Source organism: Eumetopias jubatus, unplaced genomic scaffold (assembly GCF_037043125.1).
Source record: "Eumetopias jubatus isolate StellerSeaLion01/CBP00866 unplaced genomic scaffold, mEumJub1_p1.0 scaffold_10, whole genome shotgun sequence".
In the NCBI taxonomy this organism is placed as follows: domain Eukaryota; kingdom Metazoa; phylum Chordata; class Mammalia; order Carnivora; family Otariidae; genus Eumetopias; species Eumetopias jubatus.
This window is the reverse complement of record NW_028274816.1, coordinates 37,462,090-37,532,028: the sequence shown is the minus strand read 5'-3', so window position 1 is coordinate 37,532,028 and position 69,939 is coordinate 37,462,090. Positions and strand designations below refer to the sequence as shown.

The window sequence follows — 69,939 nt, the reverse complement described above, 5'->3', positions numbered from 1 at the left end:
TGTGGTGTGCTGTATAGGGGGAGAGACTGCAGTATACCCGTGCAGGGGTAGGGACTGCGGTACGCTCGTGCAGGGGGAGGGACTGCAGTATACTCATACAGGGGGAGGGACTGTGGTACACTCATGCAGGGGGAGAGACTGCAGGACACTCTTGCAGGAGGAGGGACTGCGGTGCACTTGTGCAGGGGGAGGGACTGCATGCAGTACACTCGTGCTAGGGAGCGGAGACTGCGGTATACTCGTGCAGGGGGCGGGACTGCGGTGCGCTCGTGCAGGGGGAGGGACTGCGGCACACTGGTGCAGGGGGAGGGACTGCGGCACACTCGTGCCAGGGAGGGGAGATCACGGCGCACTCGTGCAGGGGGAGGGACTGCGGCACACTGGTGCAGGGGGAGGGACTGCGGCACACTCGTGCCAGGGAGGGGAGACCACGGCGCACTCGTGCAGGGGGAGGGACTGCGGTACACTTGAGCAGGGGTGGAGACCGCGGTACACTCACATACGGGAACAGCACACTGCGGGGGGAAAGGAACAAACCAGGGAGCACAACTCCCTGCTGCAGGAGGCACATCACAACCTGCGAAAGGGAAGCTGGACACAGATGAGTCCATGCTGTGTGATTCCAGAGCGAGGAAATGACGGTCAAGAGTAAATAAAACTAACGCCAGCAGAAGCCACAATAGCGCTTACCTGCAGGGTGGGGGCCTGACTGGGGAAGGGCTCCAGGGAACTTCTGGGGTGATGGAAAGAGTCTAGAATAGCCTGAGCGGAGATAGGAAGATGTGCACCTGTGTACAAGTGTGCATATGCTGTCCCTACACAGACACAGAATCGTTGCCCTGTTGAGCCTGCAAAGTGTGTAGGAGGCACACTGCGATCCAGGGGTGGCAAATTCGGCAGGGGCCAGCTGTAAGGTACAGACACTAGGCTGCTCAGATTGCTACCAAGAATAAGATCTCCAAGATACAGCGTGCTTTGAAATATTGGTGAACCAAAGAAAACAGCCCACACTTGCCTGGCCTGGGCAGAGGGCTGCAAATCTGCGCCCTCCAGGCGGGTCTCACGCTACACACGCAACACAAAAGGACCTGCCCACGGTGGCACAGCCAAGTGATGGACAGCAGGCCCAGAGAAGTAGCCGAAGGTGAGCTTTTGTCCAACACCGCAAAGGGGGCATCAGGCTTCAGTGGAAGGACCTGGTCTGGGAAGTTAAAGGATGTGTTCTGACTCCTGGCTCCGTCTGAAAGCCCTGACCCCTCGGGATAGCCACTTAGCCTCCGGGCCTCAGTTTACTTATCATATGGCTGGTGGTTACGGAGTGTCACCTACTTGGGTACAAAAACTCCAGCTCGCTAACATCTGCGCAGTCCCCCAAGAGGCCCCGCACAAGGCAGGCGCCCAGCAAAGGATGCTTGGTCAAATTAATTATTCAGTCCTTCCCGGCCGCACCAAGGGGATGCTCTGAGGAAGAAATGATAAATATGAAAACACTTAGCAAGTTGAGTGAAGCGGTGAGGCTGGTCAAAAATCTTCGAAGAACACATTATGGGAAAACGAGGGAAATTAGTCACCGATGTGATATTGCATGAAATTCAGGAATTTACTGTCAATTTGTGATCACGGTATTCTGGATTTTTTAAGAGCCCTTCCTTATATTTGGAGATATAGGCCAAAATATTTAACATTGAAATGATGTGAAGTCCAGGATTCATTTCAAAATCGAGACTGGCACCGAGCTGATAATTGGTAAAGTCCGCTGGGGGTGCGGGAGGTGTGCATTCTCTACTCTCCTACACGTCTTAACCCTTCTCTGCATAAAAAAGTTTAAAATAATTCAGACTCTGTCAGCTCTACTGCAATTAAAAAAATAATTCAGACTTTATAAAGAGGTTAGCAGTCACTCCTAAGTTACATTCCCCTAAATGTGGGGAGACTGTTCCTCAGAGTATCTTCCAAGCATTCCCCCTCCTCTGGGCAGAGTCAAGGTGGTAGGCTCAGTGGGCTCCGTCACCCCCACCGCTCCCCAGCCAGTGACCACCAAGCAGGCTCCCGGACAGGTGCCAAGGCTGCAGGATACAGATCCTGCCTCGAGGAGTGGGGACCTGCCGGGTCTTCAGAGGAGGGAAGTTTTGCCCACTTCACAGCCCGCTGAGAATTCGCAGTCTCCAACTGTGAACCAAACAGGAACCTTTTTTTCAGCTGGTGAGCTCATTTATGCTTGGCAAAAGGCAACATCTCATTTCAAAGCCGGGAAGGGGAGACTTTGAAAAGATTTAAAGCCCAGCTCCAAAAGCTCCTTGGACATCAAATAGCTTTTTTGAAACAAGGTTTTGATGAGTTAAGAGCAAATGACTCAGAAACACATGGATTAAATTCCCCTTAAAATCCACATGGGTTTAAAAATGGAGGGGAAGGGGTGTAGCAAATATCTTCTCAGTTTTATGAAACCCCAAGCATTTTTAAAACCGGGTGAGATGGTCAGCAAATCCAAAATGCCTCCGAATTCAATTCCAAGAGCAGGCCCAAGGAAAAGACCCCCTGAATGCAGGAGGCGCGCCAGGCCAGGGTGGGCACTAGCTTCGCCCCCTCCATCCTGCATCCAACAAGCCCCCTTCCCTTCCTAGAGCCAGGAGGCCGTGCGCTGGAAGCTCCCGCTAATGTGGCCAGAGAGTGATTCTGGTCTTTGCAGTCACCTGTTCTTTCTGGTAACTGCTTTCAAGGAAATTCAAGGAAATTGCAAAAGTCAGCATTTCCACTTTGTTCAGGTCCCCAGCCCTAATCAGAGATGCTCTCCGAACTCCCCCCGACAGCCATCTATGGGCAATGAACACAGTTCCCACAAAAGGAAGTAATTTGGTCACTGCTCTGTATGTCTGAGACAGGGCACCTGCCTCAGGCTCTGAACAAAATCAAAGTGCGGGTCCTTTGAGAGTCAGTCTGGACCCTAGAAGGAGCATCTGTGGTCAGGCACGTGCGACGGGGGCCCCTCCCAACTCCGATGGCAGAGACCCAGGGTGCGTTACAACACAGCAGTCCTCAGCCCTCCCGGGAACCCGCTGCCTTGTCATACAGGAAAGCGAGTCCAGAGAGCACACGGCCCTGCTGGGGGTCACCCGCTGAGATCCACGGCAGTGGTGCCGGGGGTGGGGTCCAAGGCCCGATTCCCAAGCACACAGAGGCAGCCTGTCTAGATCAGGTGTTGCCCACCTGGAGGACAACATTCTAGAACCTAACTCTGCGAGTCCTCCGGGTTGGGGGGCGGGGTGTCCTTGGAGCGGCACAAGAAATGCGTCGCGGTCAGCAGACGTCCAGAAGGAGCACCGACTCTCAGCCTCGCCCCGACAGTGCACTCTAAAGGGTAGCACCATGCCCTCCGTACTCACTGAGGGTCTGCTAAAGAGAGAGTTGAGAACAGACTCCAGAGCCCGACCGCCTGGCTTTGTCTCCCTGCTCTCCCACTGGGAGCTGTGCCGTGCTGGGCAAGCTACCGAACCTCTCCGCAGAATGAGGGCAGAAGAGCCCCATCCGGGAGTGCAGCTGGAGGAAATGCCCGAGCCTCGCATCTCTACAGGTCAGGTTCTGGCTTGGCTGGGAGTCGGTGCTCAGGCGATGCCCGCCGCGGGGATTATCATGCACGCCAGTCTCTGCAGATAAATGACCTCATCCCATTCAATCCTCACTACCGCCTTGATGTTATTACCCCATTTGAGGGGTGAGAAATCTGAGTCTTGAAGAGGCTGCGTAACTTGCTAACGAGTAGTAAAGCCAGATTTCCAATCCAGATAGCTCAATCCTGAGCCACCTTCTCTGAGGCACACAGCTCAGCAGCAGGCAGAGGGCGTCCTGCTTTTCCGCCTCGACTCAGCCTCCCGGCCAGGTCCACGTAGTAAACAAGCTGCACAACCATCACCATGACCCTGCCCTGTCTGAATCCAGAGCCATCCATTCAGGTATGAGTGGAGAGAGAAGGACACGAGCCTCCCCCACGCCAGCCCCCAGGTTGAGCCCTCTCCAATCCCAGCCGAGCAGCAACTTGGTTCAAATTAATTCACCGAGCTTCAATCTGCTCATCTGTGAAATGGGCACAACATCACTACTTACATCTCACAGGCCTGGGAAAAATAAGTGACAGAACACCCGTGATGCTCTCACTTGGCAGGGTTCCCAGTGCAGGCTAATTGCTTGATGATTGTGAATGCTCGAACCCATGTTGTCACGGCCGATGTCCCCACCTCCACCTCCAGAAATACCAACCGTCTCCACAACACAGAGTCAGTCAGACACGGTTTCCTTCCCACAGCTCATCTCCTGGGTACTGGGCACACCCTGCTCACCAGAGTCCTGTCCAGGGTTGAGGTGCAGGAACGCAAAGTGCCAGGGCTCCCATCATCTGACATCTTGGGGTTTGCCTTCCTGAGTGAGCCAGCTGTATGGTGGCCGTTTTGCCCGTGAATGTGCAGATGGCTGCATCTGGTCCTGTTTCGGGACCCGACTCAAAACAAATCCCTGCAGTTCTAAGATGTCACGAAAGGCGGGGTCATCTATGGGTCACGTTTTGGGCCCATATGACGGACGAGGACTGAGATTTCCTCAACTCCAGTTTTTTATCTGCAAGACGGAGCCAAGATTACCTGCTTCTGAAGGGTGGTATTCCCACCATTGCAGACTCGACTCCAATCCCCAACTCGGCTTTATACTAAAAGCCAAGGAAACTGTAGATTCAAACCATAAGCAATAGGCAAAGGGATGAGTCCGTCCCCCGAGCTCGCTTGAGATGAAAAGATTTGCTCCGCTACATCAGGATCACAAACCTATTACACTTTTAAAACCCCAAAGGAGGCCCAGGCCCTTTGAAGCCAACGTAAATACAACTGTTTAACAGCTTATTTGAACTATCCAACGGGATCGGAGTTGCTTAAATGGATTCACGTTGCCAGCAATCTCTTTTTGCGACATGGTATTTGTTAGAAATCAGGATTTCACTTAACCAAATGTCCTGCGGTCGCCTCCGCTTTGTTTCTTAACAGGGCTGTCTTTATGTGAGTTTTCTTTGGCTTCCCAATAGAAGAGAACAGATTCCTTTTGAAGTTTTTCATTGATGAATGAGCCGCTATAAATAACCCTTCGTGGCAGCCGCCCGATCTCTGAAGTTTACTCTGGAATAATAGTAGCAGTGGGAACGAAGGGCAATTTACGGCAGCGTGTCATGAAATAGTTTAATGGGCTTCATACTGTTTAACTTAATCTTTACAGATGTAAAAACAGAAATACAATTATTTTAACAACTATTATTACATATTGCTTTGCTAATGAAAACAAAGGCTCGGGAAGCTCTCTGAGGACTGAAGGATGGCTATGGGACTCAGAGGGGAGGAAGTGCTGGGCGCCGGCAGGGTCCCCCCCCAAACTAGGGATGGAGGAAGGGGCACCGGTGGACAGTCTTGTCCCCCCAAAGCCTCTTTTTGCCACATACACGTGCATACACACGCACACGCACACGCACATGCACACGCACACGTATCGTAGTCAGTGGTCATACCAAGTGCAGCTTCTCTGAGCTGATTTCAAGCTCGGCTCTGCGGCATGAATTATGGGGCCCATGGAGAATTTCTGTTGCTGGGAAAGACAACTGCCTGCTCTTAATGGAGCTCCAAGGACTTTTCCTGTTTCTCACAGTCCGCAGCTGCTGCCCCGCCTTCTTGTTCCTCTCCCACCCCCATCCCCACAACTCTAGCTTCCCGGGAGCATCCTTCTCACCAGAGGGGAGAGGACACAACTCACTTGAAAACCTATAAATCCAGAGGTCGCGTCTGCAGTTTGAACGGTCTCCCTGCCCCTCTGGAAGCTGTGGAGATTAAACACGGAACCCTGGGTCTCTTCCACGGTGCTCCGAAGACCGCACTCCCTTTGATTCTTCGGGGAGGTTCTCGCCCGCAGGGGCGCGTCCAGAGTGAGAAGAGTGACTCTGGCTAGCATTTTTCTCATGCGCTGCAGCCTGACCCCCGCCCTGCAGACTGGGAGCTGGGAGCCCCCTGCGACCCTGCACTATATAATTTTGTGCCTCGGGGAGTTCACACCTCCTCCTTGCCCCTTGGTGGGGTTCTCATCAGGAAAACGGGGGATCTGCCTGAATTCTGAACCATTTGGGAAATGATGGGGATTGGGCCAAAAGACGTCAACACATTTACTTTAAAGGCTCGGTCGGAGAATGAGGCTTATAGCCATGGGGAGCAATAGACTTGCCCACCAGTCTGGGCAGCTGTGGACCACCTCTGCCCCCACCCCCAGACCCTCGAGAGTAAACAGAATGAGTGCCTCCCGAAGGTAGCTCACTCCCAAGGGAAAAAGCCAGACTGGGCCCCCAGCGCCCAGTTAATTCTATCCACGTTCACCTGTCAGCTAAGCCCTACCGCCGGCTCCTGGAAAAAGACACCCGAGTGGGGGCCTGGGCCTTTGTAAGACCATCCGTCTGACAAATACTGGCTCTCATGCGCCAAGCGCTTGCTTATCATAAGCTGAGGGATATTCGCTCCAGCAGGGGAGTCAGGCACCAAGGAAAACGCAAGCCTGTGACGTTTTTGGATGCCTACTGTGTGGCAGGCACTAGGCTAGCGCTTACAGAAAAACAGGAACACGACAAAAATGATACCACCTTCGCCGGGATAGAGCTTACGCAGCATGGGGAGAGACCCGCGCAGCTCTTACGACCTGCCTGCCATGGGGACAAGGACCCTAAGGAACGGCAGGCTTCCAGAGGGGCGTGTGGAGGGGCAAGGAAAGAGAACCTGGAGCCGCCCCTGCCCGTGGGCGACGGCCGGATTCGCACCGCCTCGGAGCGCCTGCAGCGTGGCCGGCTCCGCAGAGAGGTGCCCCAAGCGCCCAACACACGCCGGGTTTCCAAGACTTAGTACCACATAAAGAAATGCTAAATACCTCAATACGTTCTGGTGTTCAGTGACTTGCTGAAATGGTCATATTTCAGATGAGTGGGTTTAAATAAAATATATTGCTAAAATTCGCTGCACCTGTTTTCTTTTTCAGTTTTTTGTTTGTTTGTTTGTTTTAATGTGGCTACTAAGCATCGTGAAATTGCTTTCTTGGCTCACCAGTCTGGGAGGTTAAGAGGCCCATTAGCTTGAAAATCCAAGAGAGATGAGAGGATGAGAGAAATGTGGCTTACACCACCAGCTCGTTCTTGGTTGTGGGGGTCTCACAGAGATGCACTGTGCGGGGTTTTGGTGAGCCCTGGGGCTATCAACATGTTGAGTCAGATAACCTTGCTGCTCGGGGCTGCTCTCGGCGTGTCCATTTGCTTCCTCAGTTCCCCCCCCCCGCCCCGCCCCGCACACAAAACCCTCGAGGACAAGATGTGGGCCCAGTCCACTTTTAAGCCCCTAAGGAGTGTCTGAGGCCCGGCTGTGAGTGGGCACGCCGCTGTTGGTTAGCTGAAGAGCAGCGAGCAATTCTGATTACAGAAGCCGCTTGGTACAAGCCACATTCCTGATGGTGAGAAATGTAAACCTCCCGCCGCTCTCTGCACATCCCTAAATGCACGTGCTTCCTCCACCCCAAGCCGGCACACTGCTGTGTGTGGCCGCATTGAGAAGGTGTGAAGGAGGGGGAGCTTCAGGAACGGCTGGCCTCCGGTTCGGACTCAGGTTCTCCATGACTAGGTGCTCCTGGTCAGCTTCCCTTCCCACCAACCTCGATTTCTGTCGTCCATCAAGCGGGAAGACTCTAGGCAAGCTCACAGGGTTGTTGAAATGATCCAGCGGGATGATGTGTGGCAAAGATGGTGTACTCAATACCTTCTCCCTGGAGGGCGTGCAAGGAGTGATGGAGCCTTGAGTAACATCAACAGCTGGTCCGCTTCATTCAGCCCCAAACCTACTTTTTCGTGTCTTCGTGCCAAGTGGTTTTTCTGAATAATCGGGGCACTTGACCTCAGACCATCCCTTACTGATATTGAAACCACTGGTTCCTGAACTCAGCTGCACACTAGGACCATCTGGAAAGGTTTCTGACATACCATCAGAGCTTGTGACCCCACCATCAGTATTTTGTAAAGCTCCCTGGTGATTCTAGGGCTCAGTCCAGGTAGAGACCCACTGAGCACAGCGGACAACAGAGGTCCCATTGTTCACCGGCAGGTACTTCCGTAACAGCTGGGAGAATAGGAAAGCGCACGAAAGTGAAACTTGGGGTCTGGTGTGGTTCGGACACAGAAGTCAGTGTGGCCAGGAGGGAGGAGACGTTAGGGTCACTGAGCAGATCTGTCAACCGGCCATCACTTGGTGGGGGTCTCTGTCCCCAATCCCTAGTGCCAGAAATGAAAATTAGATTGCAGAATGACTTAAGAATTCTTGTACAAAATAAGTGTCTCTCACCTCCCTGGACATTTCTTTGTTCCTTCCTGTGAATCTGTAATTATTTCAGAACGATAGGCTTTAGTAAGTAAGTAAGCAAATCTCATTTCTCCTCATCTCCCTCTGTTGCTGGGCTGTCAGAGGTCTCTGTCCCCAGCACTGCGCGTGGCCCCACACAGAGAATACAGAGCAGCTCTCCGGTGACCGGGAGATGACAATGAGGGTGGTGGCAGTGATGAAGTAAAAGGCAATGTATACACATGTGTGCGTGTGCGTGTACCTCGCCTCTGTCCATCCAGAGGGACCTACCAGAATAGCCTTGAAGTGCCAGCCTTCTAGAATCTCCTGGACGTGGGATTGTTACAGGTGGTCAGGGATTACAGATTGGCTCCTTTCTCAACACTTTCCTGCATAGCCCGCACTTCTCCCGTGAACACGTAAGCCGTAACGTCTGCGTTAGTGCAGGGCACCGCGACCCAGAGTACAGAAGGACAGTGGAGGTCGTGGAGAGGAGCCAAGAATCTACTCCCATCACCTAGAAACCGAGTACACTATGACAGGTGAGAAGAAAGGATGGGCTGGTCCTTTGAGCCCCACAGACGGCCATGCCCCTCACCGGCGTGGCTCTTACTTCTGGCTGCCGAGCAGACACCCCTGAGCAGCCTTTAGAGGTGCCCCGTCCGGTCCCACCACAGGCCGACCCGATGGGGATCCCTGGGGATGGGACACTGGCCCTACAAGGGGCCAGAGCGGCTGGCTGTCCTACAACAGAGAGAGCAGGCATCACCGCCCCCAGGATCCTTCTCCTCTTGCGTGGAAGTCCAGCGAACACCCAGAACAAGACAAGATGAGCCATGAAATGTGCTAGAAATAGATTTATTCCTCTTTAATCCTCACTTTGTCAGGTCACTGGGTGGCCCTTCCTCAGATGCCGGGGTGCCCTTAACCTGACAGTGTCTCCCACCCACGCCCGGTGGAGGGAAGGAAAAGTCACTGCCAGGGGACTCGGGCACCAGCCGGAGCCCCAACGTGAATTATTCATCACCACCCCCGACCACCACCACCACCATCAGGCTCCCAAGATGGAGCCCACAGTGCCGACTCAAAGTCCAAAAATGTGGGAAAGTTTATTTATTTCTTCAAAACATTCCTGATTTGTAATGTGCTTTCTAAAAATGTTCTAGCTGACCAAGCCCTTGCTATATTTAGCCACAGCATTTAAAGAAATGTCCCTTACACTTTATAAGGCGGGCTATGAAACACAAGAGTTTAAGGAACACTGCTCCTTGGTCCGGTCCCGTTCTCCCCAGGAGAGGGCTGGGGCCTCTCCTTGACCTGCAGGAGCAGCCCTGGTGCTGAGGGCAGAAATAAAGGCTTGCATTCATTCCCAGGGCCCTTGGGTTCACAATGACTAGACAGCGGCCCTGGGAACCCCTCTAGGCTCTGGTGTGAAGCGAGGAAACGCCAAAGGGACCTCGCTCTCTTTGGCCTACGGGATTGGCTCTCCTGTGGTTTTCCTAGGATCCCCCGCCATGCATCGCTGCTTATTTTGCTTTTGGTTTCATGTTCAAAGGGTTGGATCATCTCAAGAGACGTAACAGGGCAATAAAGAGATGAAAATGCATCCCAGCCTACCCAGAGAAGTCAAACCCCAGAAGCCTTCTGCCACCTCCAGAATTACATAACATGAGCAGAGCTATTGGGTCATGATGTCGTTGCATAACTAGGAAGGCACAAAAGGGCCCATAAAACCAAAGTGTTTAGATGAGCGGCTCTGTCTGTATACAGACCTCCCATTTACTGAGCACTTTCTGCAGGAGGCATCATGGTGATTGCCATTTTGAGATGGGGACCAGGGCAGGCATTGTTTTATGAACTTATACCCATCATTTTACTTGACTCCTCAGGATGGATCTGTGAGGCCTTTGCTGATGCTATGCCCGTTTGTACAGATGAGCAAGTTAAGGCACAGAAGTGTTAGGTCACCTTGCTGATGTCACACAACACAAAAGGGCAGAGCTGGGTAATTGGCTTCTGCCTGGTGGGCACCAAGGACACACTCTTCACCAGGTTAACGTACCCCTCCCTACCCCCACCTCAACTCAACCTACTGAATGAGTAACAACTCATTAAGACAGTAATGGGAGGAATTCTTCCCCACTGGTAGGTGTGTCTAGAAACACCTGGAAAAATACAAAGTAGTACACGGTGACCAGCTACTTGGGAAAGTAGTGATGCCAGGATGCCAGAAAGGCGTGGCATTTCTAATATTTTACATTGCACATTGTGAGGACCAGAGTCATGCTTCAACTTAGTGTTGTCCAAGGTGACGCGGTCCTGTGGACACCGGAACATCCTTCCACCCTTCCCAGAGGGCTTGACCTAGATGCTGTCCTGGGGCCCAAACACTTCATATGTGTCCCACTTCCTCTGCCCTTGGGTCAGAAGTGCCCTCCCAGCATGAGGCCCACACACCCTACAAGGGAGAGATGGCCCCAGCCGTATTCAGGACACTTTTAGTGAAAGGTGGTTTTGTTTTAGATTCTCAGTGAACTGAAAGATACCCGTGTAGCGTCATTCACAGCCCCCAGCAACTCAGGCTCGAAGCTGTGAAGGCAGAGACTGCATGGCCAGGGACAGGGCCCCCGAGAGCGAAGTCCAGACCCAGGCCGTGCCTCCCTAAGCGGTTCTCAGATGGCTCTAGAGTCACCTCTCTTGGAAGCTTGGCAAGTGGGAGAGTCAGATCTCCTGGAAGGCCAGCGGTAGCTGCCAGTACTGTCCAGGACATCCTATAGTCCTGGCTCTTGGCCCAACAGTGTGGTCAGGACAGGTGCCACCGACTGACCCTGAAGGAAGGCCCCCCCACCCCGACCGTGCTGGGCACAGTCTGTCTGCCCCGTCCCCACCCCCGTGCATTCTCAGCCCCTCTTGGCCTTGCAGGTTGCCCCTTATGTATTGCATTACCTGGGCTCCCTTGCAGGCTGGACTTCTAGCGGGGTCAGCCAATCAGAGGTATCCACATGAGGCTGGAAGGCAGGAGAGGAGAGAGGTTGGGGTATTTCTCCTCGGCTCCTGCCTGCAGAAGCTGCAACCACACTCACTCTTGCTCCCCATGGAGCTGCCCTTCCCCTGGCCCTCCCCCACATAAGCAATCCCTCTACCCTGGTCTTTTCCATCGGCCCATGTAAGTGGGCTTCTCTTTCTGGAACCCTGATTCTCATGCCCAATGGGAAAAGGTTAAGACCAAATCTCTGCCCCACCACCTCCCTTCCACTCTCCCCGCTCACCGCCAAGGTAAATAAAGACAACGGTGTTGACGATGTAGACACCCCTCAGGACCTAGGACGTGTGCTCGGGTTACCCCCTTTCCTTACAGCCACCTTCCAGGGTCAGAACTGAATCTTGTACTCACTCTCATCTGCCCACCATGCTATAGACCCTGGGCTTCAATACACATCGGGCCTATGTGCCCTTCACATGGTCTGCCCAGTAAAATTGGCATTTGGATGTCATTGGACGAGGCAAAGCCCTCAGCTCTGCCCAGGCTCCACCACCTCCTAGTGCTCACCACTAGGATGCTGCACACAGGTATGGTGTCTGCCCGGCCCTAGAGAACCCATGAGGACAAGTGTAGTAGAGAACTTGCCATTTAGCTATTCAGACATATCTTTAAAAACGGCTTGAAATGTGGATCCAGAGAATTTTATCTTTCCAACAAACTCATGCTCTTTATTTTTAAACAATGAACTTTGCTTATTATCATGTGCATTTTTTTACTCTATGGAACAAACTCTGCTTCCTGCAAACAAGATGTTTCCAGCTACCATGAAGATGGGAAGTGCACAAAGCTTCATCGAGAGCTGCCGGCTACTGGAAACATCACCCACGTCTCTGATGTTAACAGTTGCTTTCAGCTGCAACAGTAACATCATGTGTGGCTAGTTCTTTAACCCACACGTGGATACACGCTGAACCACTCTTCATGAGATGGTAGAGACCACATGTGGACTCCTTCACAGAGAGATGGGATTAGAGATCCGCAATGGCGAATCACAACCTGTTCAGGTTCCGGAAAACCTTCGGAGGCATTTGAGACCCAGCAGGGTCATTAGCTGCTACAAGAGCCAATGAACAACCAAAACCAAAGCAAAAGGCCTTTACAAAGTTCTCTTATCCTTGCACAGGTCGAAGAAGTAAAGGTCTCAACGTCGGTGTGTCTTCCAAGATTCTTTAATGAAATCTTTGTTAGTTTCATCAAATAGTGCAAAACCCAAATTTTCAACCCTGGCTTGAACTATATCAGAAAAGAAAATCTTTCTGAAAGTATCAATACTTGGATTAATTTGAAAGGATTCAGCACTTGATCTGAGCCCATCTGTCCCACTTATATGCAAAAAAAGATGAACTTCTGCACACTCGTGTGTACAGAACATACACACACACACATACACAAATGCATGTGTGCATATCCATACCCATGCGTACATATGTACCCACTTCTGTCCTTAGTGTTGTACACGGTACTCCCGCTCCATCCCCATTATGATCAGTGTATTCATCAGTGTGTGTACGTGTGTGTGTACACTAAGCTTGAACCACAGACCCTTGTCAGAAAAACAGAATCTATTCCCTTTGTTTAGAAGGGAACACAGAGGTGTACCTTCAGATTGCCTAAGAGTAGAAAGATAAGGTTCTTCTGGTTTGCCCTAAATACAGAGGAGAGTTTGCTTTAAATAAGAGTAGAAATTTTTTTTTTTTTTTTGTCTTAGTGACCCTACAACTTGGAGCCCGTGATTAAATCCGGAGCACTGGCACAGCCGTGTGGATTGCTAAGACAGACAGGTCCTCTTTTTCTTCAGTAGGAAGGAATCTTCACGGGACCGTACCAATTCGATAGCTTCCATCACGTACCGTCCGTTCCCCTCAGCCCTCCCAAACCAGATGAATGCGGGGGTTAGTTAACAGAATGCCTCCTTGTGTCTGTATAAACACTCTTACAAAGCAGATACATACTCCTGACTTTTTTTTTCTGAGACACAAAAACATTGTTTATATTATACTTCTTGGAATTGTAACTCTAAAATGCATCTTTTTAAAATGGCAGTATTAGATTATTAGTTTCTCCAGAAGACAGCCATCGTAAATTAACAAAACACATGAGATAGCAAATCAAACACAAAAGGAAAAATTAAAAACATAACCTACACCATGGAGTTTCCATGATGTTCCGGCAGCACCCACTGGCCCCAGGCTTCTCTGCTCCTGAGATGCTGACAGGGCTCCCACATATAATCCCTGACTCCTCTCTCCTATTACACTGTTTGCTTATTCCCCCCAGTAATCCACTGAACCAGTCACGGAGAGGTTAATGAAAAAACAACTTTATTCACAGAGGCTGAGACTTTGGGATAACAAAATATCCACGACAGCCCTTCCACCACATTGTAGGTTAATCACAGTGAGCCTGGATCTCAACAATGGGATCTCATCAAAGTTCTTAAAATCAAGGACACTGTGCAGCTCACCAAAACATTCCCACCCACCTGGGCAGAATGTGCTCAAGGAAACTTACGGGTCAGTAGCACATGGCTTTAAGAATAAATTCTCAGGAAGTCAGTTCTGTGCTTACTAATTATTAAATCATTATACTTGTCTGGAATGTCCTTTCGGATATATTAACCGATAGGCTCTCTTGCTGTAAAGTTTGTGTTCATCTTTAGCTAAGTCCTGGAAATTAAAAGTTATTTGGAAGATCTATTGCAGCCTACCTCCAGAACTCTCATGACTTACTGAGTCTTTCCCACATCAGATAAAAGTAAAATAGCCTAGAGGTTCAGGAAATTCAGTTTCCCACCCAAGGCAACCCAAAGAGAAATACTGTAAGGGGTTAGATGCACTTCCCAAAAGTTCCAAGCTGAACTGGGCTGTAAAAATCTCCATCGTCTTAACCAGATCTTTGTTGCAGAGCCCTCCCCCCGCCCCCCTCCCGATCTTCCTGCTCCCCACCCCCCAGATTTCCAGTCACCTCCATAAGGTGTTTATTTAGCTGCTGGCTCTAGGCCCGCCCACCCGGGGAAGGGGCTTGGAGGGAAGAGCTGGGTGCGGGCTGGGATGCCATCAGCTGGGAATGTCTGAAAGAATCCTCTGGCTGAGCTTCCTGTTCTTTGGGGTCCAGAGAGACACCCTCCAGCAGATATCACAAGATTCCCTTTCTCTGCCCAGCATGACCCATCTCTCTCCCAGTATCTGCCTTTTGTGTTTGTTTCATCCAACTTTTTGGATTAAAGGTGGTCCTTTACTACACAATTCTGGAAAATGTAGCAAAAATCAAACCTAGATCTTGAAAAAACATGCAAATGGAAAATCTTCTGAGTCTAAGACACCTTCCCTCCCCCTCACACACTTCCGGTGTCCTCTGCTATCTTTTGATCCCTTAAAAACAAAAGCAACAAGACAGGACGGCTGCTAATGTTGGTAACACGTCTTGGAGATCATGGGTACTGACTATCGGGCTATCATAATGCAACAAAATGCTATTATATAGAGTGTACTTTCTTAATAGAGGTTGTTACTGTAGACATTTTCACAGGGCAATCGTTGTAGTAAAAAGAGTCAAGCATCTAGCCAAAGAACATAGCATATTCCTTTTACTGTCTAGAAAGAAAAAAGAGAGAAATTCTCTATTTAAAATAAAAGTGTGGTTTCTTAGCTTCCACCTGGACATTTGTTGTAAATCCTCACCAGGCCCTAGATCTCCCAAAGAACCTGAAACACAGGGGTCACTGCCAGTGTCCCCACAACTGGACTTCAAGGACAAACCCAGCTGTGAACACCCACCACCCCGTGGACTCAGAGCCAAGGCCTGAGCCACAGTGACAACCCACGACTGAGCTGACCACAGTCAGAATGTGGCTCTGTTTGAAAGCACCCCACCATGTCCTTCGCAGTCCTGCTCCCTGGTTGTCTGGGCCCTTGCTGCTCTGGACATGAAGGACCTGTGCTGGGCATGTAAGACCACACCCTTAGACTGACCTAAGGTCAAGGAATTCTCCTGCTCTGGCGGTAGGAGGTCTGAGATGCCCAAGTCCTAGCCAGGCAAGGTCTTTTAAATCTCCGGAGGTGCTCCGGGTTCTGGGAAAGTCCGCCTCACCTCGGAGGAGGCAGGAGACCCTGCCCACCTGCGTGCAAAAGTTGGTAACACTTCCCAGGATCCACACGTTGCAGAAGAAAAGATCATTCAAAAACAAAAACAAAAACAAAACAAAAACGTGCCTCCTTCCCCCAGCGATTAGGCCCCTGGTCGCTCACAAGGTCAGCCCAGGGTAGGGGAAGGACCCCGTCACTGTTTGCTTTACTGGAAGTGAAGCACCGTGTCGGGAAGCTGCAGAGGGAAATAGGAGAGGAAAGGGATCCCGAGCTGGTAAAAGCGGCCCTGGACGTGCGGGTCGAGCATCAGGGAAGCGTTGAAAGGCGGACGGAGGCTTGAGGGGGTGGCCAGAAGCGAGGCACCCATACAGCTGCCGGGCCCTGGCTTGGCGCCCCCCAGGAGCTCGACCCCTCCGGCGGGCTTCTGACCCTGCCGTCCTGCCAGGATGCTGTCTATGCTGAAGCCCTTGGATTTGTCGGAGCTCTTCGGAGAGCCGTGGGAAGCAGGACGCGGAGGGGACCCCGGGCCATCCACTGTGCGCGCTGGCTGGCCTACGGCCAAGGCCGCTGCGCCCTGGACAGCGTCGCCTGCGTCCTCCTCCGGGGACGCGGGCCCAGGCCAGTGGAGGGGCGCCGGCGGAGAGGAGCCGTCCAGCAGGGGCGAGGGGCGCGCGGGCGCTCCCTCCTGGCGGGGGGTCGCGGGGCCGCCGCGGCGCCCTGCGGGAGGCTGCGCCTCGGAGCCGCGCTCCTGCGTCTCAGCGCGGGCCCGCTTGGCCTCCGGGGCCCCTGGGCCTGGCTTGGGCTTCCTCTTCCGGCGCCGGTAGTTGCCATTCTCGAACATATCCAGGCAGCGAGGGTCCAGCGTCCAGTAGCTGCCCTTGCCTGGCCGCCCCTTCTCGCGGGGCACCTTGACGAAGCAGTCGTTGAGCGAGAGGTTGTGGCGGATGCTGTTCTGCCAGCCCTGCCGGTTGTCGTGGTAGAAAGGGAAGCGGTCCATGATGAACTGGTAGATGCCGTTCAGCGTGACTCTCTGCTCGGGCGCGTCCTGGATGGCCATGGCTATGAGCGCGATGTAGCTGTAGGGCGGCTTCTGGGGGGGCTCCGCCCGGCCCGAGGCGGCCAGAGCGGCCGCGGGGGCGAAGGCCAGCGGTAGCCCGGGTCTCTCGGGGCCGTACAGATAGAGCATGGGTGAGGCGGCCAGAGCAGGCAGCCGGGGACCGAAGAAGTGGCTCATGGCGAGCCGGAGCCCAGCGCTGCGCTCCCCGCGACGCAGGCGACCCAGCGGCTTAGGGACTGCGCCCCGCGCCGCGAGGGCCCTCCGGGGGAGCCCGCGGTGCGTCTGCCTCCCGCTCTAACGCTCTCCCTGGCCGCTCCGTGCTCTGTCCCTTCATGGCTTTAAAAATGTTAAATAATTGTTGTAAGTTTGCTATTATATGTTGACTTAGCGCTGGAAAATAAATTGTCTATGATAAACAGTCGTTGTGTGCTCAGCCCACCCACATTAATTAAAATTTCATTGCTGAAAAACTCCAAGCTTTTCCCTCCACGTGTCTTTTTGATACCAGCCAATCGGTTTCAGGGCTATTCCTTCATTTGTTTATAGAATTAGTCTGTTGATAAGTCCGCCCACCCAAGTTGAATCAAGCTGTGTTTATTTGGAAAAATTTCCGGGCACCCAATATATAAACGCACTGATCTGATGTTTGAAATATCACGTCCACCCCTTGACGCTGTAAGCACACACAGTCAGTGAGGCAGGATGTGGACCACGGTGGCTGGGAGCGGGGTCTGCCGGGCCAGGAAGGAGAGGTGGGGATGGGGTGGGGGCGCAGGGGGGAGTTTCACCGCTGGCCTGGGGGAGCCCAGTTATCCTGAGCCTCCCACAAAAGGTCTTTTCTTCTCTCAGGCTTCATAGATGTGGAGATGGAACCGTCTCATAGAATGCCTCCTGAGGTCTTTGAAAGCATTTAGATATTTGGCTGGGGGGAGCGGCGTGTCTATTTAAGAGGTCTGGGAGTCTTGGGAGAAGAGGTGGCAGCCCTCCTTGGAGAAACTATCGGGATGCCCTGCAGGAACTGGAGGCGCTCACCCGCGGGGCCTGGTATCCCGGAGTGGGCCAGCCTCTACCTCCAGGGGCTCCCTGGGGACCCAGAAGAGGCCTCCAGGAGCCCAGCTTCTCCGGAAGCCAAGGCACAGGGTCCTGGGGAGCTAGAGAGGGCGGGGGTACCTGGGCCACGGCTTGGTTGAGGGTAGTTCCAAAATAAACCCATTTGGAGAGGTCAGGGGGGAGAAGCTGAGGTCTTTCTGATGGGACTGAGGTTGCAAGCAAGGAACACCATAAAAGGGGAATTTGGCAGCTGTCGCCGGAGAGCTGGTATTTGTGAATGCGGGTCTCTTGCTTTATATTCTACGCTTTCCTGTTTATAACAAGGAGGGGGGTTATAACAACTTTACAAGTGCACGCAGCTGGCCCGTGATTACATTAAGCATTTGGGAAGCCTGCTTGCTCTCCACCCACCCCCCCACCCACTCACCCTGGGGTGTAAGCACCCCCACCCTGTCTCATTTTACATTCAGCTACGTCATGCTTTGAATCAAAAACCCTGAATGATGCCGATTGAGGAGGAGCGGGCTTCTGTCCCACCGAGGCAGTGGGTGTGAGGGCGGGGGGGCTAATGCACCACTAGTTCCTGTTTATGATCTCTGCTGAATATTTTTTAAAAGAAAAAAAAAACACACTTGGGTTAATTGAATTAGCGTTTCATTGAGTAAACCGTGTGGGGATGCCAAAGAAGAGAGGGAGGGGTGAGGGCGGCAGGTGGGCATAGGAATGGCCCAGGGCCCTGCTCCGCAGGGAAGGGAACGAGAGGCACTATGGTGCATGGGGCGGGGCATGTCAGCAGCGAGAGGACATCTGCTTGCTAAAGGCCAGGTCACCCCTGGACAAGGGAAAGCCAGGACAATCCCACTCCAAAATGGGGAATCCATAGAGTAACCCCTATGTTCAGGGGTTCCAGATAGCAGGGAAGTGGGTAAGTTTGACACAGGCCATAGGAAGTCAAAATCAGGGTGGAAAAACCAGTTTGGGTGCAGGTGTAGCTTGAGGGAGCGCCAGGCCAGGCGCTGGGGCACCTCTGGGCCTCCCTCCCAGGTGCTGCTTTTCTAACTTAGGCCAACCGACCAGCCCAGCCTGGCTCTGGCCTAGGTGTTGAGGATGGCCCTCTAGCCAGGAGGGGGCGGGGCGCTGTCCTCTCTCTGGATCTCTAGATCTCACCAGAGCACCCCTTTCAACCCTGGGGTGGGGGGGGACACCTCAGTGCCCGAGCGGATGCAACCCGCAGTTCCCTAGTCCCCGGGGTCACCCAACCTCTCCAGACCGGCGCGCCCCCGGCAAGTTCAAACTTGGATCGAGTTCGATGTCCAACCTCAGCTCCCGCTCTAACAGACCCAGAGGAGGAGACAAATGGGTGTCACTACGCACCAACCCCTCCGCACTCGGAGCCCTCCCTGGAGCTTGCCCGGCACCCGAAGTCCAGCAGGCGCATCCCTGCCTCTCCCGAAAGGCGCGCCTCCGCTGCACTACTTCTAAACTCCAAGGCAAATCCGAGCTTGAATTCATACAATAATAAACACCGCCCAATTTGGGCATGGGCCGGACGCAGGCGGAGACCGGGAGGCTGGTGGGCGGGGCACTGATAGTAAAGACAGAAAGAAAGGGGAAAAAAAAAAAAAAAAACCCAGCTTCTAGTCGCGGTCTGGAGAGGCAAGTCCAGCCCCTCGCGTTTGCAGATTTGCAGCATCTCCGGGAGGCTCCTTCCAGCAGTAGAACTGCGTGGCGCCCCAACCCGGCTCCTGCGTGGGGTCGAATCCTGGGCTCCCAGTTCTAGGAGTTTGTAACTTGAGCCCAGGAGGAGCTCGCTGTAGGGAGGAGCCCCGCGCAGGGGCATATTTCCGGGGAGTGGATGGCACAAGCCTCTGGCGGCCGAGTGCGGATGCGCCCTCGTGCGGAAGCTCGGTGTGTTGAGGCCCTATCTGAGGCCTGCTGGGGGTGAGGGGGCGCCCAAGAGCCTGGGAGACCGCCAGGAGAACTGGGTATCCGAGAGAGCCAGATGGGGACACTGAAAGTTCTCCCTAGGCTCGTAGTCTTCCGATCGCCCCAAACATGCATTCTTCTCTGCAGTCAGTGCCCGCACATCTCCCAGCCCACGGCAAAGCCCTGAGATTTCCAGCCTGCCCGGATGCTCCTGCAAGGACCGCGAGGGGTTCCTACTCTGGGGTCAGCGTGGGATGAGGGCAGAGAGTACAGTTCCCAGCCCCCAGGGAGAAAGCCAGCTCCTTGGGCGGGCTGGGCAGAGGCCAGGCACCCGGCAGGACCAAGAGGGAGGCCTCAGAGAAAAAGGCTGAGGGCAGGGGAGAGACAGGAGGTCTTCCTATACCCCACCCGCCCGGAGGCATCTGCCCTTCCTCTGCTCCTCAAGTCAACTGAAAAGCAAATACTCAAGTTAAGGATGATTTGTGTCACCTCCCAAATATTGGCATCACTTTTCTCCGAGCGAAGACAGTTGACAAGGTATATATACACGAAGGAACGATCTCCCATGCTTGCAGTGGGTGTGAGGAGACGGTGGGAAGATACAGGACCCACTCAGCCAGTTCACCTTACTGACACCGTAAACACATTGGAGATGGTGATGACCAGGACAATAGCAATAACTAAGATGTCTTGAATGCTCCTATGTGCTGGTACCCTCCTAAGATGTCCCTTGGATTAAGTCACTTCTCCTCTCAGCTCTAAGAAACAGGAGTCTTCATCATTCCCATTCTGTGGACCAGGACACCGAGGCCAGGAAGTTAACACGAGGAAGTGTTGCAAAAACAAGAGAACCATCCCCTTATAATAGGACTACTGTGTGTGGATGCCAGGGGCCCCGTGGAAGCTCTCTCTCAAGAACCCTCACAACATCTATGAAAGACAGTGGTGATGGATTCGCCCATTTTACGAATGAGATTTGGAATGGGCAGGGAACACCCCAGACAGTGGAGGCCATAAGTAGCCGAACAGGGTGTTGGAACACACAAGGTTTCCTGCAAAGGTGGATTCTCTGAGGTCTGACATCCTCAGGTGTCCGCAGAGGCTCCGGGAGGTGTGTCTGGAGCACGGTCTTCTGCTGCTTCTCTTGGGGGAAGTGAGCCATGAATGTAACACTCAGCCAGTCGGCTGAAGCCCGGAGAGCAGGGCAGGATTCTCCAAATTACAGATTTCTTGAGAGCTCATCTTGTTCCAGAAGTAATTTAAAAGGTCTAAAACAGGGGTGGTTAGGGCATATCAGCAAGCAGCCTGACACACACAGTCACCTGAGACCAAAGAATCAGGGTTCTCCTGGTGTTGGGGTGAATCCCGACAGCTCACAGGGAGTCCTCCCTGTGGCCAGGGCACTAGCAAAGGACTTCCCTGACATGTGTTGGGTTCATACATACATTTGATGATCCCATCACTTCTCAGTTGAGAAATGGGCCCAGGGAGCTTGAGGGAGCGTGGCCGAGGTCATGCAAACCCTCCGTTGGCCTGTGAGGAGGCCCTGAGTTGGTGCATGTGGAGTCGGCTTAGAAGCTCGGTTGAAGGGGCGGCCTGTAAAAACAACAGGCAGGCAGAGAGAGAGCCCCCATGGGGCCATTGGGAAAGGTAAGACCCAGGGCCCAGGGCCACTAAGCCAGGGGTCAAAGGGGCCTCTCTGGCCTCTGTGACCTCCAGCCTGGGTGGGCAGACAGACTGAGCACAAAGCTGTCCCCCAGGCTGGGGCAGCCTTCCCCAAGCTCCCCAACCCCATCTCCTTAAAGGGAGCTGTGTGGCCAGGGAGCTAGTCCATCTGCCAGCCCACCCCCGTTGCTTCACGCCAGCTTTTCACACACAAACACATGCACACGCACACATGCACACGCATGCACACGCGCACCCACGCACGCACACACGCATGCACACAGTCGCGCGCACACCCACCAGTCTACCACTAGCACAACCACCTCAGCGCCAGAGCTACACATTTGAGAATCACACTCTACACGGGCTATGTCCTTCTGTGTTCGCCGTGAAGTAGGGATGTCACCAAAGCCCGGAACAGGCTGGCACAAATCAAGACAGGGACGTCCATTCGGACGCAGTGGCTGTCCTCACTGCAAACTCGCCGAAACATCCCACCCCCTTCCCTACATGCCTCTGTCAAAAAGCAAACATTTCAAATGCCTTGGCGAGCCGAGGCCATGCAAAAACGAGGCAGCAGGGAATGCTCAGAGTTTGGGAAAGCATTTCGAGTATGTGGTGCCGAAAGGCCCTCTCTGGTGGCCCTGGCCCTGTGGGTCCCGCTCACCTAGAGTCGGACCCCCCAGCCATCCCTGGCCTAGCTGCACCCAAGGTGAGACCTAAGGTCTCTCTCCATGTCCACCACACCCTGAGAGTCAGGAGTGTCCCCACGGGGACGACACAGGTACCCATGCCACCCTGAGGCACCAGGCACAGGTTCCAAGACCCCAGCACATTTTGAGAAACTTGGTTCTGCCCGTTAATTAACGGGTCTCTTCTCGGGTCGGCTGTCTCCGCCCACCTCAGGTTTATGGTTATCAACGAATTCCAATCACACCGACACTGGCCAACACCCTGTTCAGCGTTTTGGATTTGGGGTAGGGGTGAGGAGTGACAAGGCAAGTGCTCGGGTACCAGGGCTAGTTTCCACGGGGGATCTGGGAACTCTGCTCTCTCTGCTTTGGATGCAGCTCACAAGCCTCTCCCAGGCCCAAAGGCAACCCCACGCAGTCTTGGGGTAAAGGAGAGGAGACGGACCCCGAAAGATTAATGAGCCAAGCACCAAAGTTCCCAGGACCCCACGTTTGCTCCTCCCTCCCACTTCTGACCTTCATTTCTTGCCAGCCAGGTAGGGGAGCGGGGATAAGTGAGGGCCCACCATGACAGCGTGGCTCTGCCAAAAAGGAAAGTGCTGGGCTGCCCCAAATGCCCTTACACACACCTGGTCATTTTACAGATGAGAAGACTGAGACCAGGGAGGGAAGTTGTTTGTTCTCACAGTATCACCTGGTCTTCCAGTTCCTAGCCCGGTGCGCCAGCAGTTAGAGGACACAGGTCACCACCGATTTTGGTGTGGGTGGGGACAGGCTATTGAGCCAGGGGATGAAGACCACCTGGCCGCAGACTCAAGTCCGGTCTGGGGAGAGAGGCCTGGGCTGGGCCACATACAACGGTCCCTCTCCAGGAAAGCTGTGAGCTTGGGGCATGTCTTGGAGTCTTACAAGAAGCAGGCTCCGTGGGGCTGGGAACGTGCGGGATTCTCAGAAACCACGGAGTCTTTCCCAGCGGCCCATGTCTGTCCAAACAGGACCCTGGTTAGAAACAGTCGCAGCCAAGGCCATTAGAGGGCAGGCAGGGTTAACTCTACTGGCAGTGGTCTCTCCCGCGGTGTTGGGGTTGCTTGCATTTTATTTGCAGTATCTTTGAGACCTGCCGAGCGAGCTCCGTGTTACTGGATCAGGAAGGAACGCGATTATTGGACGTGCCTTCGTGCAAATTGCGCCTGGCAGACTGGACCGCAGAGCAGCTCGGCCAGGAGTCCTGGCCGCCTGCGACCAACACTCTGGCCCTTCCATCCCCGACCTCCTTTCCCCTTTTCCTAATCGGCCCTGGGCCTCCCGAGAGCCGAGCGGCCCAAGCGACGGGAGACGAGCGAATACGTGGAGCAAGGACAGTCTACGCCCTGAGCGCAGTCTTTGCGCGCGCGGGGCGACAGACACGCAGGGGCGGCGGCCACCCGCAACGCGGCCCGGATCGCCTCCGCCCCGCGATGCTCAGCTTCGCGCTGCTGGACGCCCCAACCCCGCGGGGGAGCAACCGACGCCCTGAGGCCGCTCAGTCCTTAGGCCTGAAGTCCGAATGACTGTGGGGGTGCTGAGCCCAGGGAGCTCTGAGCGCAGCGCCTAGCACACAGGGCCGGCCTTCTGGCGGAGCCTACCGGCACCTACCCTGGCCCCCGGGGCCTCAGACTCAGGAAGCTTTCCGGGCAGGGGCGTCCCAGCGCGCCCAGGCCTTACACACCCCTCCCCTCTGCCGCCTCCAGAGGCCTGGATAAAGCCCAAACGCCATCCCTCGAGCTGCCCACGTTCCTAGGGAAATGGAAGGACCCCTGGCCATGGCCTCTATGGGTGGGAGGGGGGCCCTCCTTGAGCTACTCACTTGGGTGACTGGCCCGCATACAGGGATTTCTTTCAGAGGCCACCCCAAAGATAGAAGATCCCAGTGTGGCTTCAGCGGCAGCCTGGATCTCTAACCCAATTCTTTCCCCCTTTATTTCCCGTGTGTCTCTCAGACCTCATCTGAATTCCGAATCTTGAGATGAGGGCAAGCTTTCAGGGCGGACTCTTAGGAAAACTCTGGGGAAGGAGAAAGCCAGCCAGACTACTCTCCTCTAATCCCGCGGCAAACATCATCTTAAGAACAGGAGCAAAATAGAACCAGAGTACCGAGCTGGGCAAGGAGGGTTGACCTCTTCTGCCGCGGGATAGGGGACTGTCTGTCTCCCTCTCTTTCCTAGCTGGCTGGTCGAGCTCACTCTACTACCAAAGCAAGGGGGCCTGGGGGCCTGCTGGAGGTCAAGCAGCAAGCACAGGGGCTCCCCGATCCTGAGCACTAGGAAAAGGAATAAAATGCTGCATTTATGTCTTACCCGCCAGCCACCTCTGGGGCTACAGATCGAAAAGAATCTGTGTTGCACATATGGGGAAATGTGTTATACTCACACGTCCCCCAGTTCCATATCAGCCTGACTTACAGACAAACTGCCATGGTTAAAACAACAACCCAAACCCAGGTTATGTTCAGTGCCACTGCATCAAGGAAAATCACTTTTTGGAAAACTCATCGTCACCTGAAATGTTAAGTTCACAAGGAGCTTCACTCTTAGCAAAGTACAGCTCACCTACTTGGGTGGGAAACTCGTTCCCAACTTGGAGCTCTGGCCTCAAAGTTCACACGCAGAGACCAGCAGGGGAGTTGTGCGTTTGGGCCAGTGAAACAGATAATAAAACCATCCCCCTGCCCCAGGCATACCTCACAATGGTTTCATCGCTATTAAAAATTTTTTAAAGACAAGATCTCAAAATTGGAAAGGCAAATAATCTCCGTGTTACTTAAAGTCCTGAGAGTTGATAAATTTAGAACTCTAAAAGCACTACCAATTATTCTTGAAGGCCAATGAGCCTTTACAATTTTTCACTGCACTAGGGTAAGGATTAAGAAATCAAATCAAGAAGTAAAGAGGTTCTGAAATCCAACTCTGATCTAGCCACTGCCAGGAATGGTCATTAAATGCTCCAGAATCAATCTTCTTTGGACCTTCTCCTGCCCACTTCAGATTCTTTTCTGGAACACCATTACGATGGGGAAGGAAGTCCGCATTTTAGGAAATGCAGGGAAAGCAGGACTCCCTGGTTCTTAGGAGTTAGCTAATGGAACACACTTATCTTTCTCCTCCTTTGCCTCCTCTTTTGGGGATGTCTGGACAATGAGGTGTGATGGTACTCTTTGTTTTGACAATCGGCATGTTTTGTTGCATTTAGCAAAAAGCAGTCACAGCAAATGACGGGACTGCACCCAGTCCTTCAGGCAGCCACATCCAACCAGGGCTGTTTCTCCTCTGCCTAGGCCAGGGTGGGCTCTAAATTAATCGAAAGTCTTTTTCATCACTAACAAGACAATAGGGGAGTGCCCCCATTCCTCTGTGATCCTCTGTATACCTCTATGAGTTTACCCACCTGTGTAACAAAAATAATCAAAACAGGTGGATTTGCAAACGCACCTTGTTTTTTAAAAAGGCGAGAACACAAACACACTGTCCGGACTTTGGGCAGAGAAACAACATGGGTTTATTTTAAGGTAAGTACAACAATTAAGACCACATAAGACAAACACAGGTGAAGTTAAATTTTTAAAGTTTTTTTTTTCTTTTAGGAATGCTCGGGGAGGAATCTACTATACAAAACCATCACACTTTGTAAATAAAAAGTATCAGATACTTGACTTCTTTATCCGCCAACAACAAAAAAAATAAATTATTTCCTTGTTTTGTAAAAGACCTACCACCGGGGGAAAAAATTATATCTCGTAAGTGTACAGGGGGTAAAAACCCCACATAGGTTTCTTGAATTTTCATTTTGGCAGTTAGAAATGGTTGGGCAAGATGAAAAAAATTATCCAGTGAACTCAACTTTAAATATTATATTAATGGCTCTGAACAACAACAAAATAGCCTGATTACAAATCCACACATTTGTACAGCACGGTTAGAGAAATTTAAAATTACACACAGCACAAACGGAATCTATAGAGGCCCCCATAGACCTATGGGGGTCTCTACAGAGAGTCATTACTGGGTCTCTATGGGATTTGGTCCGTAACTTAATTTTTGAAACCCCAGCTGGAGCAGTGAGCACAACCATCCTGGTAGGGGAGGGGGGTTTAAAATCAATATTCATTTCGCTGGGCTGCGTCCCTTTACCGGGGCTTCTTAGGATCTCGGAAACCGGGCAGCGAATTAAAGTTACCTGCAGCTTCACAGAGGGCTGAGGCTGGCGCGCGCTCTCTCTGCTCCTGGGTCTGAGAAAAAGCTGGTGGGCATGTTTTGGTTCTTTTTGCGTCTCTGCAGCCTGAACTGTCTGAGAGGTCCGGGTGTGGGAGGCGAAGCCGGAGCGGGCCAGGCAGGTCAGTATTTCGTGCAGTCATAGGAATAGGGGGCGGCGTGGCGGTAGAGAGACGGCGTGGATCTGTAGGGCAGCTGACAGCTCGCGTTGGTGCTCACCTGCGGTTCCCCGAGGGTCGAGTTCTCCATCCCCAGCCGGTGGGAATTGAACATCTCCCGGACGTTGGGGAAAGTCTGCTGCTGGGCCGCGAACGTGTGGCCCGGGAGGTGGTTCAGGTCCCCGCTGTGGTTGAGATACCAGGAGGCCGCCTGAGCCGCGGCGGCCCCGGGCTGTGGCGCCGGCTGGGGCTGAGGAGCCGGCGGGGGCGGCGGCGCCTGCGGGTGGTGGTGGCCGTGATGCTGGTGGTGGTGGTGGCCCGCGGCGGCGAGCGCGCCCTCCTGGCCGGCGGCGAGGTTGAGGGCGCTCAGGGGCGACGTGGGGCCGCTCGGGTGGTCCGAGAGGGCCTCGTCCAGCGCGGGCGGGACGCACATGTGCGCGGGCCGCTCGGCACCGGTGTACAGGCTCATGGCGCGCATGCTGCACTGGTAGCCCCCGGCGCCCCCGGCCTCCAGGCCCTGCGTGCACGGCTGGCCGTAGGCGGCGGGCGGCGCGGTGGCGTAGGACAGCGCCAGTGGCGGCACCACCAGGCCCGCGCGCCCCGACGCGGGGCTCAGCTCGCCTCCCGGCGGCGACGTTCGCAGCGTCATGATGTTCTCCACGCTGAAGCCGGGCAGCCCGTTGGGCGCGCCAGCGTGGTGCTCGGGTAGCGAGCCGTCGGGGGAACCGGCGGGCGTGGAGGCCGGGCTGCGCGGGCTGCCCTGCAGCGCGCTTTCGGGGCTCAGCGTCTCCACCTTGGTGATGACCGGCAGCGCCGGCGACGCCGCCTCGCTCTTGATCACCACCTTCTTCTCGACCTCCTTGGGGGCGTCCGCTAGAGGGGGCCCGGCCGGGGCGCCCTTGCCCGCCGCCGGGGGCGGCTCCTTGAGGTGGGCCCGCTCCTCCTTCTCCTTGGGCACGTCCTTTTTCTTGAAGCGCCGGCGGCGCCGCAGGAAGCTGCCGTTCTCGAACATGTTGTAGGAGTCCGGGTCCAGCGTCCAGTAGCTGCCCTTGCCAGGTTTCTTGTCGTCGCGGGGCACCTTGACAAAGCATTCGTTGAGCGAGAGGTTGTGGCGGATGCTGTTCTGCCAGCCCTGCTTGTTCTCCCGGTAGAAGGGGAAACGGTCCATGATGAACTGGTAGATGCCGTTCAGGGTGATCTTCTTCTCGGGCGCGTTCTGGATCGCCATGGTTATGAGCGCGATGTAGCTGTAGGGCGGCTTTACGAGGTCCTTGGGCGCCGCGGGCTGGTGGTGGTGGTAGGGCGCGTAGGAGCGGCCCATGCTCGCGCCGTACTGCTCCGGGTGGCCGGAGTAGACGCCCATGGGGCTGGCCATGCCGCCGTAGCTGCCCGCCGCCCGGTAGTAATTTTGCTCGCTCAAGTAGGGCACCACTCCCAAGGCGTTGGGGTCGGACACCGAGTAGCGCGCCTGCATGCTGCGTCCGAGACGGCTCGCCGCCGCCTGCGCGCACGCACCGTGAGGAAGGCCCTGCGAGAGCGCGAGAGAGCGAGGGAGCGAGAGAGCGAGAGGAAGGGAGCCGGCGGGGGGAGCCCCAGGCGCCGGGAAGCCTTGGGGGCGAGGTGGGGGAGGCTCCGGCACTCGGCGCGCGCCTGAGCGCGGAGAAGGGACGCTCGTTGTCAGCGGACCGGGCGGATCGGCATCCTGGAGGGCGCGCCCCGGCGAGCGCAGCGCCGGCCCCTGCTCGATCGCTTGCTCTCGGGACCGGCTGGTGGCAGCCGGAGCTGGCGGCCGGGGACGCAGTGGAGACGCCACGCGCGCAGTGGACCGAGGCCGGCCGCTCTGTCCGCGCGGGGAGGGGGAAGGCGGTTCTCCTAGCCCCCCAGCAAAGAGGCAGCCCTGAGGGTCAGCGAGCCGGGGTCCAGAGTGGCTGCCCTGCCGAGCCCGGAAAAAGAGGCAAAGTCCCTTTTAGGGATTGGGAAAAGTTTCCAAAAGTCTTCTTGCTGAAAGCAAGTTTTTACTTTCCTCCGGCCACGCCCCCTCCGGGAACTTCGGACCAATAACCCGGCAGCTGTGGGGAGTTGGCACCAATCAGGGCGAGGAGCGTCGGAATCCGTCGGCTCTAAGACCCCGCTGCTCAGAACCAGACTTTTCTGCAGTTTGTCTTAACTTGAAAAGATTTTTTAAAAAGATTGATATCTTATTAAGATTTATTCTATTATCACATTTTGGTTCATGGACCCACATGCCCAGAGCAAACAAAACAAAACAAAACAAAACAAAAACCCAACAAAACCAAAACCCCATGCTCCTTTGCAGATAAAAGTTAGTTTGAAATATAAAATCGAATTGATTAATGTAGTCGATATCTCCCCAAAGACCCTGTGAGTAGCAAAGACCCTGGGACTATTTTTCTTATTAATGAGTGATGAGGCGAATAATTAGATTTCCTAATTATCGGGGCCAAGGTGTAATGGATTCAAAGCAAGTGTGCTGGATTGGTATGGAAGGGGCCTCCCCTGGATGTTGTCATCATTTAAGCAAAAAAAAAAAAAAAATCATTAATTTTCAACAGAGGGTTTCCAGGTTCAGGGCCGTCAAGAATAACCTAAAAGCTTTTAGAGGCAAATTATAAAAACTGAATGAATGTCCCTCACCTCCACAGGGGGAGGCAGGCCGTGGCGTCTATAGGGGAAAGGCGGAGTGAGGAAAGCAGCAGTATCTTTAGAATTTAATCCTCAAGTGCGCTGTAGATTCGGTAAATCGTCCGCGTCACCGTGAGCAGTTTTGTAGGGTTTGGAGAAAGAGAGTGGAATAGTTCCGCTAATTTCTCCCATTCCCCTCCCGCGTAGATGCTTGCAGCCCACCTTCTCCAGCTTTGCAGTGCCTTTCCCTTTTCCCAGAGATAAATCCCCTTTGACAAACTGACTCCCGCGCTCCCCAAAGACGGGAACAATGCAGCCAGCCACCCGGCCCAGGCAGAGCCGGGGCTCCTCTGCCCGCGAGGAGAAACCCAAGCCTGCTTTCCGCGGGGGCTGCGCCCCAAGACGCGCGTCCGTGGCGCCGGCACAGGGCGGGCTCCGGGCGAGGAAGCTGCCCCCAGCCCCGTCCGCTGGATCGCCAACCTCGGGGCGCAGTCCCCACCTCCCGCTCCCGGCAAAGCCCCCTAGGGACTCTCCAAGTTGACTTTCAGTCCGTCGTCCTTTTTGTTTGGTTGGTGTTTGATAAAGTGATTTGGGCACCAGGGCTCCGTGGGAGGACGGGGTAAGTGATCGCAAACGGTTAAGACACCTCCAGAAGGTTATGCAGTCGGGATATTGACCTGGAGTGACTCGAAGTCTTCGCCCTTCAAAGCTCTCCCCTCTCCTCCGGGTACCCCGGAAAGTTAGTTTATTTGTGGACTGAGTATTCCTCCAACACCTCGAACCCTCCGCTCACCCTTCCCCGCTTCCCCTGGAAGGGGGAAGGACACTCATGAGAAGGGCTGAAGACTGGTCAGAATTCTTCTGGAAGTTGTCCCTCGGTTGGGTAGGGAAGGCCAAAGATAAAAGTCTTGTATTTATCTACCCCCACCTCTCCCCTCTTCCATCGGTTGCTCACTTGATTCCCAGGAAAAGGGTGTGAGACAATCCACCCGCACTCAACTTTGGGAGGTGAAGAGAAGGCACTGGAGACATCTCATTCATTTTCAATAAAGGAACAAAAGAAATAAATATGCACGTGCATTATCTATGAATGGTATTATCTCCTGGCAAATTCTAAATCAGAGTGCGAATACAAACCCGGTTCCTAGTACCTTGAATATTCTGCTTTTGAAACGCTATTTTTTTATGGGTGCTCTGAGTCTTTCTCTAACTTGATTTTTTTTTTTTTGCAACGAAATAAAATCAAGCTTCCCAGTCCTCAGCTCACAGATGAACGGTCTGAGTGTTCCTCCACCCCACTACGACTTTATTATTTTTTAATATGTTCAGATCCATCTTTTTTTTTTTTAATGCCTTCCTCCTGGACTGCGTGACAGGCACCTTGAGTTCTTACGATTTTACTGGAAATGCAAACTATTGATCAAGAAACACTCCTAGGTCTGTAGGCTTCCTGGAGAAATATTATTCACTCTGCTTTTATGAGGTGCTTAAAAAAAAAGTTTTATCACAGCACAGGGCAAAACCCAAAAATACTGAGGACCATGGCAAATACATTCCAAAATGGCAGTGTCCGTCTGAGTTTGTATTTACAAAGGTGTCCAGGTTTAAAATAATGTCGTCTGAAAAGCACTAGGTGGAGTGGCCAAAATTATTACCCCCCCCCCAAAAAAAACAGCGGTGTTGGGAGGAAAGAAATCCTTATAAATCTAGATAGAAAAGGTGAGAGAGACATCTTCCTTTGCCCCTGGAATTAGGTTTCTTCTCCACTCAGTGGCACTCCGGGAGAGATGTTTGCACAGGTTATTATAACAACACCTTCCGCACACCTGGACTTTGCACAAACCGTATTTCCGATCTTTTCTTTAACCTGACAGGGTATTTTGGACGGGGGGCTTCTAATTCATTAATGATTTCTTCCCCTCCTGATCTTGTGGTCACGGAGCCGAGAGCGGAATCGGGCCCCAGAGGGTCCTGTGTGTTACTGGAATCATGAGCGATGGTGAAGGCAGGAGAAATTAGAGGCCCTACCCCCGCCGCGGTCCCTCCACAGCCCCACCGCGCAGCCTCCTGGCCCCGGCGCCGCGGGCTCCCGCACCTGGACGCGGCTCGGGCGGGCCTGTGGTGTTGGCGCCATCTGAAGGCCAACCGGGGAACTGCTCCAAAAAAGAAAAAAAAAAAAAAGGAACCCGGCCGTTCTTGTCGCAAGGAAGGTGCTGACACCGCATGGAAGCACTTTGGCATTGCACGGCAGGAATACCGCCTTGGAAAACCTCTAAGCCAGAGAAGCTAAATAAACTGAGTGCAGCGCGTCGATTAAGAAAAAGCAAAACATTTTCCATAGCTATGTAGTGTGTCAAGACCATGATCTGTTGGACAACAGAAATGTCTTTGAAACTTCTCGGGAGCAAGGAATCCTCTCTAGGGAGATTCGCTGAGGTGCTGAGCAAATAAAATCTGTGCCTCTTAGGTGGCTAGAAATCTAGGCATCCCTGCCCCCCCCCCCAACTTCACCCCTGCGGTGAACAGATTGCTTATCCCTCTGTGTCTTCCCACGCCTGCCGTCCTTCTGCCCAAGGTGTGGTGTGGGTCTCAGGAGATTCATCAGAAAAACGTTTGCACGGGATGTGTGTGTATGGCATCAGTTTGAACGAGAGTGAGAGTTTTAAACAAGTCTGCAGCCCCTTCTGCTTTTGAGGCACAACAGAGAATTCAAAGAGGCCACAAGCAAAAGGAGACTGTGTCTTCTCTCACTGTTTCCAAGACATTTGTCCCAAGGCCCTTTCAGCATCTCCTTCTGGGCTCAGAAGATGCCTTGGGTTTTAGGGAAAGGGACCGGGGAGAAGAGCAGTCCCAGGCTTCCAAAATCTACTGGGTATCGATGAACCCTTGGGATGAACAGAATCAATGCTGCTCTGCAAAAATCCATCGCAACCTGGCTCCTAGCAATGATCTTTATCCAGGACAACAAGCGTGTCCCTGATGAAAACTGTCCGAGCCCCCCGTACCAAGCATGGCCTTCCCCAGGAGTTAAAGCTGATTCGGCACTGTTCACAGATGGCGATGCCAGAAATGACCTAATAACAGGGGAGAGGACTGTCCTTGCTCGAAAGACGAAAGGAACGTAATAACTAAATGCAATACTTGATCCTGAGTGGGGGAAATTTAAAAGGTGAATAAAGGACAGTTTTGAGAGTACCTGGGAACATTTGAATCTGGAGTGCATATTAGATAATAATCTTGTATCGGGGTTAAAATTCCTGAGTGTAATCACTCTATGTGGTCAAGCAAGAACACGTCCTTGTTTCAGGAAGGTACACGTCACCATGTTTAGGGCTGGTATTAGCCCTGCAACTTCTAAAAAGATTCCACTGCAGGTGGGGGTGGGGGAAAAGGGAGAAGGAGTGACATGTCTGAAATGTCAAATGAGAACAAATCGCTGAGCCTGAGGTGTGTGGGCATTCGCTGTGCACCGTTCTTGCAACTTTCCTGTAAGCTTGAATTTTTTTTTAAAGACTTTATTTATTTTAAAGATGTTATTTATTTATTTGTCCAAAAGAGAGAGAGAGAGCATAAGCAGGGGGAGCAGCAGGCAGAGGGAGAAGCAGGTTCCCCACTGAGCAGGGAGCCCGATGCAGGGCTCGATCCCAGGACCCCGGGATCAGGACCTGAGCCGAAGGCAGACACTTAACCGGCTGAGCCACCCAGGCGCCCCTTGAAATTTTTCAAAATTAAAAAAAAAGATGGGAGAAAAACACCTCTGTTACTCTGAAAAATTTAAAAAGGGATGTGACACAAAGCAAACATCCTTCCATGGAAGGAGTTGCAAGACCTAATGTGAGGGCCAACTTGGCCCTGGCATCCCTTCTGCTTGTGTTCTGGACGTTCCTGAAAAATAATCATCAACAGCTAGGCGCTTTATCATATTAACTTGTGGTTGTTAAAGTAAAAAAAAAAAAAAAAAAAAAAAAAAGCTGATTCTCTAAGGAGCTTTTCTGTCTTGTAACTCAAATATTGCCATAATTAATACAAAGACACAAGAAATCCGGTAGAGTGGTGTAGATGTTTTCCAAACAGAATGTTAAAGATAGGTATACGTTTCTTCTTAAAGAGAGTTGGTTACATGAGTTGCCCTCAGCCAGATGGCTGTGGAAGTGATTTGTCTACTCAGTGTATCGGGCCATTGAGGCTGGTGTACCCCGAAGTGAGAGACACCGCAAGTCTCCATGGCTTCCTGCTGAGCCAGTCCCGGCTCGGCAGGGGTTCTGCTCCTCCAAGTCCCTCAGGAGCCCGAGTTTTCAAGGGCTATCTCTCCTGCCATGTTGGCAGGGACAAGAGAAGGAGATCCTGCCCTGGGAAGTAAGTGGTCCCGCCTTCTAGTGCCATGTTTCACTCTCATTCAACACTCATTGGCCAGAGCCAGTCACATGGCCCCAACACGCCCAGGGAACAGGTCGTTCTGTCCGCCCTGTGCCCAGGCAGATGGGTGAGCCAACATCTGTTAGCAGCAACCACTCGCTCACCCACTTCTTCCTTTCTAAGCACGTAGCGACTGCCTTATTTCTCTCTGCAGTCCCAGTGCTTGCGTGATACCTTGGCACATAATAGGTGCACAAGAATGTTGAATGAATGTATGACTTTTCCAAGACTTTTCTCCCTGACGTATAAGAGAAAGTGTAATGTGTGCGTACTACGTGCCAAGTGCTGTGCTAGATGATCTGCCCCTGACAGCTCCTTTCATCCTCTTTTGGGGTAGGTGCTGTTAATATCACCACTATACAGGTGGGGTTTAAGCCCCGTCTGGAGGGGCCTTAAATAACGGACCCACGTCTTGCAGCTGCCACGTGACCGAACTGGGTCTCTTAACCCATCACTTTGGAATTAGGGTCAGGACCTTGGAAATTAGAGGAGACTTAAAAAGTTAAAATAGAAACTTCTATATACATAGTCTAAATGGAAACATATAGATATATAATTTTATAACTATATATACACAGTGAATAGTGTATGCACGCAGGCATGACTTCTGAACACACATGACTCAATGTCTGTGAAATTTTAGCTTTCTATATCACCAACTGGAAACCCTGTAATTAACCCTGTGGGGTAAATAGACTCATTATCGGAGCCAGTGAAAAGCAGACTATTCCCTGGGAGGTGCAGACAGGGCTCTGATTGTGTGGACAAGGGCAGGGGGAGAAAGAGGGGAGGGGGTGTGGGATGGGTGTTCTGAGCCCCAGGGAATAAGCCAGACTTGGAATCACAGTCCAGGGGCAGGTTTGAGCAGTGCCTCTAAGTGACGGCAGGGTCTCACAGTGGCAGTAATCTAGGGAGGCCCCAGGGGGACCTCCAAAGGGCTGAAGGGAGTTAGGAGTGCAGAGCAGCTCCCCCAAAGGAGTCGGACCACGGTGGGCACTGGATGCTCTTCACCCTTTCGGAATCCCATGAAAGCAAAGACCGTTCCCCTGCTGGACCCCAGCCTTTGCACATGAGTGTGCACACTGGGGGCTTCTAACGCTAGACCAGCCTGGACCCTCCACAGGGCCTTTGCATGCGCTGTTCCTTTTGCCTAGGTCCCTGGTCCTCAATTCCTTGCCGCCTTGCCACCGCCTCCGAGACCTCGCCTCCCATCTGCTTCCTCCTGCCCTTCACCCCACCCCCATCCTGATTCATTATCACTCTCTCTGAGATGATCCTGTTAGTCTGTGGTCTGCCTCGCCCCCCAGGATAGAAGTAGCAGGAAAGCAGGCAGGACCTGGTCTGCCTTGTTTAGCCACTGCACACCACACCCCACTGCTCTGCTTGGCACAGACTCCATGCTCCAAACTCAAAGAATGGATGTCACCTGGGGCTTCAGAAACACCCTGTCCCTCCATAACCACAGGCCTCATCCCCGACTCAGTGGTTGAAACCCAGGATTCAGTTCAGACATTTACTGGTACTTATTTTAGGCAGAGGCTGCCCAGGGAATGGGGAAGCATTGTCAAATGCTCCAAGGCTGTCCTGGAAGGGCTCACGGCTGAAACTTTTATTCTGGCAAAACACATACAGACCTTTTTCTTTATTAGCTTATTAAACAATTCCACATCTATTAAGTATTAGATGCGGCTCCAAATAACCAGGTATCTTTAAAGTTCACAGTTCAAGGGAGCATAACAGGAGAAGGTCTTTACTTGGCTCTGTGACAGATAGGAGAGGTGTCAATGGATTGCTCGTGGCTCAAAATATGAAAGAAGTTATACTGATTTTTTTTAAAAGAATGAGCGCCATACACTACATGGTTAAAAATCCCAAGAGCACAGAAGACTTTAAAACCAAAGGAGCATCTTCTCGACACCCTCCCCCCCAACTCACAGAGACCGTGAACCCCTCCCACTGCTTCTACATATCTCGCTACCCAACATATCTCAATACAACAGGCTTTGCTGCTATTTCTCCTTGGTGAGGATGACTGTGATCCTCTGCCTGCCTGCTCCGTGTTTAAAGATGGCCATACGTTTCCTTAGAAGAAACCGGCTGGTTCCCGTGTGCAAGGGGATGTTTTAAAACGTGACCCAAATGGCGCCCGGTTGTCCCTGTTGCATAACTGCAGTACACTGTGTATATTTTAAATTAGCATTTGGGTTCACCCGAGGATGCCAGAGCTCTGTGCGGCACTGCTCCGCCCTCCCTCCGCCTCCCTCCAGCTCCCGGAGGAGGTGTGTTTGGACCCAGCGCAGGTCCTCTTTGTGCCTCGAAGTAATGCCTCTTCAAGTCCATCCCCGCTTTGTTAGAGTAGCTTCTTGGCCCCCCACCCTTCCCTGCTGCTCGCCACCAGGCCAATTTGGGGTGCGGGAGGGCCTTTCTGGGATGGGAAAAACACCAACAAAAGCAGGAGAGAGAAGGGCAAAGTCGAACTGATAGAGACAAGGTTTGGCTGAGAGAGGGGGCTGAGTGTGCGAGTTGGTGGCCCCGAAAGGCGGGACAGCTGCTGAGAAGTGTGTGCTCTACGAGGTGGGAGGCCGTGGGGAGCCGGGAGGTCACAGCGGGAAGATATGCAGGGGGGATGCGGGTGGGCAGAGGGCAAGCAGGGGAGGAGGGGGAGGAAGGAGGAAGAAGGGAGGAGGGTGGGAGGAGGCAGTGCCTGGGAGCGGAGGGAATTGGGAGACAGGATGGGGCGCCTGGGTGGCTCAGTCAGTAAGCGTCTGCCTTCGGCTCAGGTCATGATCTCGGGGTCCTGGGATCGAGCCCAGGGAATTGGGAGACAGGATGGGGCGCCTGGGTGGCTCAGTCAGTAAGCGTCTGCCTTCGGCTCAGGTCATGATCTCGGGGTCCTGGGATCGAGCCCCGCATCGGGCTCCCTGCTCAGCAGACAGCCTGCTTCTCCCTCTCCCTCTACCACTCCCCCTGCTTGGGCTCACTCACTCTCTCTGTCAAGTAAATAAATAAAATCTTTTAAAAAAAAGAAAGAATGGGGAGACAGGAGACGGTTGCTGCCCCAAGCGTGGTGACACACCCTTGGCCTGGGTGGTGTCAGCAGGAAGAGGGAGCCGACACTGTGACACTCGGGGCATCCGCCTCTTGCTAGAGTAGAATCTCCAATGACGTGCCAGGTGCTGACGGAGGGCCTCACCTGATCCCAGGACGGGTGAAGGCACATAACTCAAGAGCAAAGCCAGATGACAGAGGAAAGCCTGAAGGGAGGAGGGAACCTTCTAGCTCCTCAGGAACCAGTCTTGGCTGTTATAAAAATTATTTGTGTGTGTGTTTTTCTTTTTAGCACTCTAGGAGTTGTGTGTGTGTGTTGTCTGTGTGTGTGTGTGTATATATGATGCAGGGGGAGTCGGGGAGCAGAAAGCAAAAGGTGGCATTTACTATGTTAAGTCTGTACCTGCAGTTTAAGGGCTGGAAGCGTTGGTGTTTCAGAAGCACACGCGGGGCGAGGCCTGGCTGTCAGCACCCCAGCACCTCGGGTGAATCACTGGACCTCATCTCTCAACACCTTCTCGTCTGTCTAACAGGATGGCGATGGGACGATGACAGCATGCTTGCTGCGGGCTGGGTGTGCTCAGACTCCCCGTGGACCAGCCCGCGCTGTCCTCTCACCGATGCTAATGGACGAATCACTTCCCCACTTTGTACAGAAAAGGGAACAGAAGCCCAGAGAGTTGGGGTTAATTACCCAATGTCACACGGCTTGGAGATCCATGACCAAGCTCTTCATGCTCTTGCCTTTTTCACGATGTGTTCCTTCTGGCTGGGCTCAAAGGGGTTGTGAGAACTCACAAGGCAATGTTGTGACAAGCTGTGAAACCCTCAAGTGAACCTAAACATGGTGTCCCAGCAGCTTGTTCGTCATCGCCAGACCCTGGGGGCCACCAAGGTGTCCTTCCATAGGTGATGGATAAACTGTGGTCCATCCAGACAATGGACTGTTATTCAGCACTAAAAAGAAAAGAGCTACCAAGCCCTGAAAAGATATGGAAGAGGCATATCACTAAGTGAAATAAGGCGATCTGAAAGGCTCCATCCTGTGCAACTCCAATTCTATGACATCCTGGAAAAGACAGAAATATGGAGATAGTAAAATATCAGTGGTTTCCAGGGACTAAGGGGGGGTGGTGAATAGGAGAAGCAGAGGACGTTTAGGGCAGTGAGACCATTCTGTCCAAACCCATAGAATGTCCACCACCAAGAGCGACCCCTACTGTAAACTCTGGACTTGGGGTGTCCACTTTGGTGTCCTTAGTCAGGTCAGGCTGCTATGACAAAATACTGTATACCGGGCAACTTAAACAAACATTTCTTTCTCACAGTTCTGGAGGCTGGCAAGTCCAAGGTCAAGGGTGGTAGCAGATTTTGTGTCTGGTGAGAACCCATGTCCTGGTTCATGGATGCCTGTCTCCTTTTTATGTCCTCCCATGGTGGAAGGGGCAGGGTGAGGGAGCTCTCTGGAGTCCCCTCTATAAGGGCAAGAATCGCACTGTGGAGGCTCTGCCCTCATGACCTGTCACCTCCCAAAGACTCCACCTACTAAAGCCACCACATTGGGCATTAGGCTTCAACATATGAAGGGGGTGGGGGACACCAACATTCAGTCCATGGTGATAATGATGTGTCAGAGGTGATGGTGACAAAGGTACTGCTGTGGTGTGGGATGCTGATCCTGGGGGAAGCTGTGCCAGGTAGGGGGGCCTAGTGGCGGTGTATGGGAACTCTGTGTACCTTCGGCTCAATTGTGCTGTGAACCTAAAATGGCTCTATTAAAACTCTTTTAAAAAAACTCTTAAGTGACCCAAGGGCAAATTTACATATAGGATTGAGTTTGAAGCATTTGGGTCAAAGTTCTAGAACATCTTTTTGCGGGAGAGCCAACTCATTTCTTCTTAAGGGGTCTCTCTTTCATAATTATTCTTTTAAGTGTCTGGGCTTTGGGAGCACTTCTAATTTGGCAACAGGGAATGAAAGGGCCCAAGGGAATGTCCTGGGGAGTGCCCTCTGCTTTCTGACGTTTGCCAGGAAGGGAGTTTGTCCCCAGTGGGTGGCTTTGTTACTCTCTGGGGGACGCACCAGCCTGTCTGCCTGAGAGACTTGGGTTGGTTAGCACCCTGGGCGCTGCTCTGAGCACAGCTGGCCAACAGTGAGTCCCGCACACATTTCTGCTGCTGCGGCCAGGTCCGTTTGCATAAAATATTCTCCACAGATCCACTGTGTTTTCCCAAAAGTGGGAAAGGACACCAACCTCCCTGAGAGATTTTATTTGATAACCTTCTATTGCCCAAAGCAAAGCTTTGCACTCCTTTTTGCCAGCCTGTAAGAGACATGGCCCCCCTCTTGTGGAATGAAGGCCTGTTAATGTCTTTATGTATTAACGCCGTGAATACCACCCAGGAATGTAGAGCTGAGACCGGGAGCCATGAGATTTATGATTAAGCACAGGCGCTGCCCTTTCCCAGTCGGGCTGCTCTGGGCAAGGCTCGCTAATATCCCGAGCCTCTGTTCCCTCCCCTGTAGAACGCCAGTCACGTCTGCTGCTCACGGCTGTTGTGAGGACTGGATTTAGGTATGATTTCTAAGGCCCTTAGCCTGGTGCCTGGCACAGTTGTAGCAGTATTTCTTACTGCACTGATAATGTTCTATCTGATAAAGACAAAGGGTATAGCATTAGTTCTGAAGGGAGCTTCGATAAGTCGCTGCAACACCCAGAACCTTGTTTCCCCACCTTTGTCTTGAAGCTGGTACTAAAATGCTGCGTCTGTTTCACAAGTTTGTTGCGGGGACCTTATCAAGTATTGGATATATAATTTTGAACAGTAGCTGGCACTTCTTGCATGCTTACGATGCACGAGGTACACTGCTAAGGGTGTGCATTACTCATTAGGAGGTGGTTACTGGTGACTTGGGTTTGCCACGGCCTCATTTTGGGAGGAGGGGTCATCTTCCTAAAGCGTGAATGCACCTCCTTCTCTCTCCCGCTGGAGTGGAGCCCAGAGAGGACTCCAGCTGGGCTGGGCTGTTCAGCCCCATCTCCCGAGCCACCTCCTGGCCCTTAGATTGACACACCCTACGCCTTGAAGGAATGATACAAGCCAACAAAGGCAGGCTGCCACGTTCTTCCAGTCCCTAGGAGATACAGAGGCCACGGTAAAATCAAGAGGTGTTTCTCAACTCACCCAGCACCCAGGCCGGTCACCATCCCACCTGCAGTGAACCCCACTCCAGCAACCGGACATTTTATTTTACTTTTTTTATTTAAAAGATTCTATTTATTTATTTGAGAGAGGGCAGGAGGGAGAGGGAGACTCTGAAGCAGACTCCATGCTGAGTGCAGAGCCCGACGCGGGGCTCCATCCGACGACCATCAGCTCATGACCTGAACTGAAAACAAGAGTCCGAGGCTGAACGAACTGAGCCACCCAGGCGCCCCTACAACCTGACATTTTAAAGTGTCCACAGCTGAGGCAGACGCACACCCAGGTGTGAGCACTTGGGTGTCTTTCTCAGAGAATTGGAATCACATCCTGGAGGAGCAATCAAGGCTGGCTTCCAGGAGGAGGGGGCCTCTGGGGAAACAGAAAAGGAGATGGGGTATGTTGGAATTTGCGGTGGGCTCAGAAAGGCCAGGGGCTTCTTCGCCTCGGTAGCCCCAGCGCCGCACAAACGCTCCTGGGAACAGGCGCTCAACACAGTTGCTCCGCGAACAAATGACAGCCCAGGAACCACGCCGGCCTCCCCCGCACGTCCCTCCACCCTGGCCGCGGAGACGCACGCGCATGCCCGCCCGGGGCTGTTCCCTCCAGGCCTCGACGGTGACGCCACCGCCCCCCCTCGCTGTCAGCGCGCAGGCGCGGGGAGAGCGCGCGAGCGGGTGACGTCACTCCGCGCCGGATTCGGCTTCTGGAGGCGTCGCGTAGTGACTGCGTGGTCATGGAGCTGAAGACGGGTAAGGACCCGCGGGAGAGGCGGGTGGGGACCTACCCAAGGACTAGGCGGGTGAGGGGCCGCGAGGGACCCACCTGAGGGGCAGGCGGGGGGCGGCGGGTGAGGGGCCGCCGGGATCCGACGGGCGGGACCACGGGACAGGCGGGAGGGGACGCGGAGGGCACTGAGCGGGGCTCGGGGGTCCAACCGGCGCCGGTCTCGGACCCTGATGCCCGACCCTGTCGGTGGAGTGAAGAGAATGGGGAGAAGAGAGAGGACTACTTGCCGTGCGCATGGTGGTGTCCGTGGCCCCGTGCCGATCGATCGTAACCACCACCTGTGAGATCCGCAGTAGCATACCCACGGTGCAGCGCGGGGACCACGGCTCACAGCTGGTGGCAGAGCAGGACTGGAAACCAACCTAACTTAGCCGCCGGGCCGCTTAATCGCTGTCCTCTGAAATGCTTTCCGAGGCCTCGCTGTGCCAGGCTCTGCCCAGGCGCTGGGAACACTTGCTTCGTTGCCCCTGGGCTTTAGGAGGTCACCGTCTGTGGAGAAGAGCTTTGGTGATTGTTGCGGGATTGCTTGGCAAAGACAGCCCCCAGTGCTGAAGCCCACGGCGAGCCAGAGCCTGTTAAAGCCAGGTTCCACAACTGGGAATAAGTAAACTGCCCTTACCAAGTGTGCAGCATGTAAACAGCTCGGTACAGAGATTCTGCTAATTCAGATGCCTGCCAAATGCCAGGACTGAACTCCGAGCGAGAGGTGGAAGGATGAGTGAGACCCTAGTTGACCTGACAGAGCCACAACCTGTTGAGGGAAGTAAATAGGCAATTACACAACAGGGCTCAGGCATTTCAGCCAAATATATGTCGCCTTTTATTATCCTAACCATTTCCCATGTTTCTGTAACCCGTCCAAGGGCAGGGACCTGCCCTTTCACTCTAGCTGCTCCTCCCAATCACCATTATTGCTTTCTAAGTGGGAGTCACTCAGATGTTTGTGATTAATTGATTCCCCAGAGCAAGGGTCACAATTTCTTATGTTTCTTGTGTCCCACACAGTATACTGCAAGGTGTTGGGAATATTGTAGCACCTATGGGTTGTTAGTGAAAGTGATAAATATGTTAACCTTATAGTTGTATCAACATAATTGTGTTTGGAAAAAACAGGGCGCTCTGGGTTCCTAAAGGAGGGATAGCTGCCTGTAACTGAGCTCTCTGAATACCTCCAGGGGGATGTGGTGTGTCAGGCAGACCTGAAGGGAGAGCAGGTACCAAGGTGTGAAAGGCACAAAGAGATGGGCAGGTGTGTGGGAGCAGGGACCAGTTATGCTTGAGCCACATTTTAAATCCACAGCGAGGAGTGATGGGAGGTGAGGCTGAAGTGGGCAGCAGGGCATTGTAGGCTAGAGCTCCCTGTGACCCTGTGACAGAGGGATCCCCGGGCAGTGGAGCAGAAACGGGGGGGGGGGGGTAGTTCCTGGAGGTGGTGCTGAAGCCGAGCCTTGAAGAGTGAGGGTTTATCGAAGGGACAGAGAGCTGAGCAGATTTGGCAGCGGACACCTTCAGTGCACAGCTCCCAGGAGGAAAGAACAAGCCAAGTGCTGGAAACTGCCTGTGTCAGCCTACTCAGGCTGTGTCATACAGATGTGTGTTCCCTAAGCACACCCAAATCTGCAGTTTTGATATCTGGAATGGCTTTAAAGCACAGCTAGGGGCAGGAGGCCCAAAAAGCGTTTGTAGTGGGCTCCAAGAGGCTCTGGGACTGGGCTGCATGCTATGCTGAGGAAATCTAGGCCTAGCCAGAGGGCGTAAGCAGTGGAAGCCTTCAGCTCTTGGCCCTTATGCCTTAGACTACACGTGGAGGGTTAACAAATTGAGGTAAAATGGGCGGGCAGCAAAGTGTACCTTGGTGACAAGATTGGAAACCACCTGTTGTCCTTCAGAAGGGGACTTCCTGAGTAAATTTTGGCCTGTCCCTACAATGGAATACCATGCAACCTCACAAAAGAACGGAGGTACTCTTGTATACCATGTGGCCTGATCTGCAAGATATTTGGCAAGAGTACCAATGTGCAGGGCATTGTGTGCTGTGTAGTGTGCCACATTAGCGAAAGGACATGACAGGGAGTGTCTTCTGTGTGGGCCAGAGGTACCTGGGGGAAAATTCATGAGGAAAAAAGGGCACACTGATTGCCCTGGGGGAAGAGAGCTGGTACCCAGCAGGCAGCGAGGAGAGAGGCTTGTCAATATAGTTCCCTCTGCATGTTTTCGAAGTCCATTTATGAAAAATAAAATTTTAGAATATAATTGATTCACATGATTCAAAGCCACCATTTCAGAGGAGAGAAGCCAGCTGCCAGCCCAACTGCACCAGCCATCCAGGTGATTCCCAGCAGTCTCTGGCCCTGGGCTGCTCCCGTGGGTCGCTTTTCAATATCCTGCACTCATTGAAGGGAGACTGAGGACCTGTGGGGTTGTATCTGCCCCTCCTTCCTACTCAGGTGATGAGAGGTGCCCCAGTCACACAGAGTACATGCAGAACCTCACATCTTGCCGTAGTGCACATTGGGTTCTCTGAAGAGGTTGTCTTTCACCACCAGCTTCGGAGATGCACATTCCCTAAGCCCTGTGCGTGTGTGTCCTACGGGGACTTCCAGATGGTGCAGGGTAGGTAGCACTCCTCTTCACCAGCGGTTAGGGCACGTTGGTGTTGAGAATTTACCAGTCAATGAGATGACCTCATGAGGAGTTCCTTGCCTCATGATTCTCAGTGCTGGCCGCATGACAAATTGTTATGAAAACAGCTCAAGTAGGTAAAGTGATTTGAAACAGACTTCTGTACAAGTACGAGGATATCCTTTAGAACCAACAGAAATGAAAATTCAGTGAATATTTTAAAAATGTGTCTTTGTGAAGTTGCTGGTTTTATGTTTTTCCACCTAACTGGAAACTGCTTTTTATAGTTCTCCACTCCAAGAGGAACACATGATTAATGCAAATTTTATTAAAACTGCTCCAATCAAATTAAAGAATATTTGTTGACAAAAAATGCACTTCCGAAGTTGGGTATAGAATAAGAAATTGCTATACTAATAAAGGGGATTATAATGGGTAATCCAAAATAATAGGTGGTTTACAAAGTGCTTAGGTTTAAGGCAGGCTTTCTGGGTTTACAGTCTGCATGCACTAATCATAACTATGTCAAAACTAATTAGACCAAGGATTGCAGTGCGTTGACTGATCAGAGTGTGCGTTTCCAAGCAAGGACCCGAGGAAAGCTTGGGTACCTGGCTCGCTTTGCATTTTGTTCTGCTGCTCCTATAGCTCAGTAGAGCTGGGTTAAACACCTGGGTTGTCTTGAATTTACTCTGTTTTTGGACTTTAGCAATTGTTGTGAGTTTATCACTAACCCTGATTTTTCGCCATAGAGCTGAGACGCCCTGGATTGGTCTGGCGTGACGGAGTGCTGAGGGCGCCGCTCGAGCAAGCACCCAGCAGCGCCTGTGGCCTGCACATGTGGCAGGACTCCTTTCTGCCACGTTAACTAGTCCCACTCCTTGTTGCCATAGGTGTTTCCAAACAGGACATTCGTGAACAGATTTGGGACTACATGGAATCACAAAATTTAGCTGATTTTCCCCGGCCTGTTCATCACAGGATTCCCAACTTCAAGGTACTGAAGCATTCCTGGAGCATTCAAAAGGAAAACAGGCTATTCCTAAACGAGAGAGTTAGTAATGCAGTTAACTGTCCTGCTTCATGGTGGATCCGAGCTGGGTGAACAGTGAGTAGTAGTGCAAAATCCACACCACTGGCCCGCATGTCCTTTGTATTTTGAGATGTCCCTCATTTGTGTTCCTTAACCTTCATTACAGCCTCTTGCCTTTCTGTGCAGGGTTGGTGGGTTGGTCATGTTTTGCCACTTGACATGGAGTAAGATATTTGTCCTGGCTGGAAGCATGTTATTGTCGTGGTCCCTTTTCTCAAAATTGGCTCCCTTAAGAACAGCAAGGAGTGATGCCCTCTGAGAGGAGGCCCGGGCCAGCATCTTTGTACAGAGGAAGGCCTCGCTGGTCCCTGATGGATGACTCCAGGCCTCAGTCTCCCCACTGTTCAGAATAGAAGATAATCAAAGATGTCTGTTTATGACACTGTTCATAGGAAACAAGTTTGCTTGAACAAGCGAACATACACAGCTCATAATTTCAGCATGCATGTTTTCCACAAGGAAAACAAAAGTGCTTTTTGAAATTACACTGGTTGCTCTATCCGGCCCAAAGGGTGTGTGGCTTATTTACTTGCCATCACCCCCCATTTGGGCTGGACTTTATCTTCCCATTCATGGCTTCTTGGAAACAAGCTCCCACCCTTCTCTGGTCCTCAGCTGAGCTGGGTCTGAGGCCATCCCGGACCTTTGAAAAACTGTTATTTTTGTACGTTTTTGTTGCTACTTTGTTTTGCTTTAGTGCTTGTTATCCCAGGGAGAGAAATATACATGAAGTACAGGAAAAAGAGAAAGATGCACAGAATCAGTAAAAAATGTTTAAAAAGGAACCAACTTGGAGAGGGATGGGAATTCCGGGTTAGTGGTAACATACTCCTGTTTTAGGCAGTTATTACACAGGTATGTTCGTTTTGTGAAAATTCATAGAACTATACACTTTCTACACCTTTTTAGAATATGTTTTATTTTGGTTAAAATTAAATCGGTGCTCGCTTTCTCAGCCCCTTTCTACCCTGACTGCTTTCCCAGACTTCTTTGGGCAACTCCTAGATCTTGTCTCAGACTTAGTGCACCCCACCTGTCTGAATGAGATGCTAGACCAATCTGCTCCTGCATGCAGTAGGCCCAGAATCATGCTGTCCTGTCAGTAATGTGCAATTGCATTCGAAAACAGGGTGCTTCCCATGCTGCTGAGCATTTCCCACGTTTGCAGGCGTTCAAAATGGCCAGAACCATTAAAGTCAACCCTGACGCTCCCCAGACAAATGCTCGCTTCTTCGTCCTCGACGTAAGTGCAACTCTGTCTGTTTGCCTAACTAGGGCTCTTATCTGGCTTGCCAAAACATCAGAGATCTAGAAGTTTTTGCCAGAATGCAGGAAGTTAAAGTGGACCCCGATAAACCACTGGAAGGTGTTCGGCTGCTGGCGCTGCAGGTAATCCCATTTTCCTGGGCCAGAGCCCGGGCCACTGATAAAATGCATCCTCCAGGTGGCTGGCAAATGTGTTCAATTCATATATTTAGAAGGATGGTACTTCTGACTCCCTCCCACACAGAATATACCCTCGGAGTTGTTTTTTCCAGGAAGAGTCCAGAAGTCTTTAATTTGTCAGAAGTCATGAATCTTCCTGAATTCAAAGATAAAGGACATTCACAACGATGACCTTGAGGCACTCTTTAATCTAATGTGCTTCATCAGAAGGGAAAGGTTATGTTTATTTCCTTCTGCTACTTTTATATTATAATTCTTTGATACTTGATAACCCATGAGTGAGAAATCTGATGGAGTCCCCAAAATCTATAAATCAGAACAGTGTTTCTTAACTTACATACTTAGGCCCCTGTTCAAGGAGAAAAAAAAAAAAAAGCTCCCCGAGGGTTGCTTTAAATTCACTAAGTTTAATAAGTATAAACAGAAAACTTGGTATAAATTTAAATGTTCATAGCTCTTATGCAGCTGTAAAACCACAATAAACCTGTAAGTTAAATACAAACAAAACTGTACAAGCAGGAACATCCATATATCAGCACTGATTTAACCTAACAGCTGCTGCTGCTTTGTTGAGACAAGTTACTGTTGATGATATGAATCCAGATCTTCAGAGTTCCTCCTTAGGCGACCAACCACTCCTTGTGGGGCCGCTCCACTCTCCCACAGCTCATGGGGGCCTTGGTCACGCAGTGCACCTTGCAGCCTGTGTGGAGAAGGGAATGCCAGAAAGTGATTTTATAGGGAACAAGGAGGGTGTAGGGATCCTCCTCTGGTTCTTTCAAGGATTGCACGTAGGGGATTTTGTTTGCCGATTGTTTGCTGATTGCTGTTCAGCCCCAATAGGAGCCTCCCAGTCGGGCCCTTCTGGAAGCATTCTTTCTTGCCAGCCATATTTTCCCAGTCAGTAATTCACTTTAATGAACTAGAGGAAATAATAGCAGAGAAGAGCCCGAAGTGAGTGGTTGCCTTGTGTGAGGACAAAGCTCTGTCAAAACACTGCACTATATTACCTCATTTAATTCAGCCAACAGCCCTGTAGGAGTGATCTTGTTTGCCATATGACATGGAATAAGCTAGACACGGAGAGGTTAAATGACTTGCCCAAGTCCCCCATTTGGTAATGGTGGAGCTGGGATTCCGACCCACACTGTGACTCCAGAGCCAGTTCTCTGCATGTATGAGGTCCTTACCTGTCAGCCCATCAGAGCACAAATCAAAGCCTTGAGTATGTCGGAGATTAGTCAGGACATCCTGTGGGAGGAGTGCAGCCAGGTAGCAGGTGGAATAGGGTCCTCACTGTCCGTTTATTCAGGGGAAAGAAAGCCAGGCTTTGAGAGTCTGTTGTATTCCAGGCTTTCTGCTGGGCACAGGGATATAGTGGTGAAAAAGACATGAAGACGTGTGTGGTCCTTGGGCTGTAGGGCTACAGAATCCTCTCTGTTTCTGGAAATGGAAACTTTAGTGGTTTGAGAATCACTTGGGAAGCAGGTAAACCTGCATGCTCCACGGCACACCTAAGTATAGGCAGGGAACCCGATGTGCATGGCCACGGTCCATGCCTGGGGACACGGTGGCCTGTGCTTAGGGATACACAGTTTCCCAGGCTCAACCCCAGACCTTCAGTAGGTTTCTAGAGTCTGGTTTTTTTTTTTTTTAAAGATTTTATTGGGGGTTTTTGTTTTTTTGCTTTTTTTTTTTTTTTTTTTTTGAGAGCACACACAAGTTGTGAGTGGGGGGCAGGAGGAAGAGGGAGAAGCAGATTCCCTGCTGAGCAGGAATCCTGATGCAGGGCTTGATCCCGGCATCATGACCTGAGCCTAAGGCAGAGGTTTAATCAACTGAGCCACCCAGGCACCCCTAGAGTCTTTTTAATAAACACCCCTGATGGTTCCTTTAAGAACCACTGGCCAGGCCAGCATTTGCCAACCCTGGCTGCATGTTAGCACCACCCAGGGAACTTTGAAAATTATCTCTTGCTGGTGTCAGGTTCTGAATCAGATGCTCTGAGTGGGTCTGCACACCCACTGCCCAGGTGATCTAAAGTACAAGCAGTTCCAGAAAAGAGGGAGTAACCATCATAATGTGCAGTACACCGGAATCTTCAGACTGTGAATGAACCCAAACCTCTTTTACACTCCAAAGGAAAAGAGCACATGGTCATGACTTGTGTTGAAATATTTCTCTCGTGGCTTTAAGTAAGCCAACCTGTGATTTTACAGGTCTTATATTGGTCTCAGGCTGTCATCTCCTGCACAAAAACTAAAATATACTCTTTTTACACCAAAAATTTTAAAATTTTACAATTGCCTCATGGCCTGCCCCGGCATAGTCTGCAGAGATGCCTGTAGCAGTGGTTCTGGAACTTTCCTGGGCATCAGAATCACCTGGCAGGCTTGTGAAAGCAGATTGCTGTGCCTGCCCCCAAGCTTCTGGTCATTTCTCACAGGTGTCCAGGGGCTGCACCTGCTGGCCAGGGGTGTGCACTTTGCGAATCCGGGCTCTGGGACTCACAACAAGGTGTTTGGGAACTAAATAGAGGAAAAGGGGCCTGTGGACTCAGGTCAATACAAAATAGCAATTATAATGAGTATTAATCTCTGAGACTGGGACTTATTGAATAGCAAACTGGTTATGAAGGCTTGAGATGATGCAAAGCAGGTTTCAAACGAAAGCATTTTGGGCGCCTGGGTGGCTCAGTCAGTTGAGCGTCTGCCTTTGGCTCGAGTCATGATCCCGGGGTCCTGGGATCGAGCCCCGCGTCGGGCTCCTTGCCCAGTGGGCAGTCTTCTCCTCCCTCTCCCTCAGTCCCTCCCCCTGTTCCTGCTCTCCCTCAAATAAATAAAAAAAAAATCTTAAAAAAAGGAAGCGTTGTAACTAGTATGTGATGCTGGGAGGGGAGGCCACAGGAAAGTTCTGGTTGGAATTCTAATGAGAACAGACCTTCATTTGGATTTACATTGTCATTTTGTATCTGTAGTGATTTTGAGTGGCAAGTAAAATAGAATTTAGGAGTTTGACAACTCACTGCCTCTTCATCCTAAGTGGGGTGGAGTAGTGGCCCCAAGTAAGATTGACCACCGTGCGTTGCGTAATTGGGTTTGCAAAGAAGTCATTTCCTTGGCGCACACCAAAAGATGCCAATAATAGTCACTTGCTTCTGCCCCTGAAATGCTAATATACACAAGAAGTTTTCTATGTTTAATTTTGTAATTTATTGATTGTGTTTTTTTAAAAGAGCAAAAAAACATTGTTGGTCCCAACACCACGACTGAGAACGGGGTTATTTAATAAGATCACACCACCTCCTGGGGCAACTAAAGACATCTTGAGGAAATGTGCTACCTCTCAGGTAAGTGCAGGAGGCCGCATCGCCCACAAGGAGAGCGCTGTTCTCAGCCGATACTTCTGGTGAGTTAGAATGCGTACAATACACCACAAAATTGAAATTCATTTTTCACAAAGCCAAATGAGTGGAGATGGCAAAGTATTCAGCAGTCCTATTAGTAAAGGAGCCAAGTAGAAAAACCATGGATGCATGTATTCCATTTGAGTCACCTGGTTTCTATTTTGCACCAACTTGGCAGATTGTAAATTCCCTATTCAAAATGAAGAAAAAATGAGTTATCGGGTGGTCTGGCACCCGATTGGTGTTAACGTGTGCCATAGTCTGGTGGCCCATAGCATTTTTTAAGTGCCACCAGAGCAACTGAGAACTCAGGAATTTCCAAAATAGTTGGATTGGAAATTGCCTCACCAGTTCTGAATGATGGTTTTAGTAATTCAGTGATGTGGTTTTCTTGAGTGTTTACAATGTAGTAAAACTTAAGTTTATAAATACTACATCGTGGTGCCCTGTGGTGGCATTTGTCTTGTATTTTGCAGATAAAAAAATAGAATTTGGTGATTTTTTTCAGAGTCCTAGAATAGATCGTAGGTCATTTGATTCCTAATCTATTGGGAATAAAAAATAGGGCATCAAGATAGGGCATTAATCTTTTTAAAAAAGATTTTCCACTTAAGTCTGATACTGAAAAATTGAATTTTTATTGTTACTTATTGATAGTCTTCTTCCAAAAATAGAATTTGGTATAGCTTTCAAAAGTACATGTAATAAAGTAAAACAATAAAATATATGTAGAAAAAACTGCAAAGGGAAAATTAGAAAAATAAGAGACATTCATGGTTCTGGTCGGTGTTCAAAAACGCAAACTGTGTGACCGTCTACAGTTGGCAGACGCGGGCTGCAGACAGGAGCTCACATTTCCCAGAGCCGGCCGGGAGTGTGATCAGCGGTTCTGGAGTTGTGGGTTTGGGACGGTACCAGCAGTTCTCTTTCTGGGGTTGAGGTCCAGGTCAAATGTATCTGAGGGTCCATCACAGGGGCCTGTGGTGGTTGCAGTGGTCTGTGTCGCCCTTAACGGCATCCCCTCCCCTCTGAAAGGTGACTGCCACGTTGTGTGTTGGCAAAAGTTCCCTGTGATGCGCCGGCACTGGCTGGTCCCTTACACGTGCCCCTCAAAGTGTGGCTGGGCCCAGGGTAGAGCCGGACCAGCTCTCGTGACTGAACTTCACTAGAGATTGAGCAGCAGAGTTCGGGCTCTGTCAGCACACGAGACACTGGAACCTGAAAAGGACGTTTCCGTTTTCTTGATGGCACAGGGGAGAGAGGCTTTTAGGGCCTCTGTGTGCAGATGCCGGTCATGGTGCAGTCATTATTTACGCTGCCAGAGCTTAGTGGCAGAGATACTGCCCCCATGTGGGTCAACTCTAGGAGACTCAGATGTGGCCTTGCTTTTTGGCAGAGAAGTTTCTGAATTTGTCCCTTAACACCTCTGCCACCAGTACGTCCCAGCCACCTGTGTCGTCTCGGTGTCTTTTTTTTCTCTAACTCAGGAGTCTTCCAGTAACCACCTCTGTGGGCACACAGAAATGTTTGTCACCTGAGGTTTTGTTGAATCAAACAGGACCTTGGAGAATCAGGGAGACTCCTGGTTGCTCACACTCTGTCTGGCCAACAGAGCAGGTGAAGCTGACCGAGGGAGGGAGGCGGAAGTCTGATGGATCGAGTTTCAGCACAGGTGTCTGCTCACCGAGGCTGCCAGGCACCAAGCCCATTAAAACAGGGCTGAGGATGTGGGCCGTGGGTGTGAGATGCCAGCTGCCATGGCCATTGTGAGATTAAGCAAAACAGGCCTTCCCACCATGGGGCACAGTGGGCCTGTGACTGTGGTCTGACTGCTGAGAGCCCCCAAACCAACCCCCTGTACCGATGCCATAAGTGACTTGTCATGTACTTGTAGACGAGGCATGATACCACATGCTGTGACCCTCCAGTGCCGGGCACTGGTCTGTACAGTGTCCTAATTTGGCTCTTAGATTGACCTGTAGCCCTTGTTATCTGAGACTCATGACCATATCAGCCTCCGTACTCTGTAAATACAAGCCTCAGTTAGTGTAAACGTGTGTACTTTCAGTGCATTTTGGTTGAACAAGTAATTTTTCAGAAGTGAAGATGCTACACGTGAAGGTAACAGCCCCAGTGTTTTATACATTATCTGTCCCACACTTTTACTGACCACGTCTTAATGTGCTAAATGCACTACCTCCATGATCTTCCCTTCCAGCACCAGTCCGGCAAGGCAGTGGGTGGCACCTCTGTCTTAGAGGTGAAGAAACTGAAGGTCAGCTTTCCTCCTCTTGAGGTCACGGGGCTAAGAGGGATCTGGACCTGGTTCTGTGTGACTCCTGAGCCTGTGGTTTAACCACCGTGCTCTTCTGCCTCATGGGAAGAAATGATTTGCTCAGTATTGTGAACTTAACATCTTACTCATTTGTGCTGTCAGTTCCAAGGGGCATCTTCCCTGGGGAAGAAACTGTGGGAAATTATCCTAAGATGGTTTCTGAGCCATGGTTTTCCTAAAATGCCATTTCCACAATGCTGCGTGTTCGTGGTAGGGCATGGGTTTGCCTCATGCAGGAGGTTGATTCAGACCCTGAGTGCTGCTCGCCTGGGAACTGTGAGGTGCGGCCGCCGCTCGCTGCCCAAGAAGCATTCAGGCACACGTCTGTGTTCACAGGGCGTGAGGAACTACAGCACTCCTGTGGGCTTGGATTCCAGGGTTCTTGTGGACTTAGTTGTGGTGGGGTCCGTTGCTGTTTCTGAAAAAGGTAAGATTAAAATCAGAAATTCCTGGATGTGACCTGCAGGTTGACCTTCCTCGGTCTGTTCATCTTTTAAACACTGAAGGTAAGTAATCTCAGTTTTCCGGACACACGTCTGTCCTCTGAAACCACTCTATCTCTCATTCATTTTGAAGAATGAACACAGTCCCTCACACTCAATACCTTCATAGTATTTTCATTTTTCTTAGGAAAAATAAAGTGAGATCATCTCTCTTCAGGTGGTGAAAGATATTTCCTCTATTCTTAAACTACCTGGAACTGGAGCTGGATTTATTTGTAGTATGTCAGCAAATAGTTGGTTTTGGAGAATCTCCAGGGAATGGAAAAACGTTAGGTTCTAAAGCTTGTTTCTGGTAGGCAGCAGCAGCCTCTGGGCAACACAGGGTGTCCTGAGCCTGCCTGGGGAGGCCTGGTGCTGTGCCGTTCAGGCAGGTGAGGGGGGAGGGTGTCCCACGCTGCTCTCTGCCCTCTGCCAAGCCGCCTGCAGGACTTGGGCCCCTGTGGTTCCCCTGGGACCTCTTCCCCCTCCGCTGCTCTATTCCAGGCCTGGCTTGACTCTTCGGAGACGATCTGGTTATACTGCTGCTTATACTGCCACAGGCTCGGTGGGTTCCCCGAGAGGCCAGCCTGTCGCAGACTGGCGCCTGCACAGTGTGGTTTGGGCCCCCTGCTAGGAAAGCATTCTCTCTCCTCCTTCCCCCGCAAGAGGAAAAAGACTGTTCTAAGATGCCTATCCTTAAAACTATCCCTTTGGAAATTAACCAGCCAAAGCCAAGATCTTCCTTCAAGAGAGGTTTCTGGTTTCCAACAAATGGTTGGTGAGAGATGCTCTTAAGTCATTCATTCCAAACCCCGAGCGTCGTGTTTTTAAATGCTGACCTTCATATCTTCAGCTGGAGTACACGGTGTTTGCCAGCTCTTTGCGCTAGTACGGGAGACACTGGAGTGCTTCGTTCTTTGCTTTCTCTGTATTCCCAGTTACAGCGCTTTATCTGTGTTATCAGGGAGGGGTTCCCATGAGCACATGTTTCCTGGGTGCCTGCTGTGCGCCAGGTGTCCGGCCAGTCCTGGGTGGTCACTGCCTTGGGCCCCCAGTGAGCTGGAAGAGCAGACGGCAGCTGTACTCCGGCACGGTGTGCTCGTTGCTCCACACACGTCAGAACCGACGGTGGTGGGGTCCCAAGAGCCGCCCTCAGGCCCTGAGCAGGGCAGCGTCTCAGAAGTGACCTCAGGCTTAGGTGTTTTGGAGAGAGGTGGAGCAGGAGAGGACTTTCGGACAGAAGTGGCAATGTGTTCACGTAGGATGGTCCTTCAGTAGGTTGGGGTTGGCTTTCCAGAGACTGGGAGGCCAGAGGACGGGATTGGGGTTATACTCTTTTGGCAGTGGGAAGTTAACAAAGAGGTCTTCTTTTGAAAAGATCAGGAGTTTTCTTTCTTAGTTGAGGGTATATGAAGAAGAAAACAGTATTCTATAAATGTCATCATTCAGATAACCCCCAATTAACACAACAGAAGTCATCATGCACACGTGTAGAAAATTGGAATAGCACAGAAAACACCACCTGTGCTCTTCCCAGATGCCCACTGTTGGCGGTTCCTTGTGTTGATACACAGCGATGGCCCATGAGTCCGCCCCTGTCCGCCCATGCCTTGCATTCTCTGTGCAGGTTACGTTTGTCCTCGTTGTTTTCCCAGAAGGGGCAGCAGCGCACACACCACTTGGTGTCCTGCTAGATGGTGTCTGGCCAGGGTCTTTGCCCATCCTTGCAGACTGGTGGGCACTTGAGAGGTCACCAGGGTTTGGTTTTGGCTTTTCCCTTACAGATCACACTAAAGTGAGGTGTAGTCTTGTGGTAGAGTTTCTTTGTGCCTTCGAGGGCCATCCGTGGGATAACTCCAGCAGAGGAATTGTTGAACCGAAGGGTGGACTTGAAATCCTGGTGGCTGTTGCCAAATAACCCACTAGAAAGGTTGCCTACCTCACATCCCCAGTACCGTACACCTCACGTCTCTCCCTATTCCCTCGTCAATAACTAGAATCATCAGACTTCCACGTTTACCAATCCAGGATTGAACGGTGGTGGTTCATGTGCCATCTGATTGGCCTTTAATGGTGAGGGAAGGCGGTCATTGCTCACGTTTGCCGCTCACCTGCCTGCCTCTGTCTGTGAACTGTTCTATCCTTTGCCGTTTCTCCTCTGCACTGTCTTTCTCACGTTTATTTGCTCACATGGTTGGAGGTTGGTAATTGTAAAAGGAGCATGACAGATGAGAATCTCAGAAGGATGCATGGGCAGTGATGCCCTTGGTGAGGATGCTGATGCTGATGTTAAGCAGAAGTTAGAATTTCTGCAGCGTCACAGCCTTCCTGATGGCGGAATACATTGGTTCTTGTGGGAGCCAGAAGCATGGTCATGTTTTCCGTTTTGCTGCATTCTTATGTGCTCTGTGGCTTCTCATGCAGCTTCAGCTACAACTTCCGCGGGTCCCACCTAGGAGTACACAGTATGGGACTAGCTCTGCCAGACCCAGCCCTCTTCCAGGGACTGCTGGACTTCTCAGAAGACAAGGCGATGTCATCTTAAATCACGTATTCCTGATTTTAATTTTTATTTCCCCTCCAAGAGAAATTGACTAAAAAGATTTTGGTTTTAGTAGGAATTTTTTCTTAGTGTTTTTGAAAACTACTCTTTCATTGCTTTTAAATGTGAGTTCTGCTCACATAAACACAGGTTCTGTTTCTTTTTGTAACACATCTGAGAGGCTCAGGCTTCACACAGCGTGTGCTGACCCCTGTATGTAGCAGCCGTCGGCATGCCCCTGAACCCCACTGTTGAGGGCTGCCTGTGGGCTCACTGTGGAAGTTTCCGAGGAGGTGCCAGGGATATTGAGTCCAAGTTTCTGCTTCCGCTGTGACCTAATGAAACATTTCCTTCTGAGATACTGATGCTCTGCATGTCTCTTAGGCTGGAGAATTGGGAAGGGAGAAGGTTACGCTGATCTGGAATATGCCATGATGGTGTCAATGGGAGCGGTCAGCCAGGGGACGCCCGTGGTCACCATCGTCCATGACTGCCAGGTGCTGCCCATGAACGGGCCAAGCAGAGGCTACTGCCACACCCCCCTGAGAGAGTGGGCGGGGAGGGAAGGAGACAAACTGGTCTCTGCCTTCATTCCACGTCTGCTGTGAGTGGTGATCAGCCAGAGCTGGATCTGTGTGGCAGTGAGGCCTTATCCCCATGGGTCTGGTGAGCCCTTGGCTTCTACTGTGCAGTGCTTTGAGCGCAGGAGCCGCATTCCCTGTCAGCCCCCTCACCCACTTCTGTTTGACCAGGTCATCGACATACCTGAAGCGCTGCTTGAAGACCACGACCTAACAGTGGACTACATTCTCACTCCGACGAGAGTCATTGCCACGGGGTGCAAGCGCCCAAAACCAACGGGAATCTTGTGGTGCAAGGTGGGTCCTGTGGCCAGCAATGGCCTGTAGTTCAGAGGCATCCCCTCTTGTGTGGTATTCTTTGGCATGGCAGCTCTCCCTAGGCCCAGCATGTTTGTGCATTAGAATCATCCGTAAGCTTTTGAAAATTCAGCTCCTGCATCACGGTCTCCAGCCATGGGCCCAAGAATCTCCTTTGCAAACCTGTGGGATTCTGATAAGCAACCAGGTTCAAGATCTTCTGCTGCAAGACACCAGTTCTAGATGACAGAAGGAACAGTCCACTCAGAGGGCCAATGCCTTGACACCCTGTTTGCCAGCGGGTTTCATCTCTGAGAGCTGTGTCCCACCATCCTGGCCACAACAACGTACTGTCTCATCAGCTTTTCTGTTCTAAGTCCAGCTTGTCTTGCTGTGACCTGGGTCTCCAAGCAGTACCCACAGCTTTCATTAGCTGATGCCTTTGTGACCTCTATCTGCAGAATAGTCAGGGGCACACATTACAATAGTCTGCAGAAGGAGTTCGATCCCAGAGGCCAACCTATAGGTTATGATCCTGCCGTGCTGGCAAGCAGCCAGAGTTACTGAGGAAACAGGGAGAGTTGTGCTTCGTTTGGATTGAAGCCGTTGTTCCATGTCTTCCGTTCCTTAAACGTGAATCATCAGAGTTGGATAGCAGCCTTCCCTTGGGCCTGGAAAACCAATAACATCCAACTCCAAGGTTGACACCAAAATGGAACACTGCGGCACAGTGGGCCTTTCCCACAAACACCACAGCCAGGCGGTTTGGGCCCCCTGGGGCCTGTGCTCCTCCTAGGTTAGTCCCGGGAAAAGCAGAGAGGAGGGGCACGCATGACCCAGAAGCAAGCGGATGGGTCTCTCCGGTGCAGGCCCAGTGCCATGGGGAAGGCATTGGCATCCTTTTTGAATATTCAAATGTCCCTTGGTGTCTTTCGTAAGAGCTTGGGTTTACCTTGGAAGTCGGGTCCACAGCTTCTCCTTAAGTGAATGCTGCTACGTGGGTCACAGGAGCGAGGTGGCATTTGCTCACAGCTGAGGGGATGGGCCTGGGGAGGCTGCACAAGGGGCTGGTCACAGTGAGGCCTCAGGTCCTCCGGAGGCCAGCACTTCATAGCCAAGGGCCGACTGCAGCCCACCTTAGGAAGATTCCAGGTGGTCTCTCCAGGAAGAGGGAGAAAGGGTGTGGCTTTGGGGAGTAGTCAGTTACCTCCCGCTAATTTTAATAAAAATACAAAAATAGCAACAGATGATGTTATTGGTCATGTGAGGTGAAGAGACTCCCTCTATGTGGAAGGAGCCACAGCAGCCAGAGTCGCCAGCAACACGGCTGGCCATACCGTGTGCAGCCCGTCGGGGCCAGTGCTGTTCGTTGACATCCCAGCCGACTCGCCCTCTTCCTGGAACATCCCATCGCTAGTGAGGCCTGGGCAAGAATCACAGACTTTGAAAATGCCATTTCTTATCTTGGGGCCCTGTGTTCTTTGTTCTTCCACATCTGGGCCTCCCTTTGCATGAATCATTTGAAAGCAGCGACTTTCTCCAGCCCCTGGGGCTTTTGTTCTGGCCTCGCTACTTATGCAACCAGAGTGAATTTTCGTCCGCATTGGGGAAACCGTCCCTGACTTCCACTGAAGATTTGGGGAGGGGTGGGGGACGTTCAGTGCTAGGGTATGGTATTATTTCACATGGACTCCTTGATACACGTTGGCATATCCTGTGATTTTTCTACCCACAGACTTATTATCGTGTAGGTAGTAGAATCCCAGAATTTGCCTCATGTGTATTTTGTTGGAACATATGGAATCACAGTTCCTTCTGAACACTGTAGACCTCTCAGATGAAGGTTATGAAATACATACAGAATGTATTAACTCGTTCTTACCGCACAAAGATTGTGCAGCATTTGACTCCCTGGCCTTTGTCCCACCTTCTCAGAGATGTGCGTGGTGTCCCCGCCAGGGGACCAGGCTGCTACAGACTCAGCTGTCCACCTATAGCTACTTCCTCAGCCCCCCTTCTTTTCTCTGCCTGTGCCTTGTGGTTTTAAAGACAGGAGACCAGATGGGGCAGTGGTTTATTTATTTATTTTTAAAGATTTTAATTATTCATCTGACAGAGACAGACACAGTGAGAGAGGGAACACAAGCAGGGGGAGTGGGAGAGGGAGAAGCAGGCTTCCTGCAGAGCAGGGAGCCTGGTGCGGGGCTCAATCCCAGGACCCTGGGACCATGACCTGAGCCAAAGGCAGACGCTCAACGACTGAGCCACCCCAGAGCCCCGGGGCAGTGATTTAGAATGAGCTTAGAAGCTGCAGCAGCACGTCTCAGTCACTCTATCTGTGACCTTGGTGCACCCTCTGCAAGCCCCCCATTTGTTTATCTGTAAAGTGGGGTGCTGTCAGTGCTGACCTCACAGGCAGTACACGCGAAGTGTCTACTGAACTTGGCCATTGTCACCGTTGTGGCTGTCACAGGTGTGAAACGCAAGTCAGTAATTGTGAGAAATGTACCTGGACGCCGTCGCTTCGGGCAGAATCCTTACAGTTATCCTCTGAGTGGTTTACTGAGCCAAGACGGGGCCTTGTCTGTGTCTCTCTGTGGCATTGTTATCACCGTGTGCCCTTTACTGCCTCTCAGTGGAAGAGAAAGAGACATTCCTTCCAGAAGGTGCGTCTGCTGTGTTCACGTGGGGTCCTCCTTTCCCTCAGGGCAGCCTCTCACCTGGTGTGCACCTGATGACCTGTAGAACTCTGGGGGACTTAGCCATGTCTGAGCTACAAGGTGCCGTGACTGCCCCACTTCATCCACAAGCTGCCTCCCCTGAGAACCTAGAACTCCCAGAGCCCCCCCTAATCCAGGAGGTCTACCCTGTTGGTGAAAGGACGTGCTTTCCCCAGGATCTCTGCCTGGCTGGTGCATGGTGTAAGAGACCTGGCCACTGAGGCGTGTCCTAAACCTCTGGGCTGCGCTTTCAGCTCAGGTGGTGGTTCAGTCTCTGGGACAGTAATCCAGATGTCCCTGCCTGTGGACATCTGTGTGTGAGGTGATCTGCAGTGGCTCAGGAGCCATTTGCCTGCATCCCTTAGCTCTGGCAGGAGTACATTGATGGTGGCCAAAGTCCCCAGCAGCTAGCTTTCGGCAGCTCCCCCACAGCGCAGTCAGTTCCCAGGGCTGCAAGGTGTCGGGTGAGTCACGACAGGGCAGTGAAGCATCCTCTCGGGAGCCTGGCTGCCTGCTGGACCCACGTGAGCGCCTGGAAAGCAGCAGCAGAATGGAGCCCTCTGCTCGGGGAAGGCGAAGGCGCCGGGCTTTCCCGAACACACAGCCCCACTGGGCTGAGCCTCTGGACAGCCGAGACCCATACCTCTTTTATTACTTTCTGCTGAGCTAGAATGAGGCCGAGGGAAGGTGAAATACTTATTTTAAGAATGCCCTGGAGACATGGTCAGGCAGCGGGGTGTGGCTGCAGCCCCAGAGAGACCCAGGGCACCCATGAGACTGCTCCTTGCCACCAGAGCCACACATCAAAGGTCTGCTTCCTGACCCCCTTGCTCCCCACAGTAACTGTGGGAAAGGTGCCATCACTGATTACAGAGGAGAGCAGTGTGACACCATTGACCCAAATCTGGATGTCTGCCTGTCTGAATTATCTTCTCCTTGCTAAGGGATGGGATCCTGCCCGGGTTATTCTTTGTATATAGACTCAAAGAAGCAAGTTTGTAGCGTCCACAGCTGTTTGGGAAGGTTGTCCCCAGATGGTCACCATGCCCTGTTGATTTACTTGCTGAGAATGACAGATGCCCTGAGAAAAAGAGTTTGGGAAAAGGACTTCTGTGAGAAACAGCCATTCTGGGACGTTGACACTCGCTTTCCAACCCCATATATCAGCGTTGTCTGGAAGTGACAGCCAAATGTGATCTGACACCTACCCACAACTGGGCCAGCAAGTTAGAAAGGCTGATAACTTCCATAGAGATTCACTATATTTGACCCAATACTTGAACTTCTAGGAATCTGTCCTAGAAAAATACTTAACAAATTTAGATAGAGATGCATGTGTATCCAGTATAATGTAGTGCCTTAAAGTGTTGCAACCCTGTAATTTAAGTGCATACAGCCTTTTTAAAGAGTATTTAATGGCATGAGAAAATGTTTATGGTGTAATCAATATTAAGTGGAAAAAAACAGTATAAATTTATACATGTTTGGTATATCATTTTGTATTCATTATGCTGAAACGTGCATAGAAAAAAGATGGAGGGGTGCCTGGGTGGCTCAGTCGGTTAAGCATCGCCTCCTCCTTTGGGCTCAGGTCATGACCGCAGGGTCGTGGGATCGACCCTCCCTTTGGGCTCTATGCTGGGGGTGGAGCCTGCTTGGGATTCTCTGTCTCCTTCTCTCTCTACCCCCTCCCCCCCCCAAAAAAAAGGTGGAAGTGTATCCGAATATTAACAGTAGTTATCTCTGCAAGCTGGGAATTCAGATTTCTTTTCATTGTTTTCTAAATTTCCCACAGAAAATATACACTTTTTATAGTCAACACTATTCAGTAGAGAAAACAGGACATTTGAAACCATTTTCCAAGGGCAGCCTTCTTCCCAGGTGTGTTTGCCTCCAGTTCCACAAGGAGCCTCCATTCTCTGCACACTCCTAAGTGGTAAAAACGAGAATCCAAGATGCAAGATAGTTAAATGTGTGCCATTTCTTAGAAGTCATGTGCTTGTGCATGGCAGTGACACTGGACTGTTCAAGTTGCTTGTGCAAAGCATATGTCTGTATGTGAGGCGGGCCACATGGGCCACTCGTCCCCATGTGGCAGACACTTGGGTGTGGAACTGAGCCTAGAGCTGCCGGGCATGAACTCGTCCCACACTCAGCTCTGAACTGGCCCAGCAGGAGGGGACCTCACTGCTCTTGTGGGCCTGTCTGTTACGCTGCCCCCCCCTCCCCCTGAAGAGCATAGGATAGGCAGGAGCTGTGGTTTGCAGATGGAAGCTGGCATCTTGTTGTGGCAAAGGTTTTAAGATGATCATGTATACCAGAAAATAAATAGTTTTTCTTAGTGACTTCCATGGCCACTCCCAAATAGCACCATCTGCTTGACTGTTGGCGTGGTCTGAAGCAGTGATGGTGTGTGGTCGTTGCCCTGCTGGTCCTTCAGCACCCACAGTAAAAGCATAATTGTAAAGGACTAACGCTATGGGGGCTTTTGTATTAGTAAATGACACTTTTGATCAGCTCTGTGCAAGAAGATGTCTTAAATGAGCCCTCTTATCCTTAAGAGACACTAATTGGAAAGCAAACAAATCCTGCAAGACATGAATGACATCTGGAAGACCGTGCATTCACTGACTCTCCTGTATCCTTGCATGCTTACTCGATCGAATGATTTCGCCTTGGTCATTGGAAAGTGCCGTATCTAAAAGTATTTTCGATCAGTGAATGATATACATTCGTCTCATGCAAGACAACTGGTAATTTCTGTGGAAGTTGTGTTTCACGTTAGAAATACTGACGGTGTTCCTGTTTGTCAGCAGCTGCCCAAACGTGTCCTGGCATTGTAGAATGAGAGGGATTCTAAAGGCCATCCCTCCCAGTCTCTGTTTCTTCCGGGCAGGTAAAGTGAGAGCCAGGAAAAGCAACAAAGCCAGTGGGTAGTGGAGGCGAGATTAGAACTGGGGTCTCTTCCTGGGTTGGCCACAGGTGCCTTGAGAGTGAGATTTCTGATCTGTATTGGGTTTAGCATGTATTTCTAGGGGATAGGATTTTTCATTTAATCTTTACAGAGAATGTATATTTATAAGTGACATCTGTAAACATCAGAGAAGAGTGGTTGTAGCGCATAAAAGAAAATCAAATTTGCTCTATACTATTTAATGGAATGGTTAGAGAAAAGCAGAAATATTTTTTTATGTTTGATTAACGGGCAAAATCTTTCATTTCACATGGCACTCTTACAGACATAACAAATGTTCCTAATTGCTAGCCAGGAAAAACAGCATAGCCCTGCCGCGAACTGTCCTGAGTGTGAAGCCAGCCCGTCCAGCTGGTGCACAGAGGCCTCTGTGTGGCTGTGGGACCTCCATCAGCCCAAGCCACTCCACAAGGAGCACAGAAATGGCAAACAGCTGAGAAAGTGTAGACAGGGAGGTTTTTCCATTTAGAACTTGAGGGTGCAGAAGCATGAGATGACATTAAGCTTTGTCTTTCCTTACCCAAAAAAACATCCTGCTCTTGAGATGAGCAATTTTATGTAAAAGTGACGCATTTGGCCATTTCCATTTCTAAAGATCCGTGTGTGTGTGTATATGTGTGTGTCAGTCAGTGTGATGGTGCTGTAGACTTGGTTCATAATCTGTACATGGTTAAAACATTCTTGTTATTCAGCTGATTATAGTTTGTCCATGTGCCAGCTCAGGATAAAGTAGCTCCCTGTGATGTGCAGAGAAGGATGTATTTTTGCTTCACGTGACATGTTTTAAATGGATTTTAAAGTGTGGAGCCTTGCCCTGTGGACTGGGTTTCCTGAGAACACTTGCTTTGGCCTGAGGACACCCTGTGGTTCTACCAGGCGGAAGCACATGGGAGTTTTAGTACTTGGGGTGGTCCCCCAGCCAAGACAGCTCCGAGCGGGAGCTGGAGGAAGTGTGATGTGTTTACCAGGGAGTTTGTCCTCACTGCTCCTGTCTGCTGGTGTCGCAAGGGGATGACATTCAGTTCTTCCATAAAAGAATGTAGTCACATGGTTCCTCTGATTGTAATTACAATTTTAAATCTGATCGTCCTTTCTAAGTACTAGATGTAGTAATTTAAGATATCCTTAAGAGTCTAATTATGACCGTTTTAGGGGCACCTGGGTGGCTTAGTTAAGCATCCCACCCTTGGTCTCAGTGCAGGTTGTGATCTCAGGGTTGTGAGTTTGAGCCCCGAGTTGGGCTCCACGCTGGGCATGGAGCCTACTTAAAACAAAAATAATCTAATTATGACCAGTTTAAATCTGTTTTGAAATACTCTGGAAGGACACAAGAATCTGAACTCTTTGAGAAGGTGGAATGGGGGTGTGGGAAGGAGTTGGTTGGCTTCTTAGATCATCTTCAGGATTCTTTGGGACCAGAGCCTCTTAGGGTACTGGCCCATGAGCTTAGTCATCTTTGGATGAATCAGTTCGGAAGAACTGCAGAGGGTCAAGTGGAAGAAAACTTCCTTTTGATTAGAAGAGTAGCTACATCTCCTACATATCTCCAGGGCACAGACATGGTTTTTGTTTGTTTCTCTGCGTCTCAATAATGGGAAACATTAGAAGGAGCAGGTCTTTCTTTAAGAAGTCTATGGCAGCCAGGCATTTGTGTGCTACTCTGAAGACCCCAGTAGACAAGTGCCACCTGCAGAGGCTTCTGATGTGGCTGTGCTTGGGAGCAAGGGTACTGTCCATTTGGAGAGGGCTCTGACCCAGTGGAAAGGCTGTGCCAAGGTGGAGAGTATTGTCCACTTAGTGCTAGGAGAGAGAACCAGGTACTAAATTAATGAGGGGGAGTGCCTGGGTGGCTCAGTTATTAAGCATCTGCCTTCCACTCAGGTCATGATCCCAGGGTCCTGGGATCGAGCCCCGCATCGGGCTCCCTGCTCGGCGGGAAGCCTGCTTCTCCCTCTGCCCCTGCTTGTGTTCCCTCTCTCGCTATGTCTCTCTCTCTGTCAAAAAAAAAAAAAAAAAATCTTCAAATTAATGAGAATCAGGAGCCTTAAAGTTTGTGAGAAGGTACTCGAATCGACTGTTCTTAGGTGTTTGAGTTTCTTTGAATCTTCCTCTGAATCACTGATCCGTAACCTGGGGCCTGTGTACCTCTCGTGGTTTGGAGATCTGTGAATAGAGTTTGGGAAATTGCACACAAAATTGCTGGGGACTCGTCCTGGGAAGGAAACCCAGCTTTTCTCAAAGGTCTCTGACACCCTGGCAAGGATAAGAACCATTACTTTAGTTACATAGGATTCTGAATACAACGAGAACATTGTTACTAGTTGAACTATTTATTTTTAGAGGGAAGTTTTACCTAACTCCTATGCTGATCTTTATTCTGATTTACCCATGTTTGTGGGAAGTCCCATGTTTGGACCATTGCCTGCCTTTTGGTAATTGACCAGTTTCAGGCTTTGTGCCCTAAAGAAGGACGGAAAGCATCTCTAAAGAATGAGGATCGCTAAGAAGGACTTAAACAGTGTGTTTCTGTATCTTTTCTGCCGTGTGATTCCTCAAGTGACAGAAGACCGGTTCTGCCCTGGGCTGCGCTGTCCAGGTCCAGCCTAACCCACAGGGCTGCACCGTGTGCGGCGGCCACACCGGGCCGGGACCATCAGCCTCCACACTGCAAGCTGGATCGAGGCAGCTCCTGTGCATGCATGCAGGCCCCGCTTGTCAATCCCAGTTCTCGAGGACCGGAAACCACCTCATGTATTGGGGTTCTTCTACTGCCTCCTTTGTTGTGCCGGTTCCCAAAAAACCAAACATGTCCTTTGTATAGGAATCCTGTTCATTGAGACTTAACGTTATAAATAGTGTTACCTTGTAGCTTGGTGACCTGTTGCTAGAAATTGTTTTTCAAAAGTAGTGCTCTTTCAGATTTGCCTTGTTTCTGCATTTTCAGTGACACCTTGAAAGATTTGGTCCCTGAGAAATGCACCTCCAGTGAAGATGGGGAGAAGGAGGCGGCCCAGGTGGCCCTGTTAAAGATCCCATCCCACCCAAAGGCATAAGTCGGGAGACGGGGGCAGGCATAGAGGCAGAAAACCCAATTATTCTGGAGGTTACCAGGGGCATTGCCACTTGTGACCATGTAACCCTCCTTCCAGTAACTGTACTTACTACTGTCCTTTCTGCATAGGAGGCCTTTGGTTTTCTGCTTCCTGGGCCTCTAGGAGTGTAGAGAAAACCGTTCCCTTCCTGCCAGCTGCCATGGCATGTCAGGCATAGTCCAGAGGTGACAATCCAGAGTGGCTCTGGGGATCCCATATTCATTTAAGCTGGGGCAGCATGGGGGCTGGGTCAGAGTAACTGATCAAGGCAGAGGGGTCCTCCTTCTCAAAGGGCTTAGGTTGGACCACTGGGGCAGCTCGGCAGAGAGACTACTTACCTGAGTGGAGGCAGAGGCCCCTGTGTGACTCTGATTTCTCTTCCCTTCTGACCAAGTTTGGACACCTGGAGAATAGCTGGAACTGCTTTCCTTTTTCAGATCAGCTGTGAGGTGATGGGGAAAATCCCAATACTCAGAAGCCTTCGTTACCGAGAGAGGCAGGCTGGGAAAGATGTCTCCCTTCAGGATGAGCCCCGGCACCTTCTGGGAACCGGCAGCCAGCAGCCACCTCCCCTGAGCACTGTCAGAAGACCCCAAGACCCACACCAGCCCGAATCCTGTTCGGGGCAGGGGGAGGATGGGCCTTCTAACACTGTTTACATTGGCAACCTTCCCCGGGACGCCCGAGTGAGTGAGCTGAAGAAAGCCCTCCGAGAACTGGGTGCAGTCCCTCAGAGGCTCACGTGGCAGGGGCCAAAGCGCAGGGCCTTCCTTCACTACAAGGCCCCCACCTCAGCCCAGCAGGCTGTCTCCTGCTTGCAGGGCTTGCGCCTGGGTGCTGCCACCTTGAAGGTGGCACTGGCCAGGCAGCAGAAGGCCGGCGACGAGACAGGCGGCCGTGCAGACGAGCCGTACCCTGACTGTCACTCGGCTGTCTCAGACCTGTGATGATGTGTGCTGCTCTGGTCCCTGTGGAACTTAAGGGGCCTGTACTCGGGACTCAGCGGAGTGTTGCTGCATGAGCTGCTTTGGGCCCAGTCCTTTCCAGGATGTCCCAGCCTCTGTCACTGCCTGGGACCTCCTGATGAGTAGGAAGCTAGCCATTAGTGCACTGCTGGCACATCCAGGCCCTGCTCTGTCTGGGTCCGTCAGCCTGCCTGCTGGGCGTTACAGCCCTGCTGGTTTCTCTGTGGTAGTACAGAGGCTGTGGGGAACCGAGCGGGTGATGAACAAGTGGGAGTAAATGGTGACAGCGGTTAGGAGCGCGCCTGTGCTCTGGAATTGGGAGGAGGGCAGATTAGTGGGGAGAGGCCCTAGCAGGGATCAGATGCCAAGCACACCCTGCTGTTCTTGGATCCTTGGTCTGGTGTGACTGCAGGGGGAGAGCTATGTTCACATCGCAGAAGCCAAGTCCCCTGGCTGCAGACTGCTTGTCGCAGCTCCGTGCTAGTGTCAGCGCTGGAGGGCCAATCTGATGTGCGGGCGGTGTGCATCTCACTTCTGTGCCTTCCTTGCCTTTCCAGCCTCTCCCCATCTCTGGCTGAACACCCTGCACTCCTCGCTGTCTTGTAGGAGGTACTGGTCGTGGAGAAGGCAGTCCCAGCCTACATCAGACAGTGACAGAGATGCTCACACGGATTTGCCCAATGCCTGATGTTTCTTGGGTTTTTCCTCCATTTCTCTGTTCCTAAAAAACAAAACTGGATTTTGGCTGAACTATGCTTTCTTAAACAGAAGTGCTTTTGCAGTTGATCCTGGGCAAAAAGTCAAAGTAAGCACAAGTGGAGATTCTATTTTTTTTTTAATGTATATGTGTTCAAAATTTTAATTTTTTCACCAGAGGGTCTTACTGAGCATGTTTTAAGCACACGATCGTACTTCAAGAGGGTACGCCTTGCAGGTACTTTGAATAAAACCTTGAGGCACTATCTCCCTTTGCAAAAGCATTTTGTCCTTGGTTTTATAATGAAAATACTGTGGATATGTCAAAAAGTCAGTCTGCCCTTAGGTTGCTCATTAAGTGCAGGCTCCTTTCCCCAGGCGTCATGAGTAAAACGAAGGGCAAAAATACCTGAAAAACAGTCCAGCTCCTCTCCTTTGGGCTTCTGGGCCCACTCTTCTCCCCCTGAACCATCTACCCCATCCACGTGGCTGGTTACATTTTATCTCCTGGCGCCGAATCTGGTCATCTAACTCCTTACATTTTTAGGGTTTTTTTCTAGGGGCGGGGGGGGGGGGGGGACGGTGCCTTGTTTACTTGTTGTTTCCTTTTTTTTCCATAATATTTTCCTGTATTTGACATATTCTTGTTTAGTCGTTCACTTTTTTATCATTGATCTTTCATCATTAGAGTAGTACTCCAGGAGATCAGGAAATGAGTCTGTGGCTGTCTTGTTCACCCTGCCCTGCGCCCCAGCTGCAAGGGCACCTGGCAGATACACAGCAGCCCAGGAAAAATGGGCGACGTGGATGGATGCATCAGAGCCAAGAGAGGGAGGAGCACGCCTGATCACAGCACTGGCAGCGTGTCCTGTGCCCGACACCAGCCTGCCTGGGGCTATTGAGTCATCCCCTCCCAGTCGGGCCAGCTTGCTCGGCTTTGCTGTCCTTCCAGATATGTTGATAAACAGATCATCTGAATGAATTCATCATTTTTATATTTGTGGGAAGTAGTTTAGTATAAGCAAAACCCAAGATCCAAGTGCCTGAAATGTAAGTATCCCAAACGTACCGGCCTACACGCCTTTTCTCCTTCTCCTGTCGCGGACAGCCTGGGAGTGACAGTCTCTCCGGGCCTCACAGGACGAGTGCTCACAGTATAAGGCAGGTGCTCGGTGATCTAGCTTTTTGTTCCCAAGACTTTGGGTACCAGTGTTGGTGGCAGTGGCCCTGGAGCCACTTCCCAGGTGACGGATTGTCACAGATGCTGAGATCAGTGGAAGTGGGCAGGGGAGGTAGCAGCACTGAGCCTGCTGAAGAGCATGTTTGTGAGGGGTTTCTGTTGGGCACACCATCTAGAAAGGCCTGGGAGAAGAACCATTTCTGCCTCGGGGCAGCCCTGGTGTGGTGTGGTCTGGCCCTGGCATATGGGCTTCTCCCGGGACAGAGGAAGCACGCACAACCTATGTTCCCCGGCCTGAGAACCCATGGTTGGGCCCCTCCCCAGTCCCCAGATGACTAGACTGTTGAGCTGGGAGCAGTCTGTCCTGTTTGAGATCGGAAAGTCTATGACCACACAGTGAGAAAGCAGAACCTGAGGAGAAACCATTCGGCCAGTTTCTGGAAAACAATCCACATACTGGTGAGTGAACAGAAAGCAGAACAACACAGGGCCTGTGAAAGACTGTCTCAGTATAGAGAGACCTGATACGTGAGGTGTGAAGAAAACGCATGTATGAAAAAGATTTCGTGAAACAAGCAAGTTCCAGGCTGCATCTGCTCGGTACTCCTGAAAAATTTCAGAAATCAGTTTCCATGTTTCTATGAAAAGGTTGAGTAAATTTTTGTCCTTTTCTGCTCGGATCTCAAATGGGATAGGTAAAGATATTTCTTAAATGTACAAATACATGGTATAACATTGAAATTCATACCAGAAGATATGACGTAGAGAAGAGAGAAGGAAGTCCTCCAGCAAGAAGACGAGAGAACGAGAAGTGAGGCCCTGGCCGGCCGCTCGGAGCCCGGTCTGCGGTAAGCCGCGTTGTGCCCTCTCGAGGAGGGGCGCCTCTGCAGACGGGAGCACGTGCCAGAGTCCCCAGTCATCTGAGGACAGGCAGCATCTCGAAACAGTATCCACCCCTTGTTGAAATACCAGTACGGGAATCAGAAGGTGATTCAAAGGCCATCTCATCTGTTAAAAAGAGAATAAACTGGTAAGGAAAACACTCAGTTTTTAGAAATGAAACCCATCATAAACTTAGTCCAGCTGAAGACAAAATAGATGCACATACAGTGAGCTGGAAGGCGAAGGTACATGATTCTGCCTGACATCAGTGCAAAGGAGAAAGAGAGGTATGAAACCGTAGAGGAAATAATCAAATTAAAACTTTGTTTAGCTAAAGAAAAAATTTGACTTTGTGATGAAAAAGTCTTCGAAAGTCCAAACCAACGGAAGCATATAAATCCGTGGCATTCCCCAACAGTGTCAGTGACTTATAAAACTTTTTAACACAGTAGCAACAAAAACTATTAAGTATTTGGGAATACACCGAATGAGCTGTCCAGGACTCGAATGGATAAAATTATAAAACTTTGCTGAAAAAAATGGGGGAAAGAGCTGAATAAAAGGACATGTTGTGTTCTAGCTGGAGGAGCTCAGTGTTCTAGTAGTTCTCCCTGTAGTTAGACATTGTATCCCTGACAGAGGTACTTCCATGGGGCTCGTGTGAGTGGGCAGTGATAAATGGTCAGGAGCAAGGGAAGGGGCTTTGTCCTTGGACGCCAGAATCTAAAGCAACCTGGTATCCGTGAGTCCTTGAAGCAGTGAGGCAGAACAGAAAGTTCTGAAGCAGGTGGAAATCTGGAACAAAAGAGGAATTGCAGAGGAAGCAAGGATTTGTGGAAGATGGAATGAGACCTACCGTCTACTCTTTCAAAAGGTGCCTACAGCAACTCAGATTTCTAAATCCTATTGCACATAAAAGTAAATTTCAGGCCAGTTGGATATGTAAACATGAAATATGAAAGAATTTGGGGATAATACCAGAGAATGTATTATCCCATCTATAGTGTCGGGATAGGGAATAGCATCATAAAAAACAAACAAACAAACAAAAACCAACCCTGAATTTAAGGAGGAATTTATTCCTTTGCTTCCCCTTGGAATGTCAGATTTGGGTTGGGACAGAATCCCTAGGAACCTCCACAGGGAGCTCTCTGAAGAATATTCCGATTAGCAAGAGTAACCAGTGCGTTTTATGCAGTTATGTAAGTAGTATTTTTTTAATGCTGCCAAATGTAACAAGTAGCCTGTTAAACGTTAGGTTATATGAAAATCCGGCCCAGCTGCCCCGGACCATGGGTCGGCCCTCCCGCTCGAGCCTCTCGGTAGTTCTCTTCCAGTGGTCCCGCGCTTCACCCCCGACACCACCTAAGGGGAAGGAAACTCATGCCAACGCAGGACCGCAGGTAAGAATGCGGAGAACAGCCAGCACAGTGGAAGCTGCAGAAGCTGGTGTTGGGCAATAGGATGCTGGAGAGGGCGAGGCGTCGGCGGAGCAGCAGAGAGAAGCAGCAACCAGGTCGTGGGGCTGTAAACCTGAGGCTTGCATGCCACCCCCTCTGCTCCAGCCCCGCAGTGGACCTCGGCCATCAGGAGGCTTTCCCATTGCACTTGCGGAACCAGGGTCAGATGGTCTGACGGTGCATGAGATGATGGAACTTTCTGCCTTGTTGCTGAAGGGGCAAATAATTCCCTTCACCACCTCTAATCTTCCTGGGGAGCATTGCCCCATATTCTCGTCTGCCCTACCCCATAGCCCCCTGGAAGCACCTGGCTTGCAGAGGTCTGTGTTTCCAAAATGGCAGTTCTGGGTCTACATCCCCTATCCTGCCGCCTGCAGAAATAAATGGGGGTTGCTAAACTTCCCCTTTAACCAGGTTGAATCCAACCAGTGTTCCAAATAGGACAAATATTCCTGAAACTTAAGGACCATGGACTCTAGTCATTCTCAAAAACAAATTTTGAAGTGGGGCGGAGGGGGGGGGGTGTCCCAGGGGAGCCTTCAAAATAAATCTTAAGCAGAACCTAATGCATAAAAGCAGGAGGGAGAGGCTGTTGTGTAGGTGAAGTCACAATCACTTCCCAGCGTTGTTCTTTACTGGGTGCAGCCCACCTGACCACCCCTCCCCAGCTGCTGAGGGAGGGAATAGCATCCTCAGCTACACTGGCTTGTGTTGTCTGCTGACACTTTCCTCCTGATGACAGCTCAGATTTATTGAGTTG

At 51.3% G+C, this 69,939-nt stretch overlaps 3 protein-coding genes across 9 annotated transcripts; 1 reads left to right on the top strand and 2 right to left on the bottom strand.

The window, feature by feature from the left end:
* Window positions 1–15,717: 15,717 nt before the first annotated feature.
* Window positions 15,718–16,746, bottom strand: FOXL1 (forkhead box L1). Its single transcript, XM_028091740.1, has one exon. The coding sequence runs from the start codon at window positions 16,744–16,746 to the stop codon at window positions 15,718–15,720; it is 1,029 nt and encodes a 342-aa protein (XP_027947541.1).
* A 9,526-nt stretch (window positions 16,747–26,272) lies between these two features.
* FOXC2 (forkhead box C2) lies at window positions 26,273–27,781 on the bottom strand. The gene has a single exon (XM_028091684.1). The coding sequence runs from the start codon at window positions 27,779–27,781 to the stop codon at window positions 26,273–26,275; it is 1,509 nt and encodes a 502-aa protein (XP_027947485.1).
* A 12,523-nt stretch (window positions 27,782–40,304) lies between these two features.
* On the top strand, window positions 40,305–65,923 carry MTHFSD (methenyltetrahydrofolate synthetase domain containing). Of its 7 annotated transcripts, XM_088027521.1 has the most exons (9): window positions 40,305–40,369; window positions 43,922–44,025; window positions 45,397–45,510; window positions 48,803–48,916; window positions 51,645–51,735; window positions 54,717–54,829; window positions 55,085–55,210; window positions 64,434–64,682; window positions 65,519–65,923. In XM_088027521.1, the coding sequence occupies exons 1-9, from the start codon at window positions 40,354–40,356 to the stop codon at window positions 65,537–65,539; spliced, it is 948 nt and encodes a 315-aa protein (XP_087883647.1). In that variant the 5' UTR covers window positions 40,305–40,353; the 3' UTR covers window positions 65,540–65,923. The 7 variants fall into 7 exon arrangements, with proteins under 7 accessions (XP_087883647.1, XP_027948074.1, XP_027948077.1 ...); XM_028092273.2 differs by having other exon boundaries at window positions 64,434–65,923; XM_028092276.2 differs by lacking the exon at window positions 45,397–45,510 and adding an exon at window positions 45,251–45,364 and having other exon boundaries at window positions 64,434–65,923.
* The last annotated feature ends 4,016 nt before the right edge of the window (window positions 65,924–69,939 follow it).

Excerpts from the sequence above, each read along its gene's own strand:
- FOXL1 (XM_028091740.1), bottom strand. The coding sequence starts at position 16,746 with ATGAGCCACTTCTTCGGTCCCCGGCTGCCTGCTCTGGCCGCCTCACCC.
- FOXC2 (XM_028091684.1), bottom strand. The coding sequence starts at position 27,781 with ATGCAGGCGCGCTACTCGGTGTCCGACCCCAACGCCTTGGGAGTGGTG.
- MTHFSD (XM_028092273.2), top strand. Across the intron at positions 48,917-51,644 it reads GGAAATGTGCTACCTCTCAG|GGCGTGAGGAACTACAGCAC; the intron begins GTAAGTGCAGGA and ends CTGTGTTCACAG. Across the intron at positions 51,736-54,716 it reads CGTTGCTGTTTCTGAAAAAG|GCTGGAGAATTGGGAAGGGA; the intron begins GTAAGATTAAAA and ends CATGTCTCTTAG.